Below are 72089 nucleotides of genomic sequence, written 5' to 3' on the forward strand. Positions count from 1 at the left end.
AACTACTAAGTCAATTCAAGAGACTTAAACTTTTATTGGAATTATTCTGTAAATATGTATGGTAGTTTTTGTGTACATCTCTTTCCTTTTAATTAGGAGATTAGATGCTAAAGTTTAGGAGATAATTTTGGTTTCTATCTTTGTATTTTACCGTGTATATATGTTCTTGATTTTGGGTGGAATGGGAGATAGAGAAAATTCCCACAATTCTTGTGATTTTTTCAAGGTATCATGAGCAGGTTTTGAACGTGTAAAGTTTTGCTAATGGCTGGTGGGAAAGGTGATTCCGGCGAAGGGACGGTTGTGCAGAAAACGATTTCTCTGTACGATATAACCTCGCTTGATAATCCTAGACTTACAATCACTCAAGTACAATTGAAAGGGGAAAACTATGAAGAATGGACTCGCTCTTTTCGAACGGCGTTACATTCTAGGAAGAAGTTCGGATTTATTGACGGATCGATTAAAAAACCAGATGATACATCAGACGACATTGAAGATTGGTGGACTATTAACTTGTTGTTAGTTTGGTGGATTTGGAATACCATTGAACCAACTATTCGATCCATTATATCTCATGTCGAGGTGGCTAAGGATTTTTGGGATGGTATCCGAGAGAGATTTTCAATGGCCAATGGTCCAAGAATTCAACAACTCAGATCTGATATTGTAGAATGCAAGCAAAAAGGATTGACTATTGTAAATTATTTTGGAAAATTGAAACTGATATGGGATGAATTGGCGACTTTTGATCAATTGTCAATTTGTAAATGCGTGAATTGTACTTGTCAACTATCAGTCGAGTTGGAAAAGCGACGAGAAGAAGAAAAGGTTCACCACTTCCTGATGGGATTGGATGGGACATATAGCATGGTTAGATCCAACATCTTGGCTAACGATTCGTTGCCATTCTTGAGCAAGGCATATTCGATGGTTATTCAGGAAGAATGAGTGAAGACCATATCTCGTGAGGTGGAAGATCGCCCCGATGTGATGGCTATGGCAGTGCAAAGTCGAGGCCGTGGAGAAAGTAAGGAGAAAGGGGGGTTTGTTCCCATTGCAAACAACCCGAACATGATATTGATAATTGTTTTGCTATTATTGGGTATCATGAATGGTGGGGAGATCGACCCCGAGGAACTGTGAAGGGTGGAAGCCATGGCAAGAATTTGGGCCAGCGTCAATCAAACGGTCGAGGACGAGGGGGGCAACGAGCTAATGCTGTCCAGACCCACACAGGGGGAGTATCGTCCTCAAATGGTAGCACTGATGAGACGGAAGCAAACACTTTGCCTGGGCTTAGCAATGAACAGTGGCAAGTTTTACTCCAAGCCTTAAAGGGTATGAGATCAACTACGACTGAGAAGATGACATGTAAGAAATTGTCTTAGATTATTGACACAGGAGCGTCAAATCATATGACGGGTAATCTGAAATTTTTACATAATATTCATGAAATTCCTAGTTGTCCCGTTGGGTTACCAGATAGGAGTGAATCTGTGGCTAGTTTGGAAGGATCTGTTGCTCTTGGAGGAGATTTATTGTTGCAAAATGTTCTATTTGTGCTGAATTTGACATGCAATCTTATCTCTATGTCACAACTTATGGAACATGATTCTTGCTTTATCCAGTTCACTGAAAAATTATGTGTTATACAGGACCGTACCTCGAGGATGTTGATTGGAGCGAGTGAACAAAGGGATGGACTCTATTACTTTTAGGAAATTCCAAGGATCAAGGCAATGAGGGTGACTGCCGGCAACTAGTTAAAAATGTGGCACAAGCGGTTAGGTCATCCATCTATGCAGATGACTAAACTTGTTTCGAAGGTAGATAGAGGTAGTAGGGATGAGATTTTGAATAAATGTTGTGATGTGTACCTTCAAGCAAAACAAATTAGAGAAGTTTTTCCTTTAAGTGAACATCGTGCAGTTGATATTTTTGAATTGATACATTGTGATTTATGGGGTCCTTATAACACTTTGTCTACTTGTGGTGCATCATATTTTTTGACATTAGTTGATGATTTTTCAAGGAGTGTGTGGATTTTCTTGATCAAAAATAAATCTGAAGTACCTTCAGTGTTCAAAAATTTCTTCACTATGATCAATCGACAATTTGATAAACAAGTAAAGATGGTACGAAGTGACAACGGGAAAAAAATTACTTGCATGGAGAATTATTTTGTGGAACATGGTATTATTTTCCAATCTTCATGTACCGGCACTCCACAACAAAATGGGAGAGTCGAAAGAAAGCATAGGCACATCTTAAATGTTGTGCGTGCTCTTAGATTTCAAGGATCGCTTCCTATCAAGTTCTGGGGTGAGTGCATTTTGACTGCTGGTTACCTAATTAATCGAACTCCCTGTTCGTGTTTAAATGGAAAGACGCCATATGAGGCTCTCTATGGTCGACAACCAGATTTTGGTCACCTAAGAATTTTTTGGTCTTTGTGTTACGTTCACTGTAAGACTAGGGATAAGTTTTCCAGCTGAAGTAGAAAATGTGTGTTCATGGGTTATCCTTTTGGGAAGAAAGGTTGGCGTTTATATGACTTAGAAAAAATGGAATTCTTTGTCTCTAGGGATGTAGTTTTCTTTGAAGATCAATTTCCTTTTGCTACAGCTTTTGCAAATCAGTCCATGATATACACAATTGCACTCCCTCAAAGTGAAGGACTTGACAAGGCATGGAATGAGGTAGCAGTTTCAAATGATAGCCAAGCTACTGACATAGATGAGCAGCAGGCTGAAAATGATAATGAAAGTAGCGAAACTGATACTCGATGTGGTGAGGAAGAGTTGGGACGTGGACGGTGTGTAAAGCAGTCCTCAGTTCGGTTGCGGGACTTTGTCATACACACCATTCAGAGAAAAAGTCCATCCCCGAAATTCTCCCCTCCACGGCATTCGCAAGGTAAGCCCTATCCTATAGCGCATTATGTGAACTGTGATAAATTTTCTGTGCAACATTAGAATTTTCTTGCAGCCATTACCGCAGAACGAGAGCCGAAATCTTATTTTGAAGCTGCTAGAAGCAAAGAATGGCATGATGCCATGTCTAGTGAAATCGATGCTTTAAAAAAGCAAGGAACTTGAGAGATTGAGGATCTTTCGAAAGGGAAAAAGGCACTCGGATGCAAATGGGTATATAAAATAAAACATCACTCTAATGGCTCCGTTGAACGATTCAAAGCTCGTCTTGTGATTCTTGGTAATCATCAAGTGGCTGGAATTGACTACACCGACACATTTGCACCGGTTGCAAAGATGATTACTGTTCGAGTTTTTCTTGCTATTGCAACAGCCAAGCAATGGGAATTACATCAAATGGATGTGCATAATGCTTTTCTACATGGGGATCTTCCGGAGGAAGTTTATATGACGATACCACCCGGATTTCGAGTAACACAATCGAGAAAAGTGTGTAAGCTTTGAAAATCTGTTTATGGGCTCAAGCAAGTGCCAAGATGCTGGTTTGCCAAGCTTTTAACAGCCTTAAAAGATTATGGATTCAAATAATCGCATTCAGATTACTCTCTTTTTACCTTGCAACGAGATACATCTCAAGTCAATGTTCTTGTTTATGTTGATGATTTGATTATCTCAGGTAATAATCATGAAGCTATTGAGTCTTTTAAATCTTATCTCAGTGATTGTTTTCATATGAAGGATTTGGGACCCTTAAAATATTTTCTTGAGGTGGAAGTTGCGCGTTCTCCAGAGGGGAATGTTTTGAATCAACGCAAATACATTCTTGACATCATCTCGGAAGTTGGACTTTTAGGAGCCAAACTGGCAAGTATTCCTATTGAGCAGAATCATAAGTTAGCTCTTGCTACAAGACTGGAGCTTGCATACAGTGTTCATATTTTATCTCAATTCATGCAACAACCACGCATTGATCATTGCAATGCAGCGCTTCGAGTTGTTCGTTTCTTGAAAGGAACTCTGGGTCAAGGAGTGTTTTTGAGTAGCAAAAGTGATCTGCGGTTGTACGGTTGGTGCGATGCGGATTGGGCCGGTTGTCCATTTACAAGACGATCACTCACAAGATGGTTGATTTTCTTGGGCACTTCTCTGGTATCTTGGAAGATAAAGAAACAACACACGGTGTCTCGATCCTCCGCCGAAGCTGAATATCGATCCGTGGCTGTGACCACATGTGAGCTCAAGTGGTTAAAAGGATTATTAGGTAGTCTTGGAATCTCTCATCCACACTCAATAACGCTTGCTTCTGATAGTCAAGCTGCTCTTCATATATCTCACAATCCGGTCTTTCATGAGCGCACCAAACATATCGAGGTGGATTGTCATTTTGTTCAGGATGAAATTCTCCAAGACAATGTGAAACCTACCTATGTTCCAACAACGTCACAGCTTGCGGATATATTTACCAAGGCTCTTGGTCAGGCATCATTTCGTTCTCTCCTTTGCAAGTTGGGCATCCATGATCTTCATGCTCCAACTTGAGGGGGGTATTGGAATTTCTGTAAATATGTATGGTAGTTTTTGTGTACATCTCTTTCCTTTTAATTAGGAGATTAGATGCTAAAGTTTAGGAGATAATTTTGGTTTCTATCTCTGTATTTTACCGTGTATATATGTTCTTGATTTTGGGTGGAATGGGAGATAAAGAAAATTCCCACAATTCTTGTGATTTTTTCAACTTTCATGCATGTCTTTCTCTCTTAAGGAAAAAAAATTTATGGTATGATTTACACACTTTATTAATAGTAACATTTATGTCATAGTTCACTAACATAGCAATTATTGAGATAATAGAACTTTATTTACTAGAATTTAGCATAATTAACAATAATTCAAATTTTTGAACAAAATATAACTTAATCATAATTATAAGAATAATGTATCTTGAAAAACAATTTCAATTTTTTGTTCCCCCACTTAAGATGAACAATGTCCCCATTGTTAAAAACAATAGAGAAAATGAAAATATAGAAGTGAATAGATACTATATACCGGGTAGGACCCTAGGAAAAAGAGATGAGTCAAGTTTGACTGCTTAAATACCAAGATTTTCCAAGTCAAATCCAATCCTAGAAATGTACATATCTATTGCCACACTTCTTATTTTGCAATTTGTTCAATTTTATTGATGATTTCCACCTCTTATTTTATTATGCGAGAAATAAAATCCTAATCCTAGAAACTTTAAATATCCTAAGAAATAAAATAAAATAAATTAAAAATCCCCCTTTTTATTTATTTACAGATCCCTCAGAATTTGACTCATCTTTTGCTCCATTGTCCTTATTTTTGCTTGGATCGTTTCGTTCCTTCTTCGATATTGGACTCCATGGTTCAAATATAAAATTTGGAAACTCAGGCACAAAAATAAAAGGGTCATAAAATATTTTCATAAAAGCGCTTCTCATTGAGTCATGTAACACCTTATACCCGACTTGGTCATCAGGCTCGAATACAAGATGCCACACCACCGTCTCATCCCATTTACATTAAACCAGGAGCTAGATTCAAGTAAATCGAATATTTTTGTTAAGTCGATCAAGTTTTAATACGTCCAAATGGTTAATTATCATTGTTATATGCAAATATTTCGTTAATCGATCATACAAACAGCCAGAATTATGCATAAGGGCCAATTAACAAAATTTTATAAAAATGTCCGTATGTATCGGTACTGATAACCAGGTATCAATATTTTCCTTAAGTGATATCGATACCACTTGGAAAAACGATACCAAATGGGTATACTGTTTCTCGGCCAAAAACCTGAGGTATAAAAATTATTGATACCAATTACAAAATATCGATACTTTAGCCTCGGGTATCGATACTCGAGATATGGTATCGGTACCGAATTCCTATTCTGTCTTCCTGTATGTTTTACTTCACAGAGGTATTGTTTTTAAAGCATAATATTGATACCTCTACCCCTGGACATGAAAATTACATCATATATGTGAACTAAGCCATTCCAAATGTGATTCTAACCAACATGCACCAGACAGTAAGATAAATAATCATTCATACGGCTTAATCAATAGCACAAACACCAAAAACAAGTCTAAACAATAACCATCATGCCAACCTTAAAGTATACAATCCTAAGCAATAGTAAAAACATGATATTCTTAGAAACCAAGCTGATTGTTTAGAAATCAACGTAACCATAGTAAGTCTACCATATTGCCTGTTCCCCAAAACAAATAAAAAAAATGAAAAAGCACCTATGAGAATCACCAGACTTGGATCACTCCCTTGGAAACCACATCGCCTACACCGTGACGACACTAATCTGAAAATGTTGAAATAGGGGATGAGCTTTTGCAAGCTCAGTGAATGCAAGAATGTCCACAACATAAACACATCATCATGTAACACAACCAGACATTTATTCACAAGTAGTACATTCTTAAGTCTAGCATCATGTAGTACTAATTCATCATAGTCTAAAGGTTATTCTCATAGCACATATACATAATCATTCAAGCATAGGACATATTCCACGAAATCATATACATAAGATAAGATGGCACTTGGATTATGAAACATGTAGTGAGCTCTATCATCACACATCAGATAGACTCGTAGAGTCAAACATGTCCCAAAAGTGAAGCAAATATCTACACTCTCCTTATTTCCCGTCACATGTCCCGCTGAATGCAGCTTAGCTCACATTCCCTTATCCCTTCCAAACATGTCCCAGTGACTCAATGCCCAAAACCTCTATACATATAAGTGAGTACTCACAATCCTATGGTATGCCAACTATATCCAATGGTTTCGAGACCACAAGGCCAAAATACCCGAAAAATAACACATATTACTTACTGATTATCCGTGCACTATCACTGCATGTTAGCATCTTTTGCAAAACACTAGCATATTCATATAACATATATATTACACATTTATTACATGTATACAATTGCACTTACACAATATTCACCACAACCACATATCTCATATCATGCATATTATATAACTACATAACCACAAGACAAATATGGTTCAAGAAAACTTACACTTGGAATTTAGAGTAGGGGTTTAGGCTACATCTAAATTCCCAAATAACATATGACTCGTGTTTACGAGTAGCAATTCTACACACTCACCACTTTATGTTTTAGTCAAATAACCGAAAGCTCAACTAGCTCTTTCCTAGCCCGTACCAAGCTCTAAAGGATCCAAAGCATTACACACATAAATAATAAAATAAATATAGTCAAATATCAACCAATAATGCACTCTAACCAACTAAAACACAAGCTTTAAGCTAAATTCTCATGCAACTTAAACCATTAGTATAACAACTTCAAATAATGATATCTTGGTCTATCCTAAACCTTTTTGCCTAAAATTAGTTCCATTCATCTAATTATTCATATACTCCTAATTCACAACCTTCAAACTAGACAAATCTACTCAATTCATGGTATCGGCATTTTTCGACATCTTTTAGGTAATTTTTTTAAAATTCATTAAAACATGGTAAATCATTAATGAAACTTCTAGATAAGTTTAAAAACCTTATAATCATGCTAAAAAAAGTTGAAAAATACCTTGAAACCAAGTTTTATGCAAAATCTCGAAATCCACCTCGATTTTTAGCTTTTATTTGAAACATGCGGTTCGAGGGCTAATAATTCAATTTTAGAGTCTAAATATCTTAAAAAACTTATGGATTCATGAACGATTACCTTTGGTGGAATAATGAATGAGTTTTGACAAAAATCTAGAAAACCCACGTTTGAAGAAGATGGTGAAATCTATGGAGTTTTGGGTTTTTTCTTGGAGATTTATAATAAATGACTTAGGAATGATAGGAAATCAAGGTATTTTTATTTGGGATATAAAATCGATTAAGAAAGCAAGGGGCAACACACGTTTGAAACAAAAAGAAACAAACGTTAAAAGCATGTTGGTAGGGAATAAATAGGTTCAATTTTACAAATTGGTAAAACTGCAACATAAATGCCTACTTTGGGGTGTTATAAGTCATCTTGTATTTTTGAATATCTTTAGTAAGCTTGTTGCTGGCACTACATATGTTGTATTAGATCCATCAACTTTGACAGCTAATCACGAAGATCTGGGTAAGGCGGATGAGTTCTGAATGTTAAGGTCGCCATGTCAGGTTCGGTCATTGGTTCAGTTGGTTCAGCCTTATAAGGGATTTTAGTTGACTGCATTGGTTCAATCTCTGTGGTATCTTCTTCTTCTTCTTCGGGATCCTCACTTGATTCAACTTGTTACTGTAGAATAAAATCTCTGGCTACTCGGTAGAGGTCCCAATCTGTGATTGTGCCTTGGCTATAACTTGTTTTCTTTACATTTGTAAGAAATTTAGCTTTTAAGCACAAAATTGTTATCGTAAAGGAAAAGCATGCTGGACTAGAACGTCTAGCAGCACAACTTTGAGTTTCTCTTAGAACGATTTTTCCTACATCAATGGTCTTTGTTGTCATAATTGAGTATAACAAGACCATCTGTTCTACTAAAATTGTAGTCCCATGTGAAATAGGCATAAGAGTCAATCAAACAAAATAAAACCATACCTTCGCTAATGGTGTCAAATATTCTCTATGACAAGTGTGAGTTTCGTGCTTTGACACGGTCCATTTAGATCCCGGAACTATAAGTTCCTCGAGAATTTCTTGCAATTTTTCGGCCTCAATGTTTTCTATTAGGAAAGAATATTCATCGTATTCAAAATAAGGTAAATCAAAGAATTTATTAATAGTTCTTGAATTTATTGGTACCTTGATTCCTCAGACAGAAACTTTTATTAATTCGCTTGAGGTCAAATTCACATAAAATTCATGAACTAACTCTTCATCTACACTTGGTCTTTTCTCAGAAAAACCTCTCAATTTAAAGCTTCAGCAACTTGTCGAACGCTCACCATGAAAAAATTATAGTTGCTTTCATCCAATCTAAAACCTTTTTCTGGGAGCATTTGTTAATTTTTGAAAATGCTATCATATCTTGCTTTGGCTTCTTCACAGTGAATTTGTTTTGTGATTCTTCGACTTGAACAAAGGCACGATTTCTTTTACGAGGCATGAGTTAATCTGATCATTAAAGAAGATGGAGAAAACTAATATTTTCCCAAAATTTAATTAGTATAAAATATTAACAATTCAATAAATTGAAAAGCGAAAATTAAATCAAATTAAAATTTTGGGAAAGACTTTCTTACCACTTTTGTATAAAAATTAAGAACTCAATAAAATAAGTAATATGTGAAGCTAAAGATGTCAGTTTAGGGTTGGTTAGAGGGTGAATGGTTGATGTCTTTAATGGTTGCAGAAAGGTGGTGGTGTGGTGCAAAGGAAACAAGCACACGAGTGGCTTGTTTGTGTGAGTTTGGGGTGCACGAGGGCTAGGCGCAGCAGTGACGTTTGAGGGCTGGAGCGTGGGCTGCAGTACACGCAAGGGAGCAGTAGTAGTAGCGATGTGAAAGGGAGTAATGGTAGCAGTAGCGTACAAGGCAGGATGTGAGGCTAGTGCATGGGTAACAGGGTATGCGAGCTGATGAAGGTTGGAGCTACGCAAGGGAGCAGGTGTGAGCAGTGGTGCACGCAAGCTGGTGGTGGCTGCTGGTCGTGCGCAACTTCAAGTGGGTGCAATCGGAGCTTGTGATGCCTGCTACTAGTAGCTTGGGATGTGTGGTGCTAGGTTGTTTGGAGGGTTGAGGGTGCTAGGATTTATGGAAGAAAAGGTGAAAGTGAATATGGTATTTAAAGTGAAAGAATGAAGGAGTTTAACTCAAATTCTTAGAAGAAATAATAATAAAATACTATAACTCCTAATCTTTTGTAAAAAATATCAATTAACATATAATATAAAGTATATTAACATAATATTTGATATTATCTTATTTATGAGAAATAAAACTCTTAAATAAAATATTAAAAATTTTAATCCTATACAAAGTTGATAATAATTAATATATATTATATAAAATATAACTATATTTAGTTGTTATCATTTTATTTATTAAAATTAAAACCTTTATTTTAGTTGTCTTTAAAAATATTTACGAGAAAAAGACAACTAATTTTAATATTTACAAAAGAACTATCAATTTTTTGCAAATTGTTCAATTAAGTACCTATAATTAAGGATAATTTGAAAATTGAGCTGCAAACTAAAACTTGGATCAAAAGTGAACCTTTTATTTGAAAAATAAAAAATTTATTTTGTCACTTAGGGAATATTTTCTTGGAAGATTATGTTAAAATCAATTCCCAGAAAAGATTGGAGGGGTCACAAGCGTTCTCGCTTAAGTTTCAATCTCCTAGACCAAATTTATTTTAACATACTAATCTAGAAAATACAGCCTAAGTCATTTATTTAAAAGAGAAAAAAAATAAGTATTCAATAAAATGAACGACGTTTCATCCCGCTCAAATTTATCCCCCAGTAATGTTTCAAGTGCTGAGCGTTAACTTTGACTTACCTCCCTTACCATGAAGTTCAACAACCCCGTATGGGAAGACTTGATGAATAGTGAATGGACCGAACCAACGTGATTTCAACTTACCTGGGTGGAACCTTAATCTGGAATTGAACAACAAGACTTGCTGACCTGCTTCGACTTCTCGAACTCGAATGTGCTTGTCATGCCATCTTTTTAATCTCTCTTTGAATAATTTGGCATTTTCATATGTAAACATTCGAAACTCTTCTAACTCATTAAGTTGAAGCATCCATTTCTCTTTAGCTAGATTGAGATCCAAGTTGAGCTGTTGGAGAGCCTAGTAAGCTTTATGTTTGAACTCCAAGGGCAAATGACAGGCTTTCCCAAAAACCAATCTATAGGGAGACATCCCTAAAGGTGTCTTATATGCTGTCCTATAGGCCCAAAAAGCATCATCCAGTCTTTTAGATCAATCTCATGGTTTGGACAAAGTACGTTCTTGAGTATACCTTTTATTTCTTTGTTTGCTAGTTCAGCTTGTCCATTTTTCTGCGGATGGTAAACTATGCCAACCTTGTGCTTCACTCCACGTCTATCGAGTAACCATTTCAACCATTTTTTCACAAAATGGGACCCCTCATCACTGATGATAGCTCTAGGAGTTCCGAACCTTGTGAACACATGTTTCTGCAAAAACTTCATTACAACCTTAGCATCGTTCGTTGGATATGACTCGGCCCCAACCCACTTAGATATGTAGCCTACTACTACCAATATATACTTGTGACCAAAAGAAGGAGGGAATGGGTCAAGAAAGTCATTGCCCCAAACATTGAATAATTCTACCTCAATAACGTTTGTTCGAGGCATATCATTTCTGTTGGTGACATTTCCAACCCTCTGGCATCGATCACTACTTTTTACGTAGGCATACGCATCTTTGAATAGTGTTGGCCAAAAGAATCCGACTTGCAATACTTTGGTTGTAGTACGTGAACCTCAGAAGTGTCCCCCACTTGGAACTTTGTGACAATGATATAGAATTTCATGAACCTCGTTTTCTGCCATGCATTTTTTGATCATTTGATCTACACACTTTGTAAAAAGGTATGACTCTTCCCAAAATAGTAGTTCATATTGTGAAGAGACTTTTTCTTTTGTTGATACGTCTTATCAATTAGCATCAAACTACGAGCTAAATAGTTAGCAAAATCAACAAACCAAGGGCTGTTATGGATGGGTGTAAGCGAAGAAGTTCATTCTTGAGGCTATAATTTGGATAAATGATCTACTACTTGGTTTTCTACCCCTTTTCGATCTTGAAATTCTAGATTGAACTCTTGAAGAAGAAGTACCCATCGGATCAATCTTGGCTTAGCATTTTTTTTGGCATGTAAGTATTTAATTACGAAATGATCCATATAGACAATCAATTTGGTACCTACAAGATAAGATCAAAACCTATCAAAAGAAAAAGCAATAACAAGTAACTCTTTATCTGTTACCATATAATTCAGGTGAGCTCCTGTTAGAGTCTGACTTGCGTAGTAGATGGGATGAAAAACTTTGTTCTTTTGCTGATCCATCACGATTCTTACCACGAAGTCACTTGCGTCACACATTAACTCAAATGGAAAATCCCAATCCAGTGTGACGATAATTGGTACCGAACCTAATCGATTATTTAGATCATGAAAAGCTTTCAAACTTTGTTCATTAAAGTTGAATGTTGTGTCCTTCTCCAATAATTTGCACAAGAGTTTAGCAATTTTCGATCCTAATCGAATCTTCGATAGAAACCGACATGTCCCAAAAAGATCCTAACACCCTTTATAGATGTTTGAGGTGGGAGTTTCTCTATAACATCTACCTTTTTTTTATCTACCTCGATCCCATGTCTCATTATCTAATGCCCCAAAACAATCCCTTCTCGTACCATGAAATGACACTTTTCCCAGTTGAGTACAAGGTTTGTTTCTTCACACTGCCTTAGTACTTCAGCTAATTTGGCTAAGCAATCATCATAAGTGTCTCCAAACACTGAAAAATCATCCATAAAAACTTGCAAATTCTTCTCAACCATGTCTGTGAAAATAACTATCATACATCTTTGAAATGTAGCAGGTGCATTACATAAACAAAATCTCATGCGTCTAAATGCAATTGTACCATACGGACATGTGAATGTTGTTTTGTATTGATCCTCTGGTGCTACTGTGATCTGATTGTACCCTGAATACCCACAAGAAAATAGTAATAGTCTTGCCCTGCGAGTTTATCTAGCATTTGATCCAAGAACGATAAAGAAAAGTGATCTTTCCTAGTCGCCTTTTTCAACTTTTGGTAATCTATGCAAATTCTCCATCCTGTAACCATTCTGGTTGGTATTAACTCATTATTTTCATTCTCTATGACCGTAATACCTCCTTCCTTTGGCACACACTGGATCGGGCTTACCCATGAACTGTTTGAGATGGGGTAAATTATACCTGCACCCAACCACTTAATAATTTCTTTCTTTACCATGTCCTTGATAATATGGATCAGTCACTGTTGTCCATCAATCGTTCCTTTCTCACCATCTCCTAGGATAATTTTGTGTATGCACATGGATGAACTAATACCACAGATATTGGCTATGGTCCACCTGAGAGCGTTCTTGAATTGTTTAAGCACTACAATAAGTTTCTCCTCCTGTTCTTTAGTTAGCTGTGCTGAAATAATCACAGAAAAAGTCGAAGCATTACCTAAATAAATATATTTTAAGTGCGAGGGAAGTACCTTTAGTTCCAATTTAGGTGGCTTCTCGAATGACGCTTCTGGTTGAACATAATCTTTTCTTTCTAATTCCAAAGATTCAAAACGGGATTGCGAATTAAATCCCTTTTGGTTAGCTTCTAGCAAAGCTAAGTATTCCTTCCCTTCTTCATCATTTGGAGGGCCTGACATAAAAAATTATAGTAATGGGTCCTCAACAGAGTTGAGTTCCCATTCTTCAGCAAAATCTTTTAACTCAGATACTGTAGAATAATCATCAAATGTGTTAGGAAATTGCATAAACTTAAAAACATTAAAAGTTACCTGATCTTCCTGAACACACATGGTAAGCTTGTCCTTCTACACATCAACAAGGGTCATTCTAGTTGCTAGGAAAGGCCTTCTTAGGATTGTTGGCACCTTTTTATTTGCTTCAAAGTCTAAGATAACAAAGTCAACAGGAAAAATAAATTTATCTACACGTGCCAATACATCCTCGATTTTTCCTTCTGGATGTGGTAAGGATCGATCTGCTAACTGAAGTGTAACCGTAGTAGGTCTAACTTCATCTATCCCTAACTTCCTAAATATGGACATGGGCATCAAGTTGATGCTTGTACCCAAATAATATAATGCCTTGAAAAAATAAGTTGCTCCAATGTTGCAAGGCATTGTAAAACATCAGGGGTTTTTCATCTTTGGGGGTAGTTTATCTTGTAGATATGCACTGCATTCCTTCATCAAAGCTATTGTGTCAAATTCTCCAAGTCCCTGTTTCTTGGATAGGATATCCTTCATGAATTTGATGTAATTTGGCATTTGTTTAAGTGCTTCTACCAATAGAATGTTGAGATGAAGTTGCTTGGGTACGTCTAGGAATATTTTGAACTGGACTTCTTGCTTTTTCTTCTGAAGTCTTTGAGGGTAGGGTGGTGGAGGATTCTTAACTTGAGCTGGCTAATTCATATTTTGTGGCAATTTTTCATCTAATGGAGGTGTTAGTTTATCGGAATTGACTGGTTTAGAAGTTACCTTATTGGATTTTATAGGTTTTGGTTTTGGTGAAGCTGGATTTTCAACACTCGATTGGACTTCCAATTTATCTCGAGCATCAACTTCCTCTTCTTCAACTTCAACAATGTTAGGCTCTATCGTCTTTTCACTCCTTAGTGTTAATGCTTTACAATGCTCTTTTCCCAAATTTCTTAGATTCTCCATATCCCTAGGTAAAACACCTTGTGGTCGATTACTGAGTTCAGTTGCAAATTGACCCACTTGATTCTCCAAATTCCTTAAAGTGGCGTCATTCTTTGCCATATATGCCTTCAATAGGTTCTTTAGGCTAGTGGAAGGTTTAGCTTGAGTTTATTTCTGAACTTCCTGGTAAATATAGGTGGCTGGGTTGAACTAGGTTGTGCATAAGTGTTACTAGGTCCAACCCATTGGTTACTCTAAGAAAAATTAGGGTGGTTTCGCTAATATGGGTTATAAAAATTAGATTGCGGTCCTTTCCTTCCTCGGTTCTGGTTCTGGTTACCCATGTAGTAAACAAATTATGGGTTTGATGGACATTCTTTAAACAAGTGCCTTTCCACACAATAAACACAAGCTACATTGTTTAATTGATTCAGTGGCTGAACTGCAAAATTATTAAACCCATTAGTAGTAAAGTTTTTATGCATTGAGGATATCGATGAACCTGAGATGCGAGTGAAGTGAAAGCATCCACTTCATGTACTCTAGCGACTCGTCTTTCTGACGCTACTTGATTGGTTGGCCATTGATAATCATTGCTGGCAATCCTCTCAATGATTTCATAAGCCTCGTTATAAGACTTAAAAAGGAAATCACCATTAGTAGAAGTGTCTACTACCATCCTCATGTGAGCATTGAGACCATTATAGAACGTATCTAATTAGATGCAATGAAGGATTCCGTGATGAGGGCATCTTCGTAATAAATGTTTAAACCTTTCTACTAACTCTATCCATGTGGTAATGGAATCTATTGGCAATGAATTCATCCAGGCTCAAGCTCTGCCCCTTAGTGAATATGGGAACAACTTTAATCATAATGTATCTTCGAGCACTCTGGCTAACTTGAAGGAATCACTCACCTCCATAAACAATCTTAAGTGAAGGTGAGGATCTTCGATAGGCTTTCCACTGAATTGGCTTATTGTTTGAAGCATCTGGAACATGACTGGCTTCAAATCGAATTGTTGTGCCTCGATTTCGAGTCTCCTAATACCCGAATTAAGTTCATAAAACAATGGCACAATATATTGTCTTAGAGCTCTATCCCTATCATAAGTAATAAGGATAGGATTTTGAGCATGATTTGCTCCATTTCCTAGATGCTGATTTTCAAAGTATCTCTTCGGTCCTTCATTGAACAGCTTGTCTTCTTCTTTGTCAAAAAGTCCTTTAAATTTCAAGATCTACGAGGAGTAAGTTAATAATTCAATCAATGCTCATAAACACCTGAAAAAATCACAGAAAAATAATTAAATTAGAATTTAACAGAAAAATGAACCAAAATGCAAAATTAACAATTTCACAAATAGTGTATTTTAAAACAGTCGCCAAAAATTTGGAATGTCAGAAATGTGCAAGTGTACAAAACTGTAACAAGTAATAAAGTGAAGAGTAAATTTTGAGTTATCATACCCGCAGGGGCTGTGAAAGAAAATATTTATGAAGTGTAAAATTAAACACTTTGGTGAAGAAAAATCTGTTAATTTGAACAAGTGATTTAAAAACTAAAAATTAACTAAGAAATCTAAGAAAAATTAAAAGTAAAATTCCAATGCACGATTTGAAAAGACAAGTCTTAATCAAGATGACATAAATTTGTTAGATCAATTACATTCTTTAACTTAAAATTACTAAAGTCATGTCCATGTTGTTACGAATAATTTCACGACAACTTGGTATTTTGCTATCTAATGCACATACAAACTTACTAAACCAATTAATCTCTTGAACATATTACTATGTCAATTTCAAAAATTAATCAATTTCATAAGCAAGTATAAGATTAAGTGAAGTAAAATATATTTCTACATTGAAACAATTTAATCACAATAATCTTGCAAATTATGCAAGGCTAATGTATCGTTTAATACGTCACTAATTTAACCTTCACTAGCTTAGAAGATTAAACATGCACCAATTAAATACCATGTTAATTAATTACAATTTCAATATGATTAATAATTAATTCATTTGTTACCTTACAATTATAATGCAAGTATAACATAGGAATGATTTTATTTAATTGAACAAATTACCAAGGCCTAATAACACGATTATAATAATTTAAGTGGACAGAATGCAATCAGTCTAAGACAAATGAAACTTAAGTAATTTTAATTAAATCAAGAATAACAGCATAAAAAATATTCATGTTCATTCTCACAACATAAATAAGAAAAGTAAAGAGAAGGGAACTAGAAAGCAAATCCAGTATTTCTCTAAAGCCAGACTAGTGCGCTCCTTTCCTTGTCTACTTTTTTTGTCGATCCAAGGCCTTCATGAACACTTGAATGCTTCTACTCCAAGGTAGATGAAAGCTATTTTTAAAGAGGGAAATCGACAAGGGAATGAACAAGAAAAAGGGGAAAACAAAGAAGGGAATGAAAGAGAGAAAATGAGTGAAAGAGAGAGATGTGTGGGAATGAATGGTGTGTGAACTGAAGAAAGGAAGAGGGGTATTTAAAGGTGGGAATGACTGCTAAAAATAGCAAATAAATTTCAGCCATTCAAGCTCCCTTGGCCGAGCATGAATTAAGCAAGTTTGAATGTTTCAAACTTTGCTATATTTAGCTTAAGGCAAAAGCTGAGAGGCACAAAAAGAGGAGGGGTTTGAATAGCATTTAGGGGAAGCTCATGGGCTGATTTGCAAGTATGAAAATCAGCTCAAATCAACTGATTGGATTAACTATAAGGATGGTTTTGGGCTGCCCAATTTCTTGGTGGTTCAGTCCTCTATACTTAGCATATTGGGCCACTTTCTTCTTCAGGCTTTATATTAAATTTTGACCCAATTAATGTTGGATAAAAATTAAATATACAATACATATAATTATCATTATTGGACCGTCCTTGGCTAGAAATTAATTAAGCATGCTCGTGATTCACATGATGCAAAAATTACCCCAATGGTTTGAGCCTTTCGCGGTGTCTGCTGTGCCAGTTTTCATCTTTTGTGCAAAATTATCGAAAATAAACCAAATTTATGAAAATTTATTATAAAAATAATTAAAATTAAATATTTTAATAATTTAAGTGAAAATTAATTATTTTAAAATTAATGTATGAATTTCGACAAAAAAGTACTACGAAACTACATAAATTGGAGCTTAAAAGGTGCTAAAAAAGTTTATGTATTTTTGTGTTTCCAGTTACCATGTCTTGGCAGACTTTATTTGTTGCCATAGTTGAGCTATTGTCTCACACAATATAACCCCATGTTTATTGTCCGGGCATACTTTATTTGTTGCCATAGTCGAGCTATGGTCATATATAATAACCTCTTTCAGAGTGTCGCCCTGAAAGACCTATAAATCGTTTCCACGATGTCACTCCGAAAGACATGATTACCACTGTCGCGGTGCCGCTCCGTGGAGTTAATAAATCATCGTCATAGTGTTGCTCCAGTGAGCCAATGGATATCATTCCACGATGCTGCCTAACTTCCTTGAATTCCCAATTCAATCCACCCATTCGTCAAATATGCCAATTATTCCTATCTCTATCTACCTCAGCAAGGCAATTTCCTCCGTACTTCACATATAATATGAACATGCATTCCACATAAGAGTAAGGTGCTATTTATAAACACACAGTACGCCAAATATTCAAACACCATGGGGTAACCACCAGACAATCAACAATGATTATTACAAACATTCACATACTTTTACGAGGTTATGCATCCAGAACATACCCTTTCATCACTTTCATACACAATCATGGTATAGGACACAACTCAGAATAGACACGAATCTAATTCAACCGAAGACACTACATCATTGATCACCTAAAAGTAGAGTACAAAAACTCACCTTAAATCCTTTTTCTTTGTCAGCTTAGCTTGTCCCAACACCAGAGTCTCCTTCGTCTTGGAAACTAAGCATGATAACCATATATCAGTTAAATCGAAGGCATTTAAACCTTAAAACTCAGAACCCACTTTACAAGAAACTTAATAGGGAATCCTTACTTTTCCTCTCCCTTTCTCAAATCCTTGAGTATAGAAGGATTAGAAGGCTTATTGTTTTCACAATTCCTCAACTTTCAGCCTTCAATTCTCATAACTTCTACCCCCTGTAGAGCTCTCCTAAGTTCTCCTCTTCTTCAGAACAACCAAAGAAGACAATACAAGTAAGAAAAAATTTGTAGACAGAAATATGAGGAGGATTTTCTATCGCAAGAATATCCACTTTCACTTATATATAACTCCTATACACGGTCTCCCAATCTCTTTTAGCCAATCACTGGTAATCATTATGTCTCCAACTATGGAGCCATCCAGTTCCATCCTAACCAAACTAGAATTGAAACTTAACTATTTACCTAACAATCACAAATTTTTCCCAAAATTCCTAATAGAGTCTGTCAACTTACTATGCATTCAATTAAGTCCCAAAATTCCTTTAAATTAGAGTCTTTAAGGAAATCCGAGTGTGACATTTCAGCTGCTAGCGCACATGGTTCCCGAAATTCATACGTCTTGGACACATGCCTGTGTGGCTCACATGGTCGTGTAAAACTTTGTTGCCCATGTACAGCTTCCAAATTGCTCCAATGTTCTGATTTTCACTTGTTTTTCACTCCTATTGCTCCCAAGTGCTCTATTAAGCTTCAAAACATGAATTTAAAGGATTAAGAGTATATATTTCACAATTAATGTCACATAATCACCCAAAAATGCACTACGAATGAGGCTAAAAAATGTTACTTTTGACATTTATCACTCCCATTTTTCGAGCGGTGACCTGACCCATGGACAATTTTAATTATAATAAGAGATATAACAATTACATGATATTATAATGTTTAATCATTGATACACATATATAAATTATTAATATAGTAGGAGAGCTAACTTTCAAATGTATGAAAAGTATGAGAACTAAGAGCATACTTCAAATAGTTTAATAATAAACAATAATATATAATAATATGTAATATACATTGTACTACTTTTATATATAACTATTATTATATTATAGATTATAATAAAAGGTATAATATTCATGATATTATAATGTTTAATCATTGATGCATATATATAAACTATCAATATATTATATACTATATGATATTATATAACATTATTAATATAGTAGGAGGCTAACTTTCATATGTCTAAAAAGTATAAGGACTTAAAACATATTTCAACCAATATAATAAAACATAATAATTAATATATAACGTACTACTATTATATAAAACTAATATTATATCATATATTATAGTAAAAGACATAGTATTACATGATATTATAATGTCTAATCATTGAGGCATATATATAAAATATTAATCTATTATATATGATATGATATGATATAACATCATATAATATAATAGGAGGCTAACTTTTAAATGTAAGAAAAGTATAGCGACTTGGACGGCATTTCAACAACAACAACAACAATAAATATATTATGTCCTACTTTACTATTATAGTATGTGGTATAGTATTATATAATGAAATAATATATTTTATAAGTATTAATATTTGTATAACATTATTATTTTATAGATTATAATAAAAGATATAACATCAATAGTTGTGTATAATTTAGTATATTAAAATACATGTTTATAATTATAACTTGCAATGTATAAAGTATTATAAAATTTAATATTTTAATAAAATATTATTTTATTAAATTAAATGTTGAATTGAACTTTAACTTTTACAAATTGCATTTGGGTATTAGGTTTATTTTACTTTTATTTTGGACTTGAGATTTCAACTATAATTAGTTTATTTTGAGTTTGGGTAATAATGAGTGTATTATTTAGGTTTGAGCTTAGTATAATATATATGATTTTTTGAATAAATATTTTAGAATATAAGTATCGTGTTTATAAATTTAACAAGAAAGATTAAAATTTATTTAATTGTAAATATAATATAATAATGAACAATAAAAGATATTTTCGTTAATTCATATAATATTATCGAATAATTAAATTTTACATACAATAAGCACTTTAATTATTTTATATAAAATAACTTTGTTAAATATATATAATTTATGTTTTTTATAAGATAAATTTGAATTGCATCGTTATCGTATAAAAATAAAATGAATTATTAGTGTAAAACCTCAATCCCTAACTGGCAAATTTAGGCGTTACACTGAAAGCAAGCTTAAACTTGATTCGCTATTTTTTTAGTGGTTTTGACGTAGACTCTCTAAACTGGGGCGTTAACCTAAAATTTTGAATGACAGAACAATCAAATCAGTGATGTACCATGTAATATAAAACATAATTTAAAACGAACTTTCGACGGAAGCCTTATAAATGTTGACAGTTTTACTCAAAACACAAAAGTAGCTTTTTCATATATAAAAGTTTCTATTTCATCACTAGCACTCAAACATCATCCAAAACAGTTTGGCATATACGTGTAAAGATGGTCTCATAAACTTTTACTCATTTAAACTTAGCATATATCTTTTGGAATAGGTGACAATTCTCATAAAACATAGATAGAGCAAAAGATGTAAATTATTACAAAAGTTGGTTATGAAACATAACTACATGCCACCTGCCCAAAATGAAAGTATTTGCATGTTACAAGACAAACATATGCGAGGCTCACAACAAAGGCTGCTATTTTCTACCCGAGTCCCTTCCACGAGCCCTCAACGCAGGGATAACTCAACTTTTATATATATTTAAATAATAAGCTAGCAGGCTTCTTGTAGAAACATTTGGGCGTAAACACTCTTACATACAATAGTGGCAGATAGTAATCACTGGCAGATAGTATCCCCTAGTGGAATTTATTATTTGTCGAACATAGTTTGCAACTACTTTCTCGTAGAATAGTTTCATTAATATCAATAGAACATATACTTCACCTAAATGGACACAAAAGCTACAATCACTTACTCTATCATCCGAAACATACTGGTTGACTAGTATCTATACTCCTACTGAGTATAACTCTCCATTTGCGGATAGAATATGCCAAGCACTACAACCAGCAGATACGTTTCGTCCAAAACACATTAAATAAGAGTAAGAGCTAATACTTATCATGCAATAATACCATGCAATGCAACTACATAATCAAAATTTCTTTTTGGCGGTCTCATACCTCACTTCGAATATACATAACTTACATTACATGCAAGAAATCCATATTCACATTTTCATAACATGCACCTCATGCAACATTTCAATGTTCACATTTTCTTACTCTTTTCCACACCCTTTCTTGTGCTAACCTCGGATCCCATATTTACTCATCATAAAAAATGTCTTAGTCCACGCTATTTTGAACATATGTGTGTTTTCCCACAAGATCAGGGCTCTTTGCCATGGTTAATAACTAACATGCCCTACCGATGGCATCACCTATAACACTAGGCTGGTTAGCAACTAACATGCCATACCATTGGCCCGTCATCTTCGCCAACCTTGCTAGCAACTAACATGCCCTACTAGTGGCCCAAACTATTCAAATACTGACACTAAGGAAGTCGCATTTATTTCTTATCATTTACATGCACATGCAGATGGTTACATTGAACAACTTACCACGTTCAAAGGAAACAATTTTACCTAAATTCATAAACCTTAACTATGACAGTCTGGAAACAAACAAAATATAGGGACTCGGAGTAGACTCATAGAAAACTCACACAAATTGGATACTCACAGAAGATCTCAAAGAAGTTGTTTACACCACAAGTCATTCGCTACACTCCACGACCTTTACTTGTTATTTGGACACTCGTTGGTTCTTATTCGATGAGGATATTCCCTAGTCTCGAGGTACAAAAATAAAAACATGATAGAAGGAAGAAAAGAAGAAGAACCCCCACTACATCAACCACATTTTTATTTATAGACCACATGACTTTCACAATAACCCTAAACGTGGCCAACCGTGTAGAGCTGACTCAACACCATTTGGTGGTTGACATAATAATATCTAGACAAATCCTACCTTAAACATCCTTTCACTCTAGCTAAATTCCAATTAGATCTTAACAAAAAAACAACTAAAATTGAACAACATACCTACGTGCTTATAAAGAAAACTATCGGGTCCATAACCTAACAATCCGTCACTAGCGGATACTAATAGAAGGGTCTGCCAACACAAGGCTCGCCAAGAGAATCCGCTAGTTGGCGGGTTCTCCACGCAGAACACGCCAAGATGTATAATCCAATAGTTTACACTTCACCAAGAGACGAAACTTCTATCACATATTTACAAACTTACATTGTTAGCCAAACAATCTGCCAATCATGGCACGACAACCAACACTAACTTAACTTGGTGGATAGGGCATAAATCAACCTTCCTTGGCTTATACTTAGCTAACAATCCACCCACAGAAACCACCAACTGGGATTACGTCGGCGGGGTGTTACAATTACATTCGAAATTAAAATATTTATAACTTATAAAATTTAAAATTGTTTGAATCTATCAGATCTCATCCGCTTTGATCCGAGTTTGAATTCGAAAAAATCCAAGTCCAAAAGGGCCAGAGCACGAAAATATCCAAAATTGAAAAAAATTGGGTTTGAAGTAAGCTTGATCCGAGTCCTAAGTAAGCCATGACCCTAGCCAGTGGCGGAGCCACCACAAAAAGAAAAAGTAAAAGAAAATTACTTATATATTTTTTATAATTATATAATTGGTGTATTGACCCTACAAAATATTTGAAAACTTTTCATAAAAGTTTTATTTCATAAAAATGTTGAAAAGGTTGTTAAAATCTTTGAAAATAATTATTTGTAATACTAATTCTTTTTATAAAAATAAATAAATCTCTCTCTACCCACTAAAACCTAAAAATATCTAATCTTTTTATTTTCTTGCATCCTCGTCGGTTTTTTTTCTCAAAATTTTATTGTTCTCACACTCTCAATATAGGTGTTCAATCTTTGAATACTTGAGATGGATCTCCTAATTTGGTAATAACTCTTATTTTTAAAATTTTATTGATTAATCTTTTAGAAAATTAGGATTATAGCTTTTCTTGTGATAGATTAAAATTTGTATGTAAGATTTAGTTTTTTTGTTATTTATTGAATGATTTTGGGACATTCCTTTTATATAAGATTCCTAACATTGCCATTGAGTAATAATTTTTAAAGGTTGATTAATACAAATCATTAAAGAAATTAAGTTTAATTGTATTTATAAAAGTTTGATAAATAGAAATCATAGCATTGGTGGGATGGTATGCCAAGAGAAATTGCTTCCTTAGGGGTGAAAAATCGTTCTTTGTTACCAAACAGAAGATGCCATTGCTCGCCACATCATCAGGAAGGCTACTTCAAATTCTGGAGAAGGATTCAACAATGAAGCTTGATATTGAATTACATCTAACTTTAATATTGGGGAATGGATAATGCATCTCGGACTCCCATAGCTTATGCACACTGGTGTTATTTTTTTCTTTGTTTCAAAATACAATAATCGAAAGTAATTGAAGACTACCCAAAGTACCTTGTTTAAGCTTGCAACTTCCTACTGTTACATGTCGCCAAGTGTGTTTACCTGGAACTCGTAGGCCCATTAGCGAAAGTGAATTCATTAAAGATTAGGTTACCCAATCAAAACGCGTTTGAAAATTCAAAAGAAAATGTTTGAATCAAACTTTTCTTCGCAAGCAGTCCATAAATATTTTCAATGTTTTCTACACCATTTTTCTTAAGATTTCATATTAAAATTTTATAAAGAAATTCATTTTATTTTTTTAATGGATCTAAAGTATCTTCTATGTCTATTATACGGCTCATAAAAATTAATCTTTTACAATTCATGACTAATCATTCCAACAGTATCATTTCAAAATTTGAACTCTTGTATGTTCATCAAATCAAAGCCCAATCCTGAGGATTTGATTCAAAGTTTAAGCTCCTGCCCTCACCAAACAATCCTTATTCAACCTTGTTTAAAAAACAAAAATGTGACGATTGTCTCACACCGGGTTTATAATTTTCCAACTCTTTAACATCATCTCTAACTCTATGCTGATCAAATTTTCCCAAGAGTTGTTTGTTATCATGGAAACTAACCATGTATTTTGACTCTTTGTTTAGACTCATTCATGTAGAATCAAATAAAAGTACTTTACGGATTGAATTATCCATGAAATCTCTAAATAGCATCATTCAAGTGATTATAAATCCCTATGCTCCAGCACTGAAACCACCTGGTTGAATTTCTACTGAAAGTTCAATCAGAGCCTGATTTCTGCACTAAATTGAAAATACAATTGTAGGAATCTTAATAGCTTTACAGGTAGAAATTTGTTGCGGATTTCAATAACCCCAAAACTTCAATTTTGGTGGAAAAAAATAACTTAAAACTGCCTACAGCACACCTTCCCCAGATGGAGCCATATGATAATGGAAACTATGTTGCTCTAAATTTTCATTTTTCTTGAAGAATTCAGTTCAAGACATATTCAGACATGATTATGAGAATGTTAACTTCCAAAGACCGTAAAAAGAAGTGAAAATTTTGGAAATGTTTGAATATAATTGTATTAAACAAATACTCATATCCAACATTTACATCCATATCTTAAAAAGCATATGCTAAATGCTAAAGTCAACCTAAGCCTTGTTTTTCCACTTTCAATTGTTTCCTCCTTCATGTCTATGATTCTATGGAATCTTAATAACTTCACAGTAGAAAATTGTTTCCTTCCTAGTATCCGGGTCTTTTTTTTATTAGAGTTTGCTAAAAGGGATATGAACTAAATCTTTGGTAAAAATTTCAAAAATAGGGATAAATTGTTATAAGTAAAACTAAGTGTCTAGGACTAAAAGCTATAAGCTAAATAAATTGAAAGGAAATTTGAATAAATGAATAAGTGAATAATTGGTCCATAATTGGATGCTATTTGGTATAATAAGATCATTGATAGTCTTTTACCATAAAAAAGAAATGAAAAGAAATGTTTGACACTTATGAATCAAAAGACCATAAATGGAACTTGTGTGTGAAAACACTAAGAAATTATAGCTAAAGGGAGATTACGTTTGACTAAACACTTGAGTACTCAATAAGAGTCCAATTATGAACTTCATAATGTGAATCATTAACAAACCATTATGGTAAGTTGAGCTTTATAACTTGAATAAGAGAAATGAACTTAATTGAAACACTTGTTTGATAATATTATAAAATGCTTATAGGAGCTCAACATTAATAATTAGATAGGACTAGTAAGATTATCCTTGTGTACTTATTGAGCTTTCTAGCTCACATGTTAGTGGTTTAAAACACATAGGTTAAAATCTTGCCAAGAAGCTTGGACTCCGATTTGGGAGCATCACTTCACTATTTGAGGTATTAAATTGTAATTTTGCTACCCGATGGTCTTTGGCATTAGAATTATGGCATGTACGTAAAGACTTGGACATATATTTGTAAATTAGATATATGTTTTGAGCTCCCTTTTGTGTAATCTTTCGATCATCAATTCGTCGTTCAGTTTAAATATGTTTATGATGTTTGTTTTAAGCTTGAAGATGGACTTAAATTGTTTTATAATGTTTTGGAACTTATGGAAATTGTAACACCCTTTATCCCAAGTGTAACACCTCTAGCCTAACCCGATCACCTGGTTCGAGTTACGAAATGCTACATTTGTTGCTTGTGCAACAACAATCAATACGCAATGATTAATCAGTCACTCATGCGATTAAACATCATTCACATTCAATTTATTTTTGGGTCTTATACGAGCTTACGAAAGCTCTTTCGTCAACTCATGCGATTAAACAATCATTTTTGGGTCTTATACGAGCTTACGAAAGCTCTTTCGTCAACTCGAGCACAAAATAGGACCAAATTGTAAAGATTTTGAAATGTATGGATCGACATTGTGATTTCAATAGGTTCTAGTCATGACATGACCATCATAGTATGTCATGTCACGATGACAAGCCTAAGTTCGCCTCGACGTCACTCACTGTGATGGCGATGTTGTGATGTCAAAAGTACGAGGTTGGGACGTGGCCCCTATTTTGGCAAAATGCACATTTTGGTACCTATTTCAAAACTTTCAACCAAAACCATTCAATATAATCACCAAGTATCAACTTCACTTGATTCAAAACATACCAAAAACTTGCAAAACAAGATCAAATATCCATGTCCAACTTTTTATCAAGGCATTTAACACTTAATTATCAGTTAAACTTAAACATTTCACTGTCATTAGAACATAACATCCAAACCATTCAAATACTACTCTTCACCTAAGACATACCACATTGAAAACATGCCATTTCACATGCCATATATATAGTTATAGATCATCACATCTTTTAGCATAAAAATACATATATGTCCAACAACATGTATGAATCAAAACACCAAATCAATATATTATATGTAATGGTTAAGTCAACTTTCTATGTATTAAACACATTCACATACTAAGATACACACCATGAGACTTATATACATGCCACAACCCTAGACTCAAAATGATCATATTACTACCAATTCGGTGATAGTGTGAGTTTCAAGGCGATTCGACTTGATGTGTTTCTCAAGGTGACAATCTACAAGGAAAAGGGAAAACAAACGAGGTATTAAACAAAACTTACCTTATTCTTAACAACATTTCTAAGTTATTTTAACTTGGCACAACATTTGGCTAGACATGACAAATCACAAACACCAACATTGTAAGAATTTGTTTAAAAATCAATATCGCAAGATACCACAAGTGCTTAACATACCAATTCATGTCAAATTAGGTAACAATCTCCAATTCATATTCAATCAAGGGATAGTATACTCAAATACATATCAAAGGTATTACCTCAAGCAATGTTTCTTGCTCAATTCATATAATAACTTGCCATTTGAATTATCAAGTTCAATTCATCCTATTTCAATTTCTTATTTCTATATGAACTAATTCGCCCGATGAAACTTAGTAAACGGACTTAGATATACAAGTATCTACATCACACCAGTTGCTTGTCTGATTTGTATATACATGTTATGTTACTCGTTTGGGCTAAACATTTGTAATGACACATCAGGTTACTCGTCTAAGCTAAACCTATGTCACATATATTTGAGAATCCACAACAAATGTTAAACTCGGTAACAACTGTAATCAATCCCATACGCGTGCACACAAGACCTTATTGGCATACCAATCGTATCTTAAAAATGAAACTTTCATGTGCAGGGGACTTTTGGGCTGCGTAGAAGCTTTGTTGCAAAATAGGCCTGCGGTGTTCCAACATCGGATTCGGTGTTGCAACAAATTAGGGGTTGTGTCGCAACATCGTAAGCAGTTTCACTTCAGGACTTATTTTTGCTCTTGTCTTTGATGTTGCGACATCAGTATCTTGGTGTCGTTACATAAGCAGTAGTTTCAGCCCAAATATGCATCTTTTGCTCTCAATTTTTCCTACAATACCATGGAACCTTATTTAGATATCTAAAATGTAATAAAAACTACTAAAAATTCATAACTTACTACCTTATTTAGATATGTAAAAAGGGATGTAAATAATAGTGTAAAGTACATTATAATTAAGGCTTATTAAACTTTCATATTTCACAACAATCATACTAAGACATTAAGCCCTGAATAATATCACCTATTTGTTATTTAATTATATCTATATTCATAAAACAAGTTTCATACTTACTAAACATGTTATTATCGAAGAAGCAAAATTATCCAAGGGTACTTACCTTAATGGATGCTTTACAACACTAAATCATGACTCCATAAGCTCTATTCCATCATCAATCAAGCTTGAAGTTCCAAAAATAATCATTTCCTCATTTCCCGTACACTAAAACTATAACACCCCAGGTTTGGTGGGTCTAAGATTCAAGCGTATAATAGAAAAATAGTCTATTTGGTGAATTGTGATATGCCTAATTGCTTATTTTGGCGTATACATGTGCGTGTATAGTGACCTCCAAATAAGTAAGTGATGATTCTATTTCAAGATATTATGCTATTTAAGAGAAACAATTGTGTTAAGTAAAAAGCGGTACTTATTATACGAGTTAACGCGAAAGGTATAGAGCGCCTTGTTTGTTAAAAGTACTGTGCTAGCTAGATTGTAAGGTAACTTGGTCAGGAACCAAATCAATAGACTATTCTGATATTTACAAATTTGGGGTACTCATTTATGATTCTCTTAGAATTTTTAGGCAATTAAGAAGGACAAGTTCTAAAAATGTGTGACACTTTTTAAGTTACACTAAATAAGATGAATCATATTTATTTATGTTAGAAGGGTTCTGATAGAAGTTCTTTTTCTTCATCCTTAAGTGGTACTCTCTGATTCTATTTCTTAAGTCTAATTTCATCACTTCCTTGTTAAGCTAGAAGTTATGGTTTTTTTTTTATAATGAGTAGTTATTTTGTCTTCGAGTAAGTATTATAGCTTTGCATGTTAAATTCTGATTGAGTAAGTCTATATGTGGTATTTGAACAGTAAGTTGTAAGAGCAAGGTATTACATGAGGTTGTTAGAAATTGAAATGATAAGTAAAACTATATATATAAGAAATGTAACAGTGAATTTATGTTCTCCAAAGTAGTTGTTGTTGGTTTGGGAAGGATGTCTGAGTTTGGAGCTTATAAATGTTGTAGGTGAGTAAGTCTTTATTTTGACTTGTTTATATGAACTGTTCAAGCAGGAAGCATATATATATAGATAAATGGGATGATGTCTATAGAAATGGGTAAAAATATAAGTAGTGTAAAGATGTGAGATGTGCTATGATGATATGTATGAAGTTTTGTTAAATAGAATGATGTTTGGTAAACATTCAGGTAAGGTCTAATATACGAGATGTATGGCAATAAAAATGTGATAATTTGGGTAAGTGAATGTCGAGAAAAATTTCCTCTATGATGCCTCTAGTAGGCCAGTTATAATGCTAACCAGACTAGCAGATCAAAATATGAAAACAAGTGTAAGACCATAAGGTAGAGACCCATGGCATCTTAATATGATTTTGAAACACTCATGGTGTAGCCTATAGTAAGATGAAGACTGGATTGTCAAATCACAATACATGAATGCGTGTGTAAGTTCATGTGGATGAGACCGATGGCAGGATTTGTCTGTTTTTATATTCATTGTGTAACCTTTGATAACGTATGAATCGAAATGGTAGATCACGATACATGAAATTATGTATAAGTCCATGAGGGAGAAAACCATGGCACCTTCTGTGAAGCTCGTCGGGATAGTAAACACGTGATTCTGTATGATGCCTTTATGGGGTATTCTGTTTGGCCCTTGTGGCGTACTTTTCTATGACTGTATGGTATAATATGTAATAGCTCGAATTTGGGGCTAGTCGGAACAGTGGTTTCGGGACCACAAATTTGATAAGGAAAAATTTATTTTTATTATATTTTTATGGTCTACGATTTCACAAAATAATTTCATAAAAATTTCGTTCAAAAATTTCGATGTTTGGGCACTTGGCTAAATTGTAAAAAGTGCAAAAGTTGAGTTCTACATGTTAGAAGTGTCCAATTGTTATGAAATTTTAAATTGGAGGTCCTTAAATGGTAATTAGACCATTGGTTAAATTTTGGGAAAAAATGGACATGAGATAAGTGAAATAGGAAAATTTTAAGTTAGGGGCATTTTGGTAATTTGGTAATTAAAAAGTATTAAAAAGACAAAATAGGCCAAAAATCATCATCTTCAACCTCACGGCCGGAATTAGCCAGGGGGAAGCCATGGTTAGGGTTTTCAAGCTTCCAAGCTCCATTGTATGTCCGTTCTAACCCCGTTTTTAATGTTCTTTACGTTTTTGGAGTCCTGGTAACTTGATTTAGCTTATTCTAGCAATAATTTAACCTAGGGTTTATATTTGGAAAAATAACCATAGGTGAAATGTGTTTATTTTGATGTTTTATGGTAGAATATGAAGCTACAAATTATGCTAAACAAATTTTACTAAGCGATTTTAAGTGAAAACGAGTAAAACGACATAATCGGTAAAAATACCTAATGTTCATAAGTAAGTGTTAGAGTAGGAATTTGATGTTTCCATAGAAGGGAAAAATGTTCAGCATGTCATAAAACCTAAGAATAAAAGATGAAGTTTAATTTCCGAGCTTTGAGGCAAAAGTGTAAATATGCAAAAGTTTAGGGGAAAAATCGTAATTTTGCTAAAGTTCGAGTCAAGGACTGTTTTGATGAATGTGACTGTTAAATAAGTTAAATGTGTCATTATAAGTCAAGAAAGACAAATAATTTACTTTGATTAGTGGAAAAGAAAAGTGAGAAAAAGTGAGAAATTCCCAGTTGAACCTTCGGAATAAACAGGGATACAAATGAAGTGACAGAAATGATCACATGTGTGGCACGGACTGTGTGTAGGGCACTATGTGAAAGTGAAAGTGATGGTCACTTGTGTAGTACTATGCGCAGGCTACTACGTGTACCAGAAAGATAGGTCGCATGTGTAGTACTATGTGCAGGCTACTATGCATACCGGATAACTTCGATCACGTGTGTAGTACTATGTTCAGGCTACTACGTGTATCGGATAGTGATGGTCACATGTGTAGTACTATGTGAACCAGTATAATTAATTATAGGGTGTTGCTATGTGCTAATCCCACTGGATATCATTGATTACAAAGGGTGGTTGCTGTGTGCTGAATCCAACGTGTATCTGTTATTATTTCGAAGTGTTCATCGAAAAATTGACTAAGTGAAAATACATGCGATCATGTAACGATTAAGTGTAATTGAATAATGAATATATGTGTGGAATTGAATTGAATATTGACTTGAAAATGGCAAAGTGAATTTTGAGTTAAATAGTGATTGAAATTGAAAAAGTGAAATTATGCAAAAGTAGAATTACCAACAAAACAATTTTGGACAGCAACAATCATGTGACTTTTAAAAGTCACCAAAAATGGAGGAAATAGAATTAGAGAGTGAATAAGATATGAAATGAAAGCTTTGTGAGTCTATTTTTACATAAAAGAAACAGAGTAAGCAAAAGAGTTATATATTTTGAGATATATGAATTTTAGTGAGACAGAATAGATTGATTTTAGAATATCTTATTCTCATTTTGGAAAATCATTAAAATTGTAAAAAAATAATTATGAGTTATAATTTATATGTTTAGAATCATTAATGAGTCTATTTTCAAGAGAAACAAACGAGAACACCATTTGAATTCTGTATGATGAGATAATTTATTTCTAGTGAAGAGTGGTCAGAATTGTCAGACTGCATAACAGGGTAAAATTTAAAGAATAAAATGTACTATCTGGATAAACCAAAAATTTTGAAAATTTTATGGTAAGAATATATTTTAGTCTAGTTTCAGGGAAAATTAACGGTTCTTAATTTGGAGTTCTGTAGCTCCAAATAAAAATAATTTAGTGATACTGACTCGGATAGACAGCTTTGAATATACATAAGGGTGAATAAAGAAACTATAGAAAATGTTATTTCTAAGAGTGTTAAGTACACTAAGGATGTGGAATGGAGAGGAGGAGGAAAATTAAATATATATATGAATGATTTATGTATAATTGGTTATATGATCGATTATAATCAATAAACGTGGAAATAGAAATGATGCTTACATTTGTATATTATTGATCATGGTTTAAGCTCATATTGGAAAATAAAGTTTCATTGTATGTATGTATGGTATATTTGGTATATGATTTGGTATGAAGTAAGGCCATGAATGGTATATGGATTAAATGCACTAGCTTGCGACTATGGTTGAGAGTAATGTTTATATCTTGTGTGATATGCATAGGAAACGAGAGTGGAAAGGAAATGAAATACTAAGTTCATGCTTGAAGTGTAAAATGAAGAAAAAAGGGGACGTTCAGTTAAACGATAAATATGTATTAGTAATGAACTTAATGAAATTGAACTGTACGTGAATTAAATGGAAATTGCAAATGATTTGATTTGAATTAAATGAATTATTGTGGTATTGAAATGTATATTGGATTGAGAAATTGAATTGAATCGTAAACATGAGAATCATGAATTAAATGAAATGGAAATGAAGTATTGAATTGCATGAGTATGTATTGGGTCTTAGAAGCCTTATTTGTTACAAATATAGTATTTTGAAGTTATAACGTGAAGATTTATAAAAGCATGTTAAAATTTTGAAGAGTTTAAATTTGAATGAAATTTTATAACTTGGTTTAACATGTTTATAAGTGTATGTGTTCTGATAATGCCTCGTACCCTATTCCGGTGTCGAATACGGGTAAGGGGTGTTACATAATGTGTCTATCCTCCCTAGTGGTAAGTTCTAGATAAAATTTGGGTATTCTTTGATAGGTAAGTCTATGATAAGATTATGATACCTCTGAAGTAGTTTGGTTGAATTAGTTCTGTAATGTAATTGGATAAGAATTAATGAAAGTTCTTGGAAAGATATGTGTATATATAAGTATCTGAATGTTCAGAAATAGTAGTTGTCATGATAAACTAATAGTATGGGGTTTGGGCATGTTCGTAGATATAAAAGAGATAAGTCTCAATTAGTCTAAGTTTGTCTGTAACATGTATGGTTGAATCTAAGTTGTATTATGCCTTCTTCTAAAATTATTCAAAATTTGAGTCAGTGTTCTCTTGAGTTTATCAGGTTCTGAAATAAAGTGATGTGAAATTCATTTGAATGACCTATGTAGTACATTATCAGTATGAGTTTGTGTGGTATTGAACCAAGGTATGTTTTGAGTGTGAGTTTGATGGTATTTAGTTCTGTGTAAGCATTCGCCTAATGTCTATGTATTCGACCGTGATTAATGTCTGAGAACAATTGTTTGAGAATAGTGTAAGTGTTAAGGTATGGTCTATATGAGGTGGGCTTTGAGGGCATGTTTTGTTGAAAGGTACATATGTGACAATGAGATTTATGAAATATCTGGAAGGATCTTCAGTTAGTTAGATAAGAAAGATATAAGTAAGATAAAAGTATGATAGTTGACGTGTATGTGTATACCAAAATTGAGTGGTATCCGCCCGAGGTAGAAAAAGTGGTCTAAAAAGGATAGTTGGTGCACATATGTTCATTGATCATAATCAATATCCACCAAGGCATATTTTGGATTAAATCTCATTAAGTTCACCTAAACTTACAAAATGTTATATTTATGTTTCAGGTAAGGTGGGATGTATTGCGCTAGGAGGGACAATGCCAGGAGTACAAGGATGCAGCAAAAAAGGTTATTATGCATACAATGGAAATGTGGCATACTCTAGGATTATGCTCTGGGACTCTATCTTTAATAATATTTTAATATATATCAAATCTGTAATAAGTCTGATGTAATAAGTTATTTTAAATACTTTTCTTTGTTTTTAAACATTAAGTTTCCATTTAAAATAATAAATAAAGTGTTTAAAGAAATGATTGATTTTCAACTGATTTGATAATTTGTTAAATATTGTGATGTAACACCCAAGATTTTGATCTGACAAATCAGGTCAAGATAAAGGAGTTACAAAAATATAACAAAAAATTAACTTATAATCTTTTCATGATTTCTCAAGGCAACCCATAACAAAAATCAAACTAGAGCAGGTGTAGAAAGCCATTTCTTATCTTATTGGAGCTTTCTGTCACTACCCATGGACTCTCTCACTAGAACCCTTCAAACTCTGGGTTGAAATTGATGAAAATGATGGAGGAAATGAGCTTAGGAGGTTGTGTCCATAGTGATTTCATCAAAACTTGAAGGTGGATTATGGCATTTTTTTAGAGAAAATGGAGAATATGCAAGAGAAAATGGAAAAAGAAGAATATAGAGGCCATGGGGGAGCTTACCAACTAGTTCTTAGCTGAATGGTGAGGGGGGGTTCCCCATTCTTCATTTTAAATACAACAAAAATGAATATAGAGAAAATGGAAAACTTGAAGGTGGATTATGGCATTTTTTAGAGAAAATGGAGAATATGCAAGAAAAAATGGAAAAAGAAGAACATAGAGGCCATGGGGGAGCTGGCCAACTAGTTCTTAGTTGAATGGTGAGGGGGGTTCCCCATTCTTCATTTTAAATACAACAAAAATGGGTTCAAGGCTCAAAGCCCAAGTCCAAGTATCTATGTTTAATTTTTGTCAAATTGTGGCCCAGTTCTTGATACGAGGTTCTAACGATCCATAAAAGTTTCCAAAATAAAAAATCACATTTGAATATTATTTCTATAATGAAATTCTTGAGAAATAACACAAATACCCTTGTAGGGTCAATTTACCTTTTTGCCTTGTTATGCCCCTAAACATATTTTCTTCACAATAATAGGCAATCATCAATTCCAAATCTCATAATTCTCTTATAATATTAATTTGAATTTATGAAGGGTGAAAATTACATATTTTCCAGTTTCTAGATAAAATTAAGAAATTTGTAATTTAATCCGTGTACTTTCAAATACTTTCCAATTTGGTCCCAAAATCTATTTTCACCACACTAATACATATTCCCAATTTATTCTTATGCCAATTCATCAATAATAACTCACGTTTCTCGTTTTGGTCATATTTTCAATTTAGTTCGTAAACTTTTCAAGGTTGGCAATTTAATCCTTCTTGTCACGTTTTCACATCTATAATTCTTTTCATTAAATCTCATATAAAAAATCACTTTATCTTCTTGAAACTTCCTTTATTTGAGAAATTTTCCAATTTCTCAATAATTCATTATGGTTGATATCAGAATAGTGTTACGTGTTAAACTAGAGATTTTTGGATGTTACAAAAATGCAATGGATGTATCTTGGGTAAGTTCTTAAGTATTATTGACCTAAATTTTTGTTTCAAGGGCCCAGATTCTGTTATCCTTATTTGGTATCAGCACTTGCAAGTTTAGTAACACAAAACTATGGTAATAGGGCCTAGGTAAAGATACCTAGCCTTATGTATCGGTACACTGTGGTTGTGTATCAACAGTTTGGGGTTCTGAGTATCGGTATATGACCCTAGTTAGTGCCCACTGCCTTGTTTTGTGTCCCCGGACACTTCCAAATTTCTACAAAATGATTCTAAATGGTTTCAAAATGTTTTTAAAGTTTTACAATGGATTTAAACTAATTTTTTTATTTTTATAAAAAACGTTAAGATTTGAAATTTTCAAAGATCCTTGAGATTCCGTTCCATTCATACTCCAGTAGCATCCCTTATTCATAGTGTACATTCGAACAAGTGAAGGGTGTTACACTATTCATCCCCAGTCAGATTGCTTTAAGTTATTTGGAAAGGATAATATTAAATCATACTTCATTAACAATAAAGCACCATTTCTATAATATCCTAAAATAGAGACTAGAAGTTTTAAGGGTATTTTAGGGATTAAGCCTTAGAGTGTCCGAAATTTTGCAACATGATTTATCAGTAATGTTTTTTTACTATGGTTTTTAGAAAATTAAATCAATTTTTCGAAAAGAGTTTTAAAGACCTTCAATTTTTAAATTTGGATTGACTTGTAAAAGAGTAAAAATTAAGAGTTTTTAAGATGCAATTAAAACAAATTTTAAAAATCACTCTAATATCATCCCCAACCTATAAATTTCATGTTAGTCTTCTCCATCTTCATGCTTTAGCCGTCCATTTCTCCCAAAGCTCCTTTCTTCCATTTTTTGATTTCTATCATCACCGAGGTCAAATATCTCCAAAAAATCCAAGAAAAACACTGAAAAACACTATTGATTTCTCCATTGCCAAGCTTGTGAGTTTTTCAAGTTTTCAATCAAATGCTTGATTTTTCATCGTTTAAGGTAACGGTTCACCTTCTAATTAGTTTTAAATGTTATTTGGTCTTTAAAACTAAGTTTTTAACGAATAAATCAATGTTTTAAATTGTTAATGGTGGATTTCAGGATTTTGAGTAAAAATATGGTATCAAAGTGTTTTTCAATTAGTTTCGACATGATTAAGAGGTTTCTAAACTTAACTTGAAGTTTCATTAAAGAATTATTGAGTTTTAATAAATTTTCAAAAAATAGACAAAAACCTGTAGAAAAATTCTATACCATGAATTGAGTAGTTTTGTATAGTTTAAAGGTTGGGAATTAGTCCTTAAGGATTAATTAGATGAATGGAACTCATGTGAGCAAAAAATATTAAGTGGAGATCGAAATATTTTGATTTTAAGTTGGTCATGTTAAAGGTTTCGGCTACATGAGAACTTAGTTTAAGCTTATGATTTTTATCGCTTGTGGTGAGCCCTTGGTTGATTTGTGAATGTGTTGTTGTGTGAATTTGTTGTGCTGAAGTTCTGGATTCGATAGGACCTTTTACGAGAATAGATAAATGCAAGGAAAAGCTAGTTTGTGTTTTCGGCTTTTCAAAGAAAGCATAATTGGTGAGTTTTTGGAATAATTCCCTCTAGACATGATTCAATGTGTTATTTTGGAATTTAGTAGTTTCCTAGACCCCTACTCTAAATTCCGAGTGTAAGCTTTCTCATACCTATGCTATGCTTGTGAGCTATGACTTATGTGCTTGTGAATATGTGAATTAAGATGAGATGCTATAACATTGATAGATGGTTATGATAACTGTTGTGGAAGTGAAAATGTGTACATGTTATATATATGTTAAATGTTTGTGACAGTGTTTTGCTAAAGAGTAAACAAGCAGTGATAATACACAGATAATCAATAAGTGATATGTGTTTGATTTCGACTATTTTGGCCTTGTGATCTTGAAACCATTGGATTATGTTGGCATGCCATAGGATTGTGAGTATTCACCTATATGTACAATGATTTGGGCATTAAGGCTCTGGGATATGTTGGAGGGATACGGGAATATGAGCTAAGCTCTTTTTAAAGGGACATGTAAGGGAAATAAGGAGAGTGTTAGCTTTATGCTTCACTTTTGGGACATGTTTTATTCTATGAGTCTATGTTTTGTGTTGGAGATTCATGTATATGATGAGTGATGATAGAGCTCACTTTTATGTTTCATAGCTCAAGTGCCAAATTATCTTATATTATTATTATGTGTGTATTGTGATATGTGCTTATATGACATGTGACTATTATGCAATTTATCTATAACATGTTTTTGAGTGCTGCGACATATGGTTGAATGTTATGTGATTATATGAATATTATGATATATTCTTAAATGTTATGTGATTATATGTGTAATGTGATAGATGCTTAAAAGTGAATATGTTTAAAATGTAAAAGAACTAGTAATAATGCACGAGTAAGTATAATATGACACTAGAGTTGCAATCGTTGAGGTTATGCTATTTGGTTGTTTCGTTGATGCTTGATGAATTTTTTGCACTATGGTTGTTCAGAGCATTCACTGAGCTTGATACCTTTGAGTTTTGAAATGTGCAGGAAGTCAAAATAGAGATTTGGTATCGATACCTTTTTTTGAGTATCGATACTCAGGGTAGGTTTATTGACACTTCACGATAGGTACCGATAATTTTCGAAACTTTGGTTTTTAAACGAGAAACATAATGCAAATTTCGTGTCATTTTTCCAGGTGGTATCCATACCTGCGGACCTGGTTGAGAATTTTGTTGAATGGACCTTATGCATGCTTTAATATGTTTATAAGATTATTTAATGTAAGTTTAGCACGTGATAATGATAACGTACTAGTATGATTGACTTAAGAACTATGCGAATAATAAATTGATGGATGTTTAATTAGAATGAGCTTTTACTTATTTGTTATGATATGAGACGGTGGTACCGCATCCTGATATTCAAGCTTGACGACCAGGCCGAGTATAGGGTGTTACATTTAGTGGTATCAGAGCTCTAGGTTCATTAACTCTCAGACATAGGTGATTGTTGTGTGTTTGGAGTTTCAACCTCATGAGTATAAATTTCTCTATTTTCTTGGAATTGTTGATATATCTCTGTTTGAACTGCATGTGATTGTTTGAAATGTTCTCATTGAATTGCATGTGGGGTAGGAACGGGAACATATTACCTTTAATCCTAATTTTTTCTTTCACGAAGAGACTTGGATCATCTCCTCGTAACTTACACCGTTTATTTGATTGTTTGTATGCTAGATCATTAGATATGCCTCTTAGACGTGTTAATGTTAGAGGTAGTGCTCAAGAGAATGGTATATCCTCTGCACCTCCTGTGCCGCCGTATAGAGTGAACGTACTCAATAAGGGTGTAGGCCTTTTGATGGAAGCAATAATTAGAGCATTTAAATGGATTGTTAGTGCTAACCCTACCCCTATACCTGCCAATCCTGCACCTATTAGTTGAGGGTTGCCACTTGAACGTTTTCGGCCTTTGGGTGGTAAAAATTTTATAGAGTAAAAGGTACTAATAAGACCGTAGCTGAGTATTGGTCAGAAGGATTTGAAAGGATCCTCAAACATATGTCATGTTCTGACGAGGAAAAGTTGGGTTGTGTTATGTCCTTACTTGACGGTGAGGTTCATCGTTGGTGAAAGACAATTATGAGAGGTACTATTTTTAACAAATTGACTTGGAATTACTTTCTTGAGATTTTTAAGATGAAGTTTATGAGGGAGTAGTATATGGAGGCTCATAAGTGCGAGTTTTTGGATTTGGTTCAAGGTGATTTATCTGTGGCTGATTGTGAGGCTGAGTTTATGCGACTTAGTCAGTATGCTCTTGAGATGATACTTTCTGAGAGGGATTGATGTAATAGGTTTCAATTTGGGCTTAATCATGAGATTTGGGTTTACTTGGTAGCTCAGAACATAGAGATGTTTGATGAGTTAGTTGAGAAAGCCAAAGTAGTTTAGGAGACTTCAGTTGAGCGGCCTCATTCTGTGGTAACCGAATCGAGTAAGAGGACTTCTGATGCCGCATTTGGATGATCGTGTAAAAGAAGACATGAAATTCATGGTTTTGATGGGACTGTATGATACAAGTTTCAACCAAGTGAGTCTAAGCAACAGAGTAAGGCAGTGGTTAGTAATAGTGGTTCGACGGATGGTTCTGGATGGACACTTTGTGTGCATTGTAAGCGTAGGCATTTTGGTGAGTGTCGTAAGTTGGTAGGTTGTTGTTTTAAGTGTGATTTGAAAGAACATTTTCTTAGGGATTGCCCAAATAGAGTTAAGGTTTTGCAGACTCAGAGTTCGACACCTACTTCCGCGCCTGTTAGAGGCCGTGGTCATGGTAAAGGTAATGGGAGACTAGTTGGGCAGCAAATTGTTGCTCATACTGTTGCTACACTAGTTGAGTCTGGAGGTCCAGCTTAAGTTTATGCTATTAGAGAACCACAAGATCAGTATTTGAATGTTGAGATTGAGGGTATTCTTGCCTTGTAATCACTTCTTTTATTCCCGTTGATAGATTTAGGTTCTATGCCTTCGTAAATTTTAAGTCAATTAACTAATAACTAGAGATCTTAGTAGAGACTAGTGAATTAGGAAAAATGGTGACGAGCTCTCTAGAAAAAAGTGTCGTAATAAATAGAGGAAAATATTAGCAAAGTTATTGTAGAATAAGTTCATAGTAGTGAATAGGATCACTAAGAAAAGCAGTAGAAAGTTAGAGAGAATAGGAATCAGAGTGCGCAATAAAAGTGTTATAGTTAGTTTAAAAGTAGAAATAACATATTTTGTGATTAAGCAAGTGATGTGTTAGTAAGGAATTTTGAGGACGAAATTCTTTTTAAAGAGGGAGATTTGTAACTCCCTAAAATAGGGCCTAAGAGTTTTAGGGGTATTTTAAGGATTAAGCCTTAGAGTGTTAGGAAATTTGTGACATGATTTATCAATAATTTTTTTACTATGGCTTTTAGAATATTAAATCAATTTTAAAAAAAGAGTTTTAAAGACCTTCAATTTTGAAAATTGGTCTGATTTGTAAAAGAGTTAGAATTGTGAGTTTTTAAGAGGCAATTAACCAAGAATTTAAAAAACACCCTAATAACATCCCCAACCTATAAATTTGACGTTAGTCTTCTCCATCTTCATTCTTTAGCCATCCCTTGCTCCCAAAGTTCCTCTCTTCCACTTTTTGTTCTTCAACCTTAATTCTTTTGATTTCTATCATCACCCGAGCCAAATATGTCCACAAAATTCAAGAAAAACACCCAAAAACACCATTGATCTTTCCATTGTCAAGCTTGTAAGTTTTTTAGGTTTTTGATCGAACGCTCGATTTTTCATTGTCTAAGGTAACAATTCAACATCTAATTAGTTTTAAATGGTATTTAGTCTTTGAAACTAAGTTTTTACCCATTAAATCGCATGTTTTGAATAAAAGCTAAAAATTGAGTTGTTAATGGTGGATTTCGGGATTTTAAGTAAAAATATGGTTTCAAAGTGTTTTTCAATTAGTTTTGACACGATTAAGAGGTTTCTAAACTTACTTTGAAGTTTCATTAATGAATTCTTAAGTTTTAATGAATTTTCAGAAAATAGCCAAAAACCTGTCGAAAAAGTCGATACCATGAATTAAGCAGTTTTGTGTAGTTTAAAGATTGGGAATTAGTTGTTGAGGATTAATTAGATGAATGAAACTCATTTTAGGGAAAAAGATTATGTATAGATCGAGATATTTGGATTTTAAGTTGGTTATGTTAAAGGCTTCAGCTACGTGAGAACTTAGTTAGGCTTATGATTTTGATTGCTTGTGGTGAGTCCTTGGCTGATTTGTGAATGTATTGTTGTTTGAATTTTTTGTGTTGAAGTTCTGGTTTTGATAGGACCTTCTACGAATAGAGATAACGGCAAGGAAAAACTAGTTTGAGTTTTTTACTTTTCGGTGAAAGTAGAATTGGTGAGTGTTTGTAATAATTGCTTGTGAACATGGTTCAATTCGTTATTTAGGAATTTAGCAGTAGCCTAAACCCCTACTCTAAATTACAAGTGTAAGCTTTTTCATACCTATGATATTTTGTGAACTATGTGCTTATGTGCTTGTGAATTGGGATGAGATGCTACAACATGTGATATGTTGTTATGATAACTATTGTGTAAGTGCAAATGTGTACATGTTATGTCTATGTTAAATTTTAGTGACAGTGTTTTGCTAAAGATGTAAAGATGCAATGATAGTGCACGGACAACCGATAAGTGATATGTGTTTGATTTCAGATATTTTGGCATTGTAATCTTGAAACCGTTGGATATAGTTGGCATGCCATAGAATTGTGAGTACTCACCTATATGTACAGTGATTTTGGGCGTTAAGCCTCTAGGACATGTTAGAGGGATAAGGGAATGTGAGCTAAACTCCATTCAACGGGACATGTGAGGGAAATAAAGAGAATGTTAGCTTTATGCTTCACTTTTGGGACATGTTTTACTCTATGAGTCTATGTGGCATGTTGGAGATCCATGTGTCCGATGAGTGATGATAGAGCTCACTTTTTTGTTTCATAGCTCAAGTGTCAAATAATCTTAAATTATGATTATGTGTGTATTGTGATATGTGTTTATATGACATGTGACCATTATGCAATTTATCTATAACATGTTTCTAAGTATTATGACATATGCTTGAATGTTATGTGATTATATGATTATTGTGATATCTGCTTAAATGTTATGTGGTTATATGTGTAATGTGATAGGTGATTAAAAGTTAATATGTTTACAATGTAAAAGAACTAGTAATAATGCACGAGTAAGTATAATACAACACTAGAGTTGGAAGTGTTGAGGTTATATTATTTGGTTGTTTCGTTGATGATTGATGAATTGTTTCCACTATGGTTATTCTGAGCATTTATTGAGCTTGATAAGCTCACCCACTCCCTTCTTATACCATTGCAGATTAGTAGTTTGCCAGTGAACGCTATTGTTTCCGAGAGGTGATCTAAGTAAGTCTACTTGTTTTTTCATAGGTGTTTTATATTTGTTTATGTTTTGGGGAATAAGATAATATGGTAGACTTGTTTATAGTCATGTTAACTTCTAAACATTTTGTTTGTTTTTGGTTCAGTTTATATAGATTACATGTTATTGTTATGCTTGGGTTGATGAACTTGAGGATGGATTGACGTTACTTACTCGAAAACGATTTTGCGACGTTAAACTATTAATTAGGCCATTGAATGATTATTTTTCAAAGTAATTGATGTATGATGTTTAGGAACTAAATTGGAATGGATTAATTGCATATGTATGCTGCATTTTTGAGGTCTAGAGCAGAGGTATCGATAATCGGGTTTTAAAATTGATACCTTTGAGTTTTGAAACATGCAGGAGGTCAGAATAGAGATTTGGCATCAACACCTTTGCTTGAGCATCAATACTCGGGGTAGATTTATCAATACTCCACGACAGGTACTAATAATTTTCAAGACTTTGGTTTTCAAACGAGAAATAAAATGCAAGTTTGGTATCATTTTTCCATGTGATATTGATACCACTTAAAGAAAATATCGATGGTTTTCAAACGAGAAATAAAATGCAAGTTTGGTATCATTTTTCCATGTGATATTGATACCACTTAAAGAAAATATCGATACCTTAGTATCAGTATTGATAACTACATAATTGGTTGAGAATTTTGTTGAATGAAACTTATGAATATTTTAATATATTTATAAGACTAATTTATGTAAGTTTAGCACGTGATAATGATAACTTACTAGTATAATTGACTTGAGACCGATGCGAATAATAAATTGATTGATGTTTTGTTAGAATGAGCTTTTACTTTTGGTTATGACATGAGACGTTAGTGTAGGAGAAGTAAGAGTATCCAAAGGTACTTACCTTTTACATGAACTTTTGCACAAAATCAAGCTCGTTATCACTTGAATCTATCCTCATTCTAGCTTGAAACCCCATCTCTTATCTATAACACCCTTAACCCGTCTCCATCACCAGAATAAGGTTATGGACTATTACAGCACATATCGAATCATATTACAACAAAAATAATTCAATTATTAAATTAATTACCAAATATTCCAAACCAATCATAATTCATAGCATATATATTATTACAAGACTTATATCGATTTTACGTAACCTAAAAATCGATTCTGAAACAAATAGGGACTTATTTGAAACAAAATAGAAAAATGTAGAAAAACTTGAAAACATGGGTCACATGCCCATGTGACATAGCCCAGGCCGTGTGGCTAAGGGACATGGCCGTGCGGTCAAATAGTATACAGTTTGAAAATAGGGTCAAATGACCGTGTCACAGACCGTGAGCCCGTCATTGTGCAAATCTAAATAGGGTTACACAGTTGTGTTGCATACTGTTTGCCAAACCGCGTGTGATTCAAAATAGGGTCACATGGCCGTGTAACAACCTGAGACCTTGTGATACAAACCTACACCAAAATTATATAGTCCACAGGGTCGTTTGGTGTGACCATGTGACAGCCTATATCCCAAGCCACGTGCACCTAAAATAGCTTTCAAACCAAGGCAAAATCATGCCAATTCCTTAGGTGCCAAGCGAAACCAAAATGAACCATTAACATGCCTTAAAAACACATTCAAACAAACTTAAAACACACCAAAACATTCAACCTAAGTGCCTAATCAATTTGCCCTCATTGGCATCACATTTTATATACCAAACTAAAATCACATTCAAAGATTACAACTCATGCCTTTTACATAAATCACATGTGCCATTTCATTCATTCCATTCATATGAGATTTACCATATTAAAACTACTTTCAAGAAGTAATAACCACACAACTAAAGGCACTTATAAATGTACATATAAAAGCATAAGTATGCTTAAACCAAATTGAAATAACATCATTATAGAGAAAGACCCAAAAGCTCCTAGTACATGTCATTTATAACCACTCAAAAGTGACCAAAACTTCTACCGAGATGAAGGGTGGATAGCCCGTGTGTTCTGACTTGATTCCAATTGATCGAGGTTTCCGATGATCTACAAAAAAAGAAAACAACTAACATAAGCAATTAGTGCTTAATAAGATTGTATAAATCATAAACGTAAACTTACCAAATAGAATTCAACTAACAATTTATTCAATAGCTCATGAATTCATTCAATTCTTATACATACCACAAAACTCACAATTTAATGAGTTCATATGCATATAAAACTTATAATCACACCATATCATTTAACATTCATCAATAACCTATGAAATTCAACACATCCATATCATTTTCATATTATAAAACATGTTTATCACCCGATACTTATCACATGATAAACAAATGTTCAAGGATGTCATAGCATCTTTCAGCCACGGTCTTATTTATTTTCGACATTATGCCATAGTGTCTTTCAACTATGGTCTTATTTATTTTCGACATTATGCCATAGTGTCTTTCAACTATGGTCTTATTTATTTTCGACATTATGCCATTTCCATCATGTTGCTATAGTGTCTTTCAACTATAGTTTTATTCATTTCCGATATTGTGTCATAATGTCTTTCAACTATAGTCTTAATCATGTCTCAAGCTAATGAATTCGATCACTACATACATAAATAGTTAAATTACCAAAACAACAACTAATTAATTTAACCAATTCATGAACTTACCTATACAAAAGCGATTACGAAAACGACGTTGATGACTATTCTGCTAACTTCACCTTCCCATGATTTATGTCCGGCTGATTTGTTTTTTGATCTAAATAATAAGATTAACTCAATTAACCAATTCAATAAGCATAAATAATCAAATTTATGCATATAAACCCTATTATTATCAATTTATGAAATTACCCCTAAACTTTACACTTTATATAATTTAGTCCTAAATCTTGAAACTTACGAATTAACCATATTTAAGCAAAATACAAGCTAGTCAATTTCTATATAGTCCTTATTCAGCTCACATTTACCAAAATTTCACAATAATTCCCAGAATTTTTTTCACTTTTAACAATTTAATCCTTTAACATCAAATTTATTAAAAATTACTTTAAAAAATAGCCCTATTTATCAACCATGCTTAATACTCTACCAGAAAACTTCACAAACACCACAAACACATCAATGGCATAATCCAAACTATTTAAAAATTTTACAAATTAGTCCCCGGGTTAGCTAGATTAAACTAAAACGAACTCAGAAACATAAAAATCACTAAAAAGGGGCAAAAATTACATATCATGCACCAAATACAAGCTTAGTCGAATGTTCTTTAAGCTTCAATGGCGGTTTCGGTTTTGATAGGCATAAACTGAAGAAGATGATAGTCAATTAACCTTTTTTTGTTTAATTTTTGTTTAATTATCAAATTACCACTTTACCCTTTAAAAATAATAATATTTCATGCTAATAGCCACCAAAACTATCCTATAAAAATGTAATTGGTATATTTACCATTTAAATCCATAAATTTTCATTTCCATAACTATTTAATGATTTAACTAATAGAAACTAGCTTTTGCGCTTTTATGATTTAGTATTCTTTTCTTAATTAACAATCTAAACGTTACCATTTTTAACCGAATTTTCTTACGACCTTGTAGTAACCCTATAAATAATAAATAATTAATAAAACACTAACACACTAGTCAAAATTGTGGTCCCGAAACCACTGTTTCCGAAAATACTGAAAATGAATTGTTACATTATCATTATCACATTTTCTCATACACAAAAATATAATAAAAAAATTAGCATATATATTTTCTAAGCTTTCTTATAACAACCAAACTCAAATATCAAGATAGAAGGGAGGAAAAATACCATTTCTTACCTTATAAAAGCTTTCTCTCTCTAGCCTCAGCATTCTCCATCAAGAACCACTGAAACCCTTCCTGAAAATGGTGAGATTGATTGTGGAAATGAGTTTACGAGATGATTTCTCAATTAATTTTAGTTAAAACTCAAGGTTGGGTTGTTGGGTTTTTGAGAGATTTGAAGAGAAAAGAAAGAAAAATGGGGAAAAAGACAGAATTCCATGGGAGACGGAGAGGGACAACAGCAAGCTGAAAATGGGGATGAGTTTTTCTCCATAATTTTCCAACTTAAAACTCTTAAATATCCACGTCAAAGTTTGGTCAAAACCTAATTAAAATATATGGTCCACATTTAATCTCTTCATAAAAATCACATCCAATGATCCAAATTAATTCATATATAAAATGACTCATCAAAAATAATATTTCCAGTATTTAATTCTTGATAAATGATCAAAATGACGAAAATCATAATTTTGCCCTTTATGCTTTTAAGATAATTTCTTTAATAAATAACTATTCGTGAACTCAAATCTTATAAATCATATATAAAATTTAATAAAATTGATGGGTGGTGAAAATTACATTTTCCTTTTTTAGTAAAATGAAAAATTTACAATTTAGTCCTTATACTTTAAAATCTTTCCAACTTGGTCCCAAAAGTGATTTTCATCACATGAATATATATTCCAATTTATTTTCATGGCAAGTATTCAATAATAATTTGTATTTTCTCCTTTTTTTCAAATCTAAACTTTAATTCTCTAACTTTTTAGAATTTACATTTTGGTTATTTTTACCACATTCTTACACCCATAATTATTTGTCATTGATTTCCATCTCCAATATCAATTTTAATTTCTTCATCCGACTCATTTTCCAATTTTCTTGAAATTTCACTTCGCCCAATCTCGGAACTACGAAATGTCATACCAAAATTTTTGGGTGTTACAACAACAAAGCTAACCTGGTTGGGGGAAATTAATTTTGGCATAATCCTTTTCAACCTGTTAACAACCACTTTCATGATTAACTTGTATAAGACGGAGCACAAGCTGATATGTCAAAATTGTCTTATCGTCTCTTGATTAGTCAACATAGGAATGAGAACCATTAGAACCCCTTAAACCATACTGCAAACTGAAGGACCAAGAACCTCCCATTGGCTTTAAAAGAATTTTTCATGAAGACGGTCTATTTTCGGGGCTTTAAAGGGTGTCATGTTAAAAAGCGTCATCTTAATCTCCTCTTCATGAACAGCTTCATTAAGGAACTCCATAACCAAATTTGAGAGGCAAGAAATATTCATGTATTGGGTGCAATTCTTGCAAGTCACCCTCAAAACTATAGAGCTTACGAAAGAAGTTAATAGCTTCCAACTTAGGAGTAAGCTCATTAGTGCAGTGGTATTCAATACGTAGGGATGCTTCCAAATCAAGTAACTTCTAAGACCTGTACAACTCAAGGGTGTGCTAGATACCTTCTAGCTTTAGTGAAGTGACCAGTTCCTATTTTTGAATATTTATGTAATTGTGCATTCACCCGTTATTTCCAAGGGGAGGTCTTGATATTTTTCATTGCGGTATAGGGTTTGTAAAATGGGTGATAAAATTATGGGTGAACTACATTATTAGTCACTTAAGTATGGGTAAGTTTTCATTTTGGTCACTTAATTAAAAAAGTTACAATTTGACCACTAATTATTCAAATTTGTATTTTCTAGTCACCTGAGTGTTTAGTAGCTAATGGTGACACTTTCTTAGTTAGGATAATAACATTTTTAATCATTAGTTTTATACTTTCTATCAATTTAACTCTAATTCTATATAAAATTAAAAAAATCTATTTTTAAATAAATTTGAAAATTCTATATAAAAATTCCAGATTATTGCCACAAAAATCTTCAGCATTTCCATAGAATCATAAAACAAATAAAAAGATCAATTATAATTTCTTAATATAATATCCATCTAGAGCTTAAATATGATTAAAAACTAATGTTCATAAGAAAACCCAAGATTCTATTTGCATTAAAGCTCAAAACTGTTCAATATTGAGACATAAGAACAAAATGATCATTTAATAGAATCCAAGAACAAATTGAAAACATGAAAAATAAAATTAATAATATCTTCAAATCGAGTTCTATGTTGTTGATAACTTTTCTAGAACTGATATTTAATAGACTTGTGAAATTGACTCTAATGTCAATGTTTTAGCCAAAAATATATATATATGAAATTTACCAAAAAAATTATTTTTAAACTTAAATCAAAATTTTACTTCATTTAAATTATTTTTCAAATCCAAAATCGTAAAAATAAATTATATTCTAAATCTTTTTTTTGTTATAATGAAAACAATTTTCCGTTAGTTTTCTCATTTTATGTATTTTTGAAATTTTATCTATTTTATTTATTTATTTATTTATTTTGAATTTCTATGTAGTTTTAGAATATTTTAGAATTTTCTAAACTTTTAAAGAATTTTAATTTTATCATTTTATAGAGAATCAATGTCGATTGAAAGAAAGTATAAATGTTGAGGACTAAAGTTGTTATTATACTAATGCCGATTCACTTATGGATGACAAAAGAAAAGAATAATTTGAAAAATTTAGTGATCAAATTGTAATTTTTTTAATTCAGAGATCAAAACAAAAATTATTTATAGGTGAGTGAATAATAATGTAGTTTAGCTAAAATTATTAAGTTGGCTGGGTATGGCTGTTTATTTTAAGTAAACTAGTTTTGAATTTCTTACCTTATTTCTTTTTGCCCACCACATATTATGTTATTATTAAGTGAAGTTAATGAAAGAAAGTGAGGACCACATGATATGCATCCCAATGCCCATACATTATTCACTTTGAGTGTTCGAATTATGAAATGCCTACATTTTGATTCGCTTAATCCTACCTGCCACACCATTTCAAAATTTTAAAATAAAAGTAAAATAAATATTTAATAATATTAATCTGACTAATATAAGATTAACAGTTGTAACTATGATTAAGTAGAATTCCTTAGTTTGCAATTATTTAATTAGTCGTCAAATAATAACCACAAAAACATTATCATATATTAAATATATATGGAAATGGTGTTTATTTATTTATTTATTAAAATATGTACATGTAAAAGTTATTTTTCGAGAAAAGTTATATTTCTCTTATGTTTTAGAAATAACTGACACCCACAAGTGTCAAGATTAGGAAAAGTGTATACGTTGTTCAATTTTGTTCCGTTGGAATTAAGATAATTATATTGCAATGATTACACTACCTCAATATTTGAGAGTGTCAATTTCTTTGTGAAATATTAAAATTTTAAATGATAACAATATAATCTAATTTTCTAAGAGCTAAGGATATAACATTTAAGCTGAAACTCATACATTGATGTAAAGTTCTCTAAAAAACGTATAACATAATTTGAATAAATGTTAATGAAAATTTTAAATTGACCTCAACACTAATGGGTGTCAAGGTTCGTTTAAAAATCCTAGCAAAACAATAGTTATAATACCTATAAATAAGCACTCAAACTTGTTTGTTTTTAATAGAAAACCGAAACAAATCCTTTTCTACATTTTATACTAGCCTACATACATAAGTATCTCAAATTCTAATTTCCTAGCATATCCTAATGATTGTCCGCATATTGAGATCTGATTAATAACATGTTGCTAAGAAAGCAACAACATTGGAGTACTCGAGTTTGCAATAATATGAGTTTAGATCTGCCTGACGATAGAATCATTGTTTGGTTAACGCAAGCCAATTTCTATCATGCTACCTGAATTGGGAAATTTACATTTGTGTCATCATTCATATCTACTTTGACTTTGATTATAAGATGGAGACTCAAAACTTATACTTTTCATCTCCCATGCAATGAAAAGACAATAATACAGGAAAATATAGTGTGGTTTAGTGTCTAGTAATGGGAAGTTTTGAACACAATGTAGGGGAGATCCTTTATTGAGCTTTTGGAACAATTATTAACATTAAGTTTGATTTCCAAAAACACCAAATTAAGTTAAAATGGTTGAAGACCTGCTTTAAGCATCTCTCACAGAATCCAATATTAAATGATATTCATCATCATGCTAGAGCGTATATTCTTCCGTTGATCCAAGATGTGCTTATTCCAAAATAAGTTTTTGCAACTTAAGTCAAACTGTGTACCTCCTATTGTTATCAAATTTCCAAACATTTGATGGATACAGTTGTCGGTCTACAATTTTGGCAAGCCTATACAAGCTGTAAATTTACTTAGAGAAATAACACGAGTGAGGTCACAAATTACAAGTTGGATTACTTTATTGCATCTATAATTTCCTATAGTATTTTCAATGTTTAGTTCAAAAATTATTATCTATGCCTTTATTTAACCAAAGCTATATTTTATTAGAGGATATGGGTACTAATTGGGGGTGAAGCCATTTAGATGTTTTTATTATTGGCTTGAAGAAGATGGATTTGATGAGATGGTTAAATCTAAGCTTCTTAAATCTGCTATGTATAATAAACTTAGGGTAGTTAAAGTTGTGATCAAGCGGTAGTTCTCTGTTAGGGATGTTGACGAGGTTGCTTCCATTCAAGCTTTGGAACTTGATATCAATAAGATTAAAACTAATATGCAAGAAGGTGGTAGGCGATTTGATGGTTTACATGAATTAAGGAGAAAAAGCGATTCTAATTGAGATTATATATAAGGGAATAATGGGTATGGCTATAAAAATTGTGTTCTAATTCGTTCCAAAAGGTGATAATGCTAGATTTTGATAACATCTAAAAAAAAAAAATGAAATCAACATATACAAGTATGAACAGAATAAAACATAAAAACATACATAAAATAGATTCCACTCAAGATTAGTTTGGTCAATTTTTGTACATCTTTTAACATGTAAAATAGTAAGTAAAAAATAAATACCCTGAACAAGGCCAGTCAACATCTTGATCAATCTTTTCTTCACTTTCGTACGAACATCAAGCTCAGTTGTCGAGAACCTGTATTCATCTAAACATCCAACCTCTAAATATGGCAATCCTTACAAAGGAAATATAAAAACCTTCAAAAGGTTTAGATCCACATTGTTGAGATAGTGCTAGCTATCTAATCAAAGCAATTCATCTTTATGACTTCAATCATTAATGCCTCGTATGATTATAAGTGTAATAATATGAGATTTTTTTTTCTTTGTTATGTATATATTATAATAACTAGACACAAAATAAAGAATATTTAGTACAAATATAAAATTCAAAGTAGAAAAATGAGGGAAAATTCTTGTAAAAAAAGAACTCTTCAAAATAAGAATTGAAATTATTTTATTGTTAATTCATATATTAAAACATGCTGGATAAATAATACTCACACTACACCAAATGAGACTTTTAGCGGCATATTTTGTGGCGTTTGGACGACAAACGCCGCTAATAATCGCGCATTAGCGGCGCAAAAAATAAAATGCCGCTAAATATCAGGCATTCGCGGCGCTTCCTGCAAAACGCCGTAAAAGAACATCATTAGCGGCGTTTACCATCATGCGCCGCAAGATCTGAAGACCAAAACGCATCGTTTTGGTCTTGATGTATACTAGAATGAGTGGCGTTTATGATAAAACGCCGCTAAAGGAAATATTAGCGGCGCATTGTCGCAAGCGCTGCAAAAACCTTAACGAAAACGCATCGTTTTGTGTCGCTGTATATTAGCATTAGTGGCGCTTACGAAAACCCGCCGCTAAAGCAAGTATTAGCGGCGCTTACTAAAAGCGCCGCAATATATGTTAACCAAAACGCAGAGTTTGGTCTAGAGGTATTTTAGAATTTATGGCGCTTATAGGAAAACATCGCAAAATATCCTAACCAAAGTGCACCGTTTTGGTCTTGGTGTATGTTACGGTTAGTGGCGTTTAAGGGAAAACGCCGCTAAAGCATAATATTAACGGCGTTTTGTGTGAAGCGCCGCAAAATATCTTAACCAAAACGCAGAGTTTGGTCTTGAGGTATACTAGAATTAGTGGCGCAAAGGGAACACGCCGCTAAGGCATACTATTAGCGGCGCTTCCAGAGAAGCGCCGCAAAATTTGGTAACCAAAACGCAACTTTTTTTCTTGATGTATACAGTTACTAGTGGCGAATATTAAAAAACACCGCTAAATCATAGTATTAGCAGTGCTTGGCAAAAAGCGCCGCAAAATATGCTCACCAAAATGCAAAGTTTTTTCATCAGGTATATTAGAATTAGTGGCGCTTATGGGAGAACGCCGCTAAAGCATACTATTAACGGCGCTTTTTGAGAAGCGCCGCAAAATATATTAACAAAAACGCAGCGTTTAAGTCTTGATGTACACTGGAATTAGTGGCGTCCATGAGAAACCACCGCTAAAGCATAGTATAAGCACCGCTTTTTGAGAAGCGCCGGAAAATATCTTAACCAAAACGCAGAGTTTTGGTCTTAACCATGCATTATATAATGTAGGTTATTATATATGTTTAGTTTATCGTATTTGGTCTATGGTTTATGGTTTAAAGGTTGGGGTTTAAGGTTTAAGGTTATGTGTTAAGGGTTTATGATTTTAGGGTTTATGGTTTACAGTTTAGATTAACTAGTGTTTTCTAATTTATATATTAATTAATTTCTTATATAATTGTAAAAGAGGTAATATTAATTTGGATCTTTAAAATTTTGTGAAGATTTGGTTCTTCAAAATCGATATAAGCTATATCCAAAAGGATATCCCCATCTTATCCCATCTCGGTTCAGTATTTTTAGTGCTCTGTTCAGTATAATATATATATATATATGATTATTAATTTAAGATTTTAGCTAGGTCATATTTAGGGCCGGGTTACTATTTTAAGGTTATTGTAATTGATTAGGAGTACTGTATATATATATGATGTAAGAGCTGATCAGATTTAATGTTTAGGGGTCAAGAGCTGGGTTAGACGTTATGGGTTAGGAGTTAGGGATTTATGGTTTAGCCATGGATTTAGGTGGGTCGGGTTAGGGTATTAGGTTTAGATCTTACATATGTAAATGGAATAACAAAGCTTGGTGGACACTTGTATGAATTTAGGGTTACGGTTATAGGGTTAGGGGTTAAAAGTTAACAGTTAGGGACTTAGGGTTTAGATCTTATTTAGTTTTTTTAATTTATATTTTAAATATGTTCTTACATTTTTGAACATAAATAAAAATTATTAACCAACAAAATCTGAAATAATTAATAAAACACCACATTAAAGCACGATAAAATAATAATTCTTAGAGAAATAGCAAAAAAAATCAATTGGCTGGAATAAAAATCAGATTAATTAATTGTATTTAAACTTACATATGTTAATGAAATAGCAATGCTTGGTGGACACTTGTATGGATTTAGGGTTTGGGATTTAAGGTTTAGTGATTTTGGGGTCAGATCAAGGTTTTGGGTTTAGAGTAATTAGTATTTTTAAAATATATTTTAAAAAATTAATGAACCAATTGATGTATTTAATTAATATTAGTTTAACTAGAATTAATAAATAAGTTAAAAAAGCATTGATATATATATGGATGGATATATATATAGGTATAATTAATTATTTTGGATATATATATAGGACCAAATTATAAGAAATTGAATAAAAATACAAACAAAAAAGACAAGAAAACCTAAACTTTATACTTTTATATAATTCTTATAAATATTACTTAAATATTTTAGAATTAATTATTTAAAACGTTACCGTTTGGTTTAAGTAAAATAATTACTTTGTGGCGTTTTTAAAAAAAAGGCCAGAACTCTGCATTGAAGCTTAATAAAACGGCGTAGTTTTCGATTACAACTTTAACAATTAGCAGTGTTTTTACTAAAAACGCCGCTAAAAATTAAGCAATAGCGGCGTTTGTACAAGAAACGCCGCAAAAGTGACTTAAAATTTTTGCTAAACGATGCGGTTTCTGTCCACGATTTTTAAATTAGCATTTTCTCTATATTAACTAAACGGCGCCGTTTATGTTAATTTTTCGTGGCGTTTGTGTTTGAAACGCCGGAAAAGTGACTTGATATATTGGCTAACCGTCAACGTCTAACTTAAGAAAATTATTTTTTAGTGGCGCTTTAAAGGAAAGCGCCAGAAATGTGCATTAAATCCGAGCAAAACGGCCTGTTTCGGATTAGAACCTTCATTATTTGTGGAGCTTGTCAAGAAACGCCGCAAATACACAAGCTATAGCGGCGTTTTTTCAATAAACGCTGTGAAAGTGTCTTCAAATTTTTGCTAAACGGTGTCGTCTTTGTACACGCTTTTATACTTAGCATTTTCTCTATATTAATTCAACGGCGTCATTTCTGTTAATTTTTTGTGGAGTTTATTCAGAAAACGCCAGAAATGTGCATTACAGCTTAATAAAACGGCGCCGTTTCTGTTTTAACTTTAAATTTTAGTGGCGTTTTTGCAAAAAATGCCGCAAATGTTTCTTAAACTTTCGGCGAAACGTCGTCGTTTCTGTATCGTGTTTTAACTTATAATTTTCTCTATATCTCAGTAGGCAGAAATACATTCCAGAAACAGAATAGAGGAGAAAACGAAATGGGTAAAATCGATAGAGAAAAACGAAGGAAGAAAAGGAGAGGAGAATTCATAAATCTTCAAAAACGAAGCATAACGTACGAGTAAATCTTCAGAGGATACTATCAAAGCTGCAGAATTTATGGTTAAAAGGTAAGCTTTTTTTTCTGTGGAAACAGTGTATCTTGATTTAGGGTTTAGGTTCAGTGTAATTTGGGAATTTGGGGTTTAGGGTCCTAGTTCAGTCACGAAGCTTGTACCAATTTGGTTGGGAATTTGGGGAATTTGGGATTTTTGCGTCTCTAGGGTTTGGGAAGAAGTTCCGATCCTGTGTGTTTGTTTTCTAGTTTGTTCTTCTAATTTTTGAAAAGCCCCCAAAAATATTTATACTGTTCTATGTTCATGTTTTGTTCCCCAGGAGTAACACTGCATTTGCCCAACTGTTAAAGAAAGGAGAACTGAAAATTGTGTATTTAGGTAAGTTTGCTGATTTGGTCATTTATCAACAGTTGAATGGCTTGGAATTTTTAGTGCATTTTTTACTGCTCGTATTTATAGTACTGCTTTTAATTCGTTATTTTTGGAATTTTTGGAACATTTCTTACTGCTCGTATTTAGGTAAGTTTGCTGATTTGTTGAAATATGTTTACAATATTTTTCATTGTTTGAAAATTAGAAGCATTTTAGTAAAGAAAAACTATAATTAGAAATGTATATTCAATATTTGATGTGAAATTGTATTTTAGAACTAAATCCAAAATTATTTCTTGTTAAAAGTACTCATACTTGAAAATAATTGTATCCAAATATATTATATGTCTTTGGTCTGGATGTAAAAAATTAATTGGTCTAATTTACAAAATCCATTTGGTGCTTATAAAATTTAGACTATTAAGCCTTCACCTTTAAATTTGATTTTTAAAAAGTAAAATAATATATATATATATTTGTTTAATAAATTATTTTTGTTGTGTAGGTGTAATTCCACAATAAATTGGTAATCTACCACAGTTGAAATATCTTTATTTATCTGGTTATTCTCTAATGTATTATATTACATTTCTTCTCTATATATGCTCGGTTTCATGATTGTTATTTTTACTTTTATTCTCTTCCTTAAATTAAATTTATGTTCAATTTATACAAATACATTAAATATTTTATACTTCGCAAATTTGCTTTTGAATCATGTTATTGCATAATTTCCTTTTCGATGAGATCATTCATTGGAATTTTCAATTTAGAGAATTGCACAGAAAGTTTCCTATTTATTTCCTCTTCACAATCACAGAGGAGAAATGGTTTCATGTTGAGTTTTGTGAATAAAGTTTTTGTTACCAAAAGTTGTAAAATTTGGTAAAATTATTTATGTTTTTAAATCAAATCTGCCCATGCCCTGAGCTCACAACTTACATATTTAGGAGGAAGTTCTACGCGCTACTTAATGACATGAACGAAGAACTGTATGAGGGATCAAAATTTTCAAAAATGTCTTTCTGTGTTCGTCTTTTTCAATTAAAATGTTTGGGAGGGAGGACTGGAAACTCTTTGACAATGCTGTTAGAGTTCTTGAGAGAAATGTTTCCTTTTGCAAAAATCTCTCAGTCATGCAAAGATATGAAGAAAATGATAAAAGATTTAGGCCTTGGGTACAACAAAATCCATAGTTGCCCAAATGACTGCATGTTGTATTGGGGCGATCGGAGAAATCAACAGTGCTGTCATGTATGCGGCCACTCCCGTTGGATAAGTAAAAACACAGAAGGTGGGAACGACGATGAAAATGATGCACAGTCAAGAAAGAAGCCAGTCAAGATTTTACGGTATTTTCCGCTGATATCGAGGCTTCAAAGGCTTTTCATGTCGTCGAAGACAGCAGAGTCTATGACGTGGCACCTTGATGGACGAACCGATGATGGATTATTAAGGCATCCGACAGATTCTTTAGCTTGGAAATCATTTGACAATAAATTTCCAGGCTTTGCAAGCGATCCTAGGAGTGTGAGGCTTGGGCTAGCATCTGATGGATTTAATCCTTTCAAGATCATGAGCACTGCGTCTGATGCCTTGGCCGAGTGCTTGTTCCTTACAATCTGCCTCCGTGGATTTGCATGAAGCAATCTTCCCTTATCTTATCTATGATTATCCCTGGTGAGAAAGGGCTCGGAAATGATATCGACATTTATTTATAGCCACTTATTGAAGAGTTAAAACAATTACGGGCTGGTGCGAGACATACGATGTGCTGAGAAAGGAGAACTTTAGTTTACGTGCGGCTTTGATGTGGACCATTAATGACTTTTCCGCTTATGCCAATTTATCCGGTTGGAGTACCAAAGGTCGTTATGCGTGTCCTTGTTGTCCTGCACAAACATGTTCGCAATGGTTGTACAATGGGAAGAAGTTTTCTTACATGAGGCATCATCAGTGGTTACCGGAAAATCATAGATTTAGATTTCAGAGTTCTGTATTTGATTGCATTGAAGAGTTCAGAGAAGCTCCTTCCCAGACCAGTGGCTCTGAAATCTTGTTCATGTTGGAAGATATGAATTTTATTTATGGGAAGATGAACCAACCACCAAACACGCAAAGAAACAGAAGATCAAATGATGAAGCTGATGAAGACTCCGACGAAGAGGACGATCCTAATGAGGCGGACTTGTGGAAAAAAGAAGTATTTTTTTAAGTTGCCTTATTGGGAGCATCACCTTTTACGACACAATCTTGATGTTATGCACATTGAGAAAAATGTCTGCGAGAACATTGTGGGTACAATTTTGAATATCGACGGAAAATCAAAAGACAATCTTTAGAGTCGACTTGATTTAGTCCAAATGGGAATTCGGACTGATCTTCATCCCAATCCACTTCCGAATGGGAAATATCGGTTGCCGCCTTCTATTTTCTCAATGTCCAAGACAGAGAAAGAACTATTTTGTATGGTGCTGAAGGATATGAAGGTTCCAGATGCGTATGCATCAAATATATCTCGATGTGTTTGTGTTAAAGATCGAAGATTATATTCGCTAAAATCACATGACTATCACATCTTGATGCAAGATTTACTGCCAGTTGCTCTACGATGTTGTATGCCCAAGAAGGTGATGTCTTGTATCATTGAACTATCCAATATAATGAAAGCCATTTGTGGCAAAGTTTTAGATGTTCAAGAACTTCAGAAGGTACAGGATCGAGCCGCTTTGACTTTATGCAGCATGGAGAAAATCTTCCCACCTTCCTTCTTCACCATTATGGTTCACTTGATAATCCATCTCCCGTACGAAGCAATTTTTGGCGGTCCCGTTTTCTATCGATGGATGTATCCCATAGAAATGTGTTAATTAAAATTTTTAAAATTTTCCTTCATTCACCTCCATGCCTTTAGTTACAACTTTTGATAATGTTGTATATTGTGTTTAGGTTCCTATCCAAATTAAAGTCTTACTGCCGCAACAAGCGATATCCAGAAGGATCGATTGCTGAAGGCTACTTGGGAGAGGAATGTATGACCTTCTACTCAAGATATTTGGAAGATGTCGAAACAAGGTTGAACAGACCAAATAGGAATACTAGACTCACGGACTATAACTTAGCTGATACTTATTTGCTCCAAAGTTTTGGAGAACCAATCGGCAAAGTTGAAATTGCAGAATTAGATCATTTATCGTGGTACAAACGCATCGATATGTTCTGTTTCACCACGAATCATTTGAACCTTTACGGAAGTAAGTTCTACAAATTTTATAAATATTTATCAAACTAAATATTGTTTATCTTCTAACAAAGTGAACATTTTTTTCTCATAGTGAGTACAAACAAATATTGAGATCTCGTTCGCGCTCCCGAAGAACACAACATCGAGATATCAATAAGTTGTTTCTGAATCTTTTATGAATGGTTAAGCCAAAGCGGTATGCGCTTGGAGCTTTAACACAAATAATAATGCTTTCTCATAACATTTTTAATTACTCAGTTTGCTTTCCATTCAATAGGTTTGGAGTGGGAAGAACGTAAATGACGAAGTTAAATGGCTCTCCCAAGGTCCAAATCGAGTGGTTAAAATATATAGTGCGTTCCTCATCAACGGATTCAAATTTCATACAAAATATCGCGAGAGGTTGAGGAGAACGCAAAATTGTGGAATAGTTGTTAATTCTGCAATTACAAGTTATGCTAGTGCTAGGGACAATAATCCTGTCGAGGGAAATGTGGAATATTTCAGACATCTTACTGACATAATTGAGTTGGATTACTATGGCAAATGGAAAGTTGTCTTATTTCGAGGTGATTGGGTCGATGTTAATACAACTCGTGGGATTAAGCAAGATCAATTTGGTTTTACAATGGTGAACTTTGGTGATTGATTCACGGGACAACAAGCGATAGATGAGCCGTATGTATTCTCATCTCAAGTCAAACAAGTTTTTTACTCAAAAGATCCAGTCGATGAGGGTTGGTATGTTGTACTCCGTAACATCCCTAGAGACTTGTTTGACATGGGCAGTGGAAGTAGAGATAACATCGACGACAGATCAGAAACATTGCCCTTTCTAGAACAAAACTTAAACGATAATATCCCTAGTACTAGTGCAAAATTGCAATGGGTTCGTCAGGATACGGATGAAGATATTTACGAATAATGATGTAGTAAGATTTTACGATTATTTAATTATATGTAATATCATAATTTAAATCTTGGTCTTATTATATATTTCAACTATTTTATATGTGCTGTTATTGCTGTAATTAGTTATTAAGTTATCAACTATTTTATGTGTATTGCAGATAAAATGCCTAGAAGAAAAATTCTAAGGGGAAGCATTGTTGAAAATGATCCAAACTCGACTGAAACAAATAGTCTTGAACAACGAATGACAATTGGATCTTCGAATGTTCTGATTACATCTGAGGATCCTACAGAAGTTCAAAGTAATTTTACATTTAATTTACATGCGTGTTGACTTATAGTTGATTTATTTTTCAAATTCTTATATTATAATATACCATTTGTAGCTGAAAATGGTAGGACGCGCAGAGGTCGAAGACGTACGCTACTTAGAGAGTTATACGAGTTAGATCCAGTCGAGCGTGTCAAAGTTGTACGAAACAGTTTTGGTCAGCCTGTTGGATCAGAAGCTCGACTTTTAGCAGGATACATGGGCATTTTAGCACGAAATCCGAATATGTTGCCTATCAACTACGAGTCATGGCATCAAATGCCCGATAGCAACAAAAACCAAGCCCTCGATAATATTAAGGTAACAAAATGTTAATGTCATCTGTAATGCTTGGGACATAGTTTCATTTACATTTACTTTATTAACTTGTGTTTTTTGTTTTTTGTAGGCAAGGTTTGCTTTAGTGGTCTCGGATGCTTATGTAAAGAAGGCATTGGGAAAAAGATGGAGAGACAATAAAAGTACTTTGAAGAAAAATTATTATAAGACAAAAACAACCCTCGATGAGAAATTGCAAAATGTCCCGCCGGGTATGTTGAGGTACCAATGGGAAGATGCAGTTAGATTTTGGCATTCGAAGAAAGGCGAGGTATGACGTACTTCCAAACTATTGTAATTATTTTGGTTTATAGTATTTTCTATTTACGTACTAAAAATTTCATAACGTAGGATCGTGAACAAGTTGGAAAAGCAGCAGGCAGAAACAAAAATTCACCCACACAGCCGGGTCGAGAAGTTTTGCATGTGTAGCTGAGGCGGAGGTATTTTTAATTTTTTAATATTGTCAAATATGTATAACTTTCTATTAAATAATATTTTTACTACTATATTGTAGGAACTGTCATCCAGTCAAAAACTTGGACGCCTTCAACTTTTTGAAGTTACACATAGGAAGAAAGATGGATCTCCAATGACTCCTGAAGCTGGTGAAATAATGGTAAGTTTACTTAATACAATTTGACTTGTTTTATTTATTTATGTGTTTATTTTTTAATGGTTTAATTCATTGCTTATAATGTGACTATTGTTATGTTGCATATGTTTTTTTAATAGATATTGCGTTTCTAATTATGTGATTTATTTATTAGGAAAAACTAAAGGATAAAAAGGCGGAGTACGAAGCGATTGCTTCTAGTGATAGTTCTGTTCATCTTGAAGAAATTGATAACCAATTTATTACTGAAGTTTTGGGTCTTGAAAGGTATGGTCGGGTTCGATTTCAAGGATCTTTTGTTAGCCCAACCCAATATTTTGGATCCAGCTCGCACCAATACATGGCTTCGGGGAGTCAGGCTCAAGCTGAAGTTCAGAGGTTAAAAGACCGAATGACTCAGATGCAAGCGACCACAGCTGAGGTTCAAAGGAAATATGAAGAACTCCAGCTACAACTTAAAGTAGACGCGGCAGTGAGGGAAGCAGAGGCTGCAGCGAGAGAAGCAGAGGTTCAAAAGAAATATGAAGAACTCCAGCTACGACTTAAAGCTGATACGGCATCGAGAGAAGCAGAGTAGAGCAGAACGTACGACGAACTCCAGCAGTAGCTTCAAACTATGATGAAGATGTTTCAGTCGCAACTTCCACCGTCATAGTGTATTGCATAAATATTTTTATCATTTTAACTTTTAACATTTGTGCAAAAATAATATGAATTCACTTTTATTTATTGATATTAATATTATTTTATTCGTTTAATTTGAAATATTATATAAATTTATTGCTTTTGGCTAGTTTAGATCTAGTAGCTTTTGATTTGTTGCTATAGGAGGGCTGAAAAAATGAAAAATTTAATATAAAAAAATTCCAAAAATAGTGGTGTTTTTGTACAAAAGCGCCGCTAAAGAACATGTTCTGTAGCAGCGTTTGTAAAAAAGGCGCCGCTAAAGATCATGTTCTTTAGCGGCGCTTATAAAAAAACGCCGTTAAAGAACATGCTCTTTAGCGGCGCTTAATAAAAAACGCCACTAAAGATCATGTTCTTTAGCGGCACTTATAAAAAACGCCGCTAAAGAACATGTTCTTCAGCAGCGTTTTTTTCTAAGCACCGCTGAAGAACATGTTCTTTAGCGGCGTTTTTTTATAAGTGCCGCTAAAGAACATGATCTTTAGCGGCGTTTTTGGTTGTAAACGCTGCAAACGTTTGCGACGTTTTCGTTAGCGACCTTTTTTGCGGCGCTTCCACAAGCGCCGTAAATAACTTTAGTGGCGTTATAAAGCGCCGCTAAAGGCCTAAAAAAACGCCGCTAAAGACCAGTTTTGGTGTAGTGTCATGTAGCACATATTGTTACGCCAAAATCTAAAACGTCACAATGGAAATTATTCAAGATTAAAAGGTGGTGTGTGACTAGTAAGAAACCAAAAAAAAAAATCAACTATAAACTTCTTAAAAGTAAGGGTGGCATAAATAGGTTCACATAAGGTCAGATTTTTAACCAATAATTATTTATTTACACATTTAGCATGTGAGACTTCATTGAATGTTTCATTAAGTCTTTCACATTTTAATTTCAAAAGTTCCCTTAATTTGGGAAATCAATTAGGCTTCCAAGTATGTTGAAAAATAAATATAATCTATTTCGATTAAGAAATAATCATATTTATAGATTATGAGAGGTATATACTGACCCATCATGACCCCTAATTACTCAAAGAGTTAAAAAGATTTCAGCATAGTCTTTCAATGCTTTGTATCTAGATATAATTCGATTCGAATAAGCTAAAAGGTGTAGCGTGATGTCTATATTCACTTATCCATGTTAGTTTTTATCTCTTTGTATCAACCTTAGATTGTAGTATGGTAGTCAATGATTGATAAATTAAAACATAAGCTTGATAGCTAGAAGTTTAAGTGTAACGACTCAAAAGTTAGTGGTGTCGAAAAATATGGTTTAAGAATCTCGTTTCCGTAAATCGGACTCGTAAATATTTTTATTAAATATTTACGGAGTTATTGTAGAAGTGAATTGAATTTTGGTTAGATAATTTTACAAACTTAGGGATTTATTAAGGTACAGAGACTAAATCATAAAAGTAAGAAAGTTTAATTATTAGGGAAATTGTTAAGTAGAACTTGATTGAGAGACTCAAGAAGAAATTAGACAAAAAATCTAATAAAAGTGGACGACAATGTAATTGATTATTAAAGAAAATGTGATAAAATTTTTATTAAATTAATAAAGAAAATAAACATACGAAATAAAATATGAACAACTTAGTGGGTGGAAGAAACGAAAAATATTTTCTTCCATATTTGCATGCAAAAGAAACCGAAACCAAAGGAGGGAGAGAATGTTCGGTCAAGGGTCTCCAACTTCAAATAAAAAATTGGGTAGTGCAATTTAGTTATTTTCTCGTCATTTTTATGTTTTCGAAACCTCGATACCTCGAACTAGCTGACCCATGTCAGAACTTTTGATACTTTTAAAGATTTAGGATGTTACCATTATTGAATATTTGAAGTTTGAGGTGTTGTTTTGATAGATTATAAGTTTAGAATTGACAACGGACTAAATTGTAAAGTCAATTCGTGATTTTCTGTAATAGGGACTAAAATGTACAAATTTAAAATTTTTGTGGCAGAATTTAAAATTTTTGTGGCAGAAATGTGAAATGGAGTTAAATTAGGCTTAGAGGGAAAAAGTATAAAAATTGGAGGTTAAATTTGAAAGTTATGATAGTCTTCGTCTTAGGGGCTAAATTGAATAAAAAGAAAATTGCATAAATTAGCAATTAAATGTTTAAATGGTTGTACATTGATATTTTGATGTGTTGTTTTAATTCATAGCTAACGTCGACCCGGATTCCTCCAAAGAGCAAGGAAAGGAAAAAGTCATCGACGAATAGTTCGGAGTTTACAGTTTGTGTTTCTATAATCCGAACTCTTAGTAAATTGCTGCATTTTGAACCATTTGTGCATGGTAAGAATACGAGGTAAGTTGATTGTGATAATGAAATTATTTAGGTTGAATTAAGTTGATTGCTATACCTAAAATTAAATTGAATGTATATGAAAAATATATATTGTTTAAAATGTGAAATTGAGCATCGAATGTGATTATATAATGTTGATATATGTACGTTTATATGTTTATGATAAAAATAAAGGTGAAATGAGGTATTTGATGTTATTGAATTATGAAATGAAATCCCTATTAACTGTCTGAGAAAATTCGGTATAGTTGGCATGCCATAGGATAGGAAGAGTTTAAGGTTATTTCGACTACTAGTCGATAGACACTGGGTGCTAATTTGTTTCGGTTTAACCGATGAGACATTAGGTGCCAAATTTATTATTAGCATTGGGCACAACTACTAGCTTCAGATTTACCAATGAGGTACTTGGTGCAAACTGGTGTGTTGCTTGGATTTGTGTATCCATTAAAGTCTGAGTTTTTTTAATAGGTGAAGTAAACGGTACACTCGAGATAATGAATTTTAAATGGAATATGATATGGAAATGGAAATGCTAATAAAATAGCAAGTGTTAATGAATGAAATGAAATGTGAAATGGAAACAAAAATAGTGACTAGATATGTGAATAAGGAATGGTGTTGATTTATGTATGAAATGAATTAAACTATGATTAATATGATCATTGTATACATTAAATTCGATTTGGTTACCATATGATATGTGAATTGAATTTGCCATGTATTAGTATTAGTAAAATATGTTTGATAAAATAATACAGATATGAACATGCACATTTGATAAATGATATTTGCATAGCATCATCTAGTTTTTACTTGAGCATTTAAATATATTATATTTTGCTTTTAATGTTAAGATTATAGAAATACCACTGAGTTATACTCATCATACGATTTTGTTTTTCGTGCATAGGTTTAGTACTTATCGGTTCAATTGTTAATTTATCATGTAGTGACAATCCCAAACCCAAGTGTTGGTGATGTGTTTCATTTTAGGTCTTAGCATGTACCTAGTAATTCTAATGGTTATATGATGTCCATTTTAGGTTACATTTGCATTTTTTGAATCATATGTAAATATTGTGTGTGATGGCAAAGATCATGATAATGATAACTTATTAAGAAATTGATGGGCATGTTATTTGATTAATAGGTATTTAGGTGATTTACTAGGATATAGGTAAGGAAGATGATGCTTATGCTATGTCATGTTTGAAATGATTTGGTAATTCTTACACATAAGTTATAAGGCTAATATGAAATCAATTGAAAGATGGTTTGAATGGTTAGATGATTACATGTTAGGTTCAATGTTTTGAGGTGCCACTAAAAGCTTATTGATATAGTTGAATGTGGTCTTTTTTTTTTGGTTTTGAATTGTTAATTGAGGTACCAATTGTGGAATATTAAATAAACAATTAGGTTGATTTTTAAAGTGATGTTTTGACATACTTGAAATGAATAGGAAGTTAGTTTATGATTTTGTGTTATAATTGTGTTTATAATGTACCATTTGAGTTTTGATGAATTTAGGCATGAAATAGACCATTTAAAGATAGATTTTACCATTTCGAACTCAATTATTGATATTTTGACATTTGGTATCGACACTTGACCATATGAATAGTTTTAGACAAACAGAATGTCAAAATGGTATCGATATTTATATAAGTATCGATACATTTTCATAAACTCTTGATACTAGTTGATAAATATTGATACCTTTGATTTGCAAAGAAAATAGAATTGTATTTTTGTCTCAATTTTTAAAAAGGTATCGATACGGTACCAATACTAACCATGAACTTTTGATATTAACTTCAAAACTTTGAAATTTTACAATCTAATCTCATTTCATGTCTAAATTTTTATAATTAGGTCCTTACTGATCTCAATTTACTATGTATGTATGGTATGTGATTTGTAATAATATAAACTGTATTTAAATTTGAATGTTTTTGAATTGTATTGCTTTTGCAACGAATGTGACATTCCGTTATTTGAATTTGACTACCGGGTCAAGTAAGGGGTGTTACACTTAGATGCTATCATTTGAAGAAAGTGTTATGTTAATCAAGTCGATCCTCTCTAATTTTTCAATCCACTATATGTCCCTATTCAAACTACCAACGATTATGGTTGTATGGATTAACAAAATCATTCAAGAATTTTTATAAGATGGGGGTCAGATCACAGAAAGGTCCACATAGTGAAATGATTTTTTTTCTGCTCTACCAAGGAGCTCACGATCTTGACATTATTGATATCACATTCAAAACTAAACTCTTTCTCAATAAATTACTTTGTAGATTTGGAAATGATAGATATATCCATTGGAAAAAGGATATTCAAGCTTAGTATGATGATGATTTGAGCAATCATCTCCCATCAAATTCAAGGAGACATATTGCTCGTGCCTTGATGTGCATGCACCGGGGCTAAGGATAATGCAATTAAATATATATGAATACATGTGGTGTTTGTAAGTTTTAGGTCAATTTGTAATAAAGAGAATTTTGCAATGAAATATTGGAAGTATTGCGAGGATTGTACCAAATGGAGGTTTGTCTAAATTTAATTAACATTAAATACTAACATGCTAAACTAAGTCTAGGCAGCTTCTAATCTACTGGTAATATTACAACTAAATGCTAAAATTGGGTTTGAATGCAAAAAGGACTAAATTGCATAAATAACAAAAGTTTCGAATTAATAATCAAGATTAACAAGCAAAAGATTGATTGATGTCTATGGTTGTAACTAATACAAAATTAGGTATTTTTACCAATTAATTAATAATTAACCTAATTAATACCCTTCAACTTATAGTTAATTTAACTAATCGACCTAGTCAACTTATCTTTCGACCTGATGGAACTAAACTGGGCTGAATTAAATTTGTCCCAAGTATAATACCCTTTCGATCTCATCTACCTAAATTGTTTTCTAGAGTCCTAGGGTTTAAGCACATTCAATCTAAGCCAAATAATTTAATTACAAACCCTAACTTTAAACTAACCACACCTATTTTGATTAATCAATCCTCCTACAAGTAAAGTTACAACCTATTTTAAATGCAACTACCCTAATAGATTTATTCAATATTAAAATATTACAAAATAACAAATAAAAGGGTTAAAAATTCTTAGAAATTTCAAAAACTCCAAGGCGTGAGATATTTTGAATAAAAACTTTAATCTGTGAAATGTGTTGATTATCAATCTGGAGTAACCAATGTGTGAAAATAAAGTAAAAGGAAAGAGAAAATAAAAATGAAAGATAGATTAACTCTGAAATTGAAAAGTAACAAAAACAATGTTAGGAAATCTAAAATCTAATCTAAAAACCTCAAAAACCCCCTAATATGATGTTTACATGTTATATTTATAGTCTTTAGGTATTTTGACATAATTGTGTTTACTAAGCTTTGAATTACAAGTTAATTTTGATTGTAAAGATGGGAGCACCCTTAGCATAATTTTGGCCCGTCGAGCTTCAATGTCGTGACATTCTAGGCCCAATGTCACGACTTTGCAGGCAATTTACTCGAACTTCTGGGACTAGAGTTGAATGTCATGACTTTGCTCCCAAATGTCGCGACATTACTGAACTTGGGTATCAAGTTCCATCTTTAGGCTACTGTCTCCAATGTTGCGACTTTGTGGAGTGGATGTCATGACTTTGGTGGCCCAATGTTGTGACAATGGGTCTCCAATGTTGCCACTTTGAGACCAATGAGCTTGCCTTGTGGATGTTGGTTGAAAATTCGTCTAAGTGTTGGAGAAGCTTTCAATGTCATAACTCTCATGCTGAATGTCACCATATTTGATCCAATCCACTAACTCTTTAGCTTCGATTGTTTCCTATGTTAGATCTGGTTCCCTGAGTGTAGTATATTCGGTTGTAAACTTGAAATATTTTCGAACAAATTTAATAATAAAACAAATTCGTGAATTACATTAACATACTTTGTATGATTGTCCTCGTATGGGTTTTGCGCGCAAAGCAAAATGGAAGCAAATGTTGTTCATTGGTTGTCTAATGTTTAAACTAATATTCAGCAGTATTACGTGATCAGATCATAATATGAAAAGACAACTTATATCAGTAGATGAACCTAAACATGTCCTTAGTCTAATCAAAAATAGTCAACCTGATTGAAAGACTAATATTCCATCTATCAAGTTCAATTGTAAAGATGCTTCGTCTTGGGCATCGGAGTGGATGACTCCCAGAAGATAGAGATATAGGTGTCACTGACTGGAGTTACAGTACATCAAATTGGACCCAAGAAGAATAAATTCTGAATTTGTTTATGGACTTATTCACTTGTGAGATTCATAGTGTGGCATACCTAAGTCCTGAGTGAATGACAGACAATGTATGCGTGACCCGTACAATTTTATGTAAGTAAATGTCTGAGTTTGAATAGATAAGGAATCAAAAGCCGGTGCGTTAGGTGTATGAATTTTGTAGTATATAGTGTCATTCACAATAGTGGAATTCATAGACCGGGATATAGGTAAATCATATCTTCTCATTGGCATTACATGGTTAATGAAAAGTAAACGTGCCCACGGGTCGTTTGTCTTTTTGATGGATGACTTGGTCACTATTTGATAGTGATTGATTTCTCATGAATAAATATGTAATGGTTACCATAAGATAAAATAGGATCATATTGGGAGAACGGATATTTTCCTAAAGAAATTAAGGATATCGAATGAGGCTAACACACTTATGATAAGGTCATTAGATGAGCACTAATCGAGTTGCTTTTGTAATGGCATGTCATTAGGGAAAGTGCAATCACAATACTATAGTGGAATGACTTCATGACTAAATGAGTTTATAATTAATAGGTGAAAATATGAGACTTAATTATAAATCATTGGAGGCTCAATTGCATATGTCCAACGGTCCCTATGCTAGCTCGTTGAAACTAGAAATGAATTGCATGTTGAATCAAATGAACATAAATGGTGAAATGGAGAAATAGGAAACATTTGGAAATGATTATGGTTTTCTCCAAACTGAAAATGAAAATGAAAATGGGGAAATGAAATCATTTGGAAATGAATATCGTTTTCTGTAAAATGAAAATGAAAATGAAAAATGAAATTGACCTGGAAAATGAATTTTTGTTTTTCAAATTAAATGAAGTTAAAAATAGAAATAAATAATTTAGTCATAGTGAACAATTGAATGTGGAAATAATAAATATATTGTCTCATATATTCTTTTATGGTAAAGTCATCATGATTTTAACAGACTTAGAATTGAGTTGAAAATATTATTTAATTGAAAATATATTAAAGTTTATTTTTGGGAAATAGAAAAATAAATATTGGGTTGGATCAAATTATAAAGTATTGGGTTAAAATCCCGTGAAGTACTTGTAATCGGACCTGATATGGAAGAGGCCCAAAAGTCCTTTATGTAATAAGAAGGAAGGAAAACCCTAGTATAATTAACTAGGGTTGCCGCCCCTACATCCTAGTTGGAATAAGATTTCCTTTCTCTAGTTTAAATAAACTTCTATAATTCAACAAAGGTTCTACCTTCACTCCCTATAAATAGATGGCACTGGAAGGACTATTATTGTAACACGACAAAACATGATCCCTTAGTAGGACCCAAGTATGATGTGTTAATACTTAAAAATCATCAATATTTAAAAAAAAATTTTGCTAAAAACTTTGTATAATTTGCAGAATTAAAATTTTAATAAAACATTAAAATAAAGTATAAGCCTAATGGTGTATCAACTTCAATAAGGTAATTTCAATACAACATTGTTAAGAAACATAAGTTTCAATTACAATTCAATCTCAAAATACAACTAGACATCACCCCCATATGTCATGCATAAAAAAAAATAATAGATGCCTCACAACAGCATAGATGCTTTGGCGTAGTCCTTCAAAAAGTCTTCCTTCAATAGTAAGCCTGAGAAGGAAAAAGGATAATGGGTAAGTTCAAAAGAACTTAGTGAGTTCCATAAAGATCTTAAGCAAAATACTAATAGCACAATCCAATCTTTCAAAGAAATCACTCAATATTACAAAGTACGCCCAATGGCATATACAGAACATAAATAGACTCAGTACGCAAATGCCATGTCACATGGGCGTATACTATACGCCATCAGAACATTCTCTTATTACAGCTCCCATTTCAGAAACATTCAGTAGCATGTTTAATTGTGTTATGCTAGTCCGATTCGCAATATATATCTGCCCTATCAAAGGCTATACAACATATTTACTTTAAATCCATTTCCATTGATCAGTTCATATCATATCATTCTTTTCAAAAGCAGATGGTAGTGACTTAACATGAAAATGGCCCATACTTTTTATCCCAGACAATATAGAGCTCAAACCAATTACTCTAGACAGACAACCATTATTATCACTCGCATACACTGATAATCCTTTACAGAGTAAGAATACTTACCTTAAAATATTATAAAGTAAAGATAATCTCAACACATGGAAGTAAGAAGGAACTCACCAGTAACAAAGTCTAAATAGTTGGTCCTTTGCCTTTGTCACTTGAACCTTCTATAGCGTCTTGAGCTAAAAATAAGTTTATTTAAACATATCAGATTACTACTTCATCGAATCTAAACATGCATGCACGAAACATTATCACTTAACCCAGAACCAGAAAGTTTCTTCCTTACACACCAGTGTGACACTTATACATGTAGAATCGAAAACACCAAATAGCCTTAAAAATAACCTAGGGTTCATCAGTAATTACTAGAGAGCTATTGCAAATATATAAGTTGGCTGACTACAGCGAACCCAACTTCAGATAGGTTTTCTAAACTTTGGTTTTTAGAAATTGTAAAAAAGATCAAGGAAGAAGATGAACACAAAGAAAACATAAAGATTTTTGGTGAAAGCATTGTTATCCTTATATTATTAAGCATGGAGACAAGGTTTAGTGGATAATTAGATAATTCCACTAACACTCTTGATTCTCGTGATTAAGTGTGCTTATAAAAAATTAAGTGTTTTCACCTACAGTAGCTTAGTTCCATTCTAACTAAGTCTCAATTTAACTAAGTAATTTTACTTATTTAATAATAAAAAAATACATTCAACAGTAAACCAAGCAAGTTCGCCAGAGCATCTAAGTGGAGTACACGTAATGGAAGAGTCCGCTAAACCACAAATCCTTTCCAAGCTAAGAGTTCGCCAAATGGCGCATATAAATAATTTTATACTTAACCAAAAGAAACAATTTACTTACTCAGCTCTACACTTAATTCAGCAAAACATTCTAAACAATAATCAGACATCGATACCTTGTCGGGCAAGCTGTTACAACTCTCCCCCACTTAGAAAATTTGGTCCTCGAAATTCATACCTAAAAATAATTGAGGATATTTCTCTTTCATTTGGCTTTCTCTTTCCCATGTAGCTTCTTCTGTATTATAATTTCTGCATAAGACTTTCACTAAGGGAATCATTTTATTTCTTAGCTCCTTTACCTCTCTTGCTAATATACAAATAGGCTCTTCCTCATAAGAAAGCTTTGGTTCAACCTCTAACTCTTCAATCTGCACAACATGATATGGATTTGATCTATATCTTCTCAGCCTAAATACATGAAACACATTGTGAATCTTTGACAAATCAAGAGGCAAAGCCAATTTGTAAGCTACAGGTCCTACTTTCTCTAGAGCTTCATAAAGCCCTACAAATCTCAGACTCAATTTTCCTTTTTGACCAAACATGATAGTCTTCTTCCAAGCAGAGGCTTTCAAAAATAGCTTATCACTAAATTCAAAAAAATGTCTTTTCTCTTCAGATTTGCATATGATTTCTAATGATCTTGAGAAACTTTTAAATTACTACAAATAATAGAGAATTTTTCTTTAGTTTTACGCACCAACTCATAACCCACTAACTTTCTTTCACTGAGCTTTATCCAAGACGTAGGTGTTTTACACCTTCTTCCATATAAAGCTTCAAAGGGAGACATTTTCAAACTAGCATGACAACTGTTGTTGTAAGCAAATTCGAACAAAGGAACATACATATCCCAATTCATTACAAAATCAATTACATAACTTCTTAACATATCCTCCAAGACTTGAATAACTCTTTTAGATTGGTCATCCGTTTGAGGATGGAATGCAATACTCAATTGCAGATTAGTTCCCAATGATCTCTGTAACTGATTCTAGAATCTCGAAGTAAAACTTGGATCTCTGTCTAAAATTATGGAAGATCGAATTCCATGCAGGTGTACTATCTCAGCAATATAAAGCTTTGCTAACTTGTCTAGAGAATAAGCAGGATTCACAGTTATAAAATGAGCTAACTTAATAAGTTTATAAACTATCGCCCATACAAAATTTTTCTTTGAAGGACTGAGGGGTAAACCAGATACAAAATCAATCTTAATTCTATCCCATTTATATTTTGTTAATTCCAAAGGATACAACTTATCCAAGGGAAGTTGATGTTCTACCTTAACTCTTTGACAAGTCATATATGTTGAGACATACTCTGCAAATTCTCTCTTCACACCAGGCCACCAATATGAGTTCTTCATATCTATAGATTTTAATACTCT

The 72089-nt window shown here is 33.0% G+C and overlaps 1 long non-coding RNA gene across 1 annotated transcript; it reads right to left on the reverse strand.

Moving 5' to 3' along the window:
* Positions 1-43998: 43998 nt before the first annotated feature.
* LOC105772338 (uncharacterized) lies at positions 43999-46284 on the reverse strand. The gene is made up of 3 exons (XR_001126701.2): positions 46058-46284; positions 44890-44980; positions 43999-44261 (listed from the first exon to the last, which is right to left on the reverse strand). It is a non-coding gene; the product is annotated as an uncharacterized LOC105772338 (long non-coding RNA).
* Positions 46285-72089: the final 25805 nt, after the last annotated feature.

Source organism: Gossypium raimondii, chromosome 6, assembly GCF_025698545.1.
Source record: "Gossypium raimondii isolate GPD5lz chromosome 6, ASM2569854v1, whole genome shotgun sequence".
In the NCBI taxonomy this organism is placed as follows: domain Eukaryota; kingdom Viridiplantae; phylum Streptophyta; class Magnoliopsida; order Malvales; family Malvaceae; genus Gossypium; species Gossypium raimondii.